Consider the following 69,190-nt stretch of genomic DNA (forward strand, 5'->3'; position numbering starts at 1 on the left):
TAAGTCATAGCCATGTTTAAATACAGCATTGATAATACAAGACCCTCAAACTGTTGATGTATAGCCTATTCTGTGGCACAGCCTTTGCCAAAACCTAGAGATGACTCCCTCTCCAATTACAAATTGAAAATGAATTGAATTCAACTCTGGGCTAAGTCTTCTCCTCAGCTTGTCAACTCAGCAATTTATTAATCGCTCTACATTATTAGCCAGTTTATAAAGTCATGTTTAATTCTTAAATTCTCATTCCCAGTGCGTCAAATACTGATGTTTTGTCACGACCCTATGCATCTGGCACAGACACAAAAGGGTGGCTTGTCAACTATGCCAAAGGCAGCAGGCTTTCAACCTTAAACCCGTCTGCAGTGGTATGAGATGCTCAGAGCAAGTGTTCCAGGATTAAGAGTGCAAAACTCTGCGTAGGCTGGGGTGGTGGATGGTTCAAACAAACCCTGGACATTCACTTTTCATTGAGGAGACCAGGGTTCGTGTGTCGTTCATGTCCTATGCATCACGGTAGTTACGTTACAAGTAAACTTCTTTAAACTCCAACCACAATCACGTGTTGCCCGTGTATAAAACAGTGTCCAAAAAGGCTTTTGACGCACAGAACTACCCAATGGAGAGACCGTCAGTGGCATGTGTTTTAAGCACACAGGAGCCTCATGCCTTTTACACCAAGGGCAACCTAGGGCAATGCAAAGTGAGAGCAAAGGGTCCGGCCAAATCAGCAGTATGTGACAAGTTGGGATGAGAACAGGTTGTTTATTAGAGTAAAATTGCATTGTAATCTGATGAGGCAGTTTTTCTGTTACAGGAAATAAACCTGTAACTTGGATCTCCAATTTCTATAATTTCTTTCCAGAGCAGTGACACTTGCTTAAAGGTCCCATCGCACCGAGAGCAGACGCAGTTCAGTGTCAGAAGCCCATCATTCTGATCAATGTTAATGTTTTCTGCGCTCACAGACAGCAGAGGCTGGCCATGCATTGCTATTCCAAACACACAGTCCAGTGCTGTGGTACTCCCAAAGTCAGAATGATTGGCCTTGTCAGTGCCAGAGATTGAAAACTCAGCGGCTTCCAAAAATGGCAGTCAGTTCCCAGAGAGAAGGCAGGGTAGAGGGACCATTCTCGACTCACTAAGGATATTAAATGTCTGCGGATTGAACACTAATGGTGTCTTGGCCTTGCAGCAACAAAAAGTATTCATCGTTCATGTACACATCACACGATGAAACATAGAATTGTAGTATTAAATAGACCTGATGCAGAATTTTGAGCCAAAATAAAATTAGTATTTAGTAAGGATCAGGCATATCAAAACCTGCTCAGTCAGTAATGATTTGACTTCTAAGGAGCTCTTAGTCCTTTTAGTTTAGGAATACAATTTTCCATGTTACACTATTTTAACAGTTTTTTCTGCCAACTCTCACAAGCAACTGAGAGTAGAGGCATTTCACTGGCAGGTTGTATCATCTGAAAATAGTTATGAATATGATAAATAGCCCCTTAAAAAACAATTCAACCACATAATGTATAGTATAATCACTGAATTGCTAAAGTATAACCACCATCTGTGTGATCTCTATAAGGCCAAGGGCCACAGCTAATTCTTGCATCAATATCATATGATTTCAGTTCCTATTCTGCCTTTTTTGTAACATTTGTGTCGAAATAGGGCTTTTGCCAGGTTGACTACATGAGGTGGTCTTTTGGTCTTAAAATCAAGAGACCATCACTGTATCAAAGCAAAAGTCGCATGGTCATATTCTATTCAAATCTAATGTTACTCTCCCCTCTGGTTTCAGCTCTAATGTTCAGAGACCAAAAGGGAAAGACAAAACAATGGTTTGAATGATGGAAACAATTCTTGGCTTTTTATCTATCTTTAATTATTTGTTGCTGATATTGGCATTTTTTTCCCTTTGCGATTTCTGTATAAAAGATCTATTTCTATATTTGCAATAAATTTGTAATTAAAAATGAAAAATGTGTGTGATTGGTCTCTGTGATTAACAGGAATAGTTATTTTTTCCTAAAAAAAATATATAAATGATCAAGCGGAAACCTTTGGTGCCAAAAAATTAAGCCAACACTTCATCAAATGGCCACTTGAGGATGATTCCAAAAGAGAGTTAATCCCCATAGACTCCCATGCTAAAATGCCCACATTTCACAGCAGAAATAAACATGCTTACAGCCTGGTTAAAAAAAAAAAAAAATTTACAACCAATTTCCCCGATCATGAAAACTGTATGTCATATAATTCTGCCAGCCTCTTTTACGTCAAGAACTCCAAATCCTTCAACGTTTACAAGTTGTTTATATGGTAAATTGTGATTATAGTGTTGATAGCCATTTTAATACTTTGACCGCAACTTGATTGGTACATCCTGTTGAGGCTTGGATGCCAATACTGTCACAGGTGCTGAGCATGGACTAGGCTTCATTCAGCCCAACATAGCTCCATTCACTTTTCACCTCAATGCCCATTTTTGAATTGGCGTGAGTAAGGCGAAGGCAGGAACTGCCCAGATGGGTGCAGTTGGAGTCACCCACATTGAGCTTAATTTTGTCTCTTCATCAACCGTGGGTGATGTCACAAAAACTACATCCATATTTCATACAGTCTATGTAAATAATTCAGTTGTCACTCATGATTAACTACATGTACTGACATATTGCACTGCCATTGAAAATGTGTGTGTGTATGTGTGTGTGTGTGTGTGTGCCAGTATGTGGTGTGTACTACTACACTATATATACTTTACCCTTGACTGGGTCCTATAATTCAATTATTCATAAACTGAGAGCTGTAAAGCACCTGGACTGTATATTGTGAGAGATTATAGGATTTCCCTTACGAACACGCACGCACGCACGCACGCACGCACACACACACACACACACACACACACACACACACACACACACACACACACACACACACACACACACACACACACACACACACCGGCCACTTGCACTCTCCATTAAAACCTCTCAGTGCTTTAAGGGTCCTGGTACACAGGCACAGATGGGTACTTGAAGAGAAAAAAAAAATTTGATGACTCATGAAGATGACAAACACGTTCACCTCATGGAGACTCGGATGTGGAAGTCTAGTGTGAGCAAACGCTTTGCTGAACATACAAATTTAATGAGTAGGATGACAGAGAACAACAGGGAGTTTTCTGAACCTGAAGGCAGAAAGGGCAGGGGATCTGGGCTTGGCTGGTAGCATTCAAAGTGCTGGTTGGACCCGTTTTGACAAGGATTTGTTGGGATTTACTTCCCGTAAAGAGCGCTGCAGGAATGGACGCTTTGTGGGCCAACCTGGATCTTAATATCACTCTAGTTTCCTTTGACAAAAAGCTTGACAATAAGCTCAGTGGCAAACTCAGGAAGATATTCTCTAGGGCTTCCTACCAAGGATTTTCTTGGTTGACCAGTGGTCGTCATTTAGAGCGATTAGTCAATTAGTCGACTAATTGACACCTCCATGCATGACATATTGACACATATGTTCACACATTGACACATGTTCAGGTATCTAGGCTAACATTACTTAAATGTTTACAGTGGTTGGTCATGTTTGTCGTGGACGAATGATAGGCAAAGTTTTTCTTGCAAAGTTTGCATGTGACCTTCTTGGGGTCATCCTTGTTCTTTTCAAAGTGATCCCATGTCTTTCCCGGCATGATTGAACTGTCTAACCGCAATGTAGAAGGGACCTGGACCTGCCCCTTCAAATTAAAAGCCATCCAGCCTTTTAGGTCAGCCGCCAGTCAAATACATTTTACACAAGACACGGCTCCATATGTTTTTTTTTTCCTGCGACCAATGGACTGATGAAATTTTGGTCAGCTAATGATTCGTTTGGTCAACCAGTGCTTGGTTGACTACTTGGGGGCTAATAATCTCCAGAAATAAACACCACTTTTATGATTTTTTAAGTAGTTTTTAACAATCGCATTTTTAAAGACACAAAAGCTTCAAAATTCACAAGGAGGATGTTTGCTAATATAGTTAATGTTTAACAATAAAATGTGTAAAATCTCTTAAGCCTGTGTTAGAGACCTTTTTTTAAGCATGTAACCAAAAACCCATTAAAAAACATTGACTTTGAGACATGGGAACCCGAAGTGCAAAAATGCTAACTTATTTCCAGGTTTTAGGACTCAAAATTGATTTACAGAGGTGGGAAACACAAAAAAAATAGGAAGGCTAGTGGAAATAAAGACCTTCTAAATCAGGCATATAATACATTTATAGATTGATTATCTTTAAGAACTATGAAGTATAATACAATTGTAATTGTAATACAGTTGAAATGGACATCATTATGTTCAACTATTCATTTAGCTAATAGTAGCGGTTTGCTTTCACAACACCATGCGGTAACTGTCCTGATAGCTGCCTACCTTCAAAAGAGTTTCCCAATAAACAAAAGCGTTTTTAAGGTAGTTAACCACAATACAACATCCCAATACAAACTTTTATGAAAGGTAAAAATCATCACCTCCTATGATTGTAACCTGATACCCCCTGACCTCCGCCAATGGACTCCATGTCTACTCTAACTATAACTAACGACGTCAACGTATCAACAAAAGCCCCCGCGTTGCCTTGCTCTCTCTTTCCATGCTCTCTCCAAACAGCTGAAGCTGAGCAGCTCTCGTGTGTTCAGCAGAACGAGACACGCACAGAAACTCTTCTACGGTAGCAGCCATAATGGTCTGACTAGAGTAATCAAGCGGACGCAATGTCAGACCATAAAAAAAAATAAAGGTTGTAGCCATCATGATATTACGAACTGGTTTGTGGACTACAATTTTAAAGCCAGTAAATTGGCGTTTGACTGTCGCCATCTTGGTATTTTGGAGCCGAGGGGACCACATCAACACAACAAGAAATCTAATGTGACACTCCCCTCTGGTTTCAGCTTTAATGTTCAGAACCAGGCGAATATAGTCAAAGACAAGCACTGAGTAGATGCATCGAGCAGATCAACGAATGGATGGAGCAGAATTTTCTCCAATTAAACAAAGAAAAAAATGAAATTATTGTCTTTGGAGCCAAGGAAGAATGATTAAAAGTCAGCACCCAACTTCAAACGGTAATGCTTGAAACCACAAACCAAGCCAGAAACTTAGGTGTAGTCATGGACTCAGGCCTAAACTTTAACAGCCACATCACGCCAGTTATAAAATCAGCCTACTATCACCTGAAAAGTATATCAAGGATTAAAGGACTTATGTTCCAGCAGGACCTTGAAAAAATTGTCCATGCATTTATTTTCAGCAGGCTCGACTAGTGTAACAGTGTCTTTACAGGTCTCCCTAAAAAAATGATCAGACAGCTGCAGTTAATCCAGAACGCTGCTGCTCGAGTCCTCACTAAGGCCTTAGAAGTAGATCATATCCAGTCCTCAGATCTTTGCACTGGCTTCCTGTCTTTCAAAGAATTGATTTCAAAATAGTTATGTTGGTTTACAAAGCACTGAATGGTTAACGACCAAAATACATTTCAGCTACGAACCATTCAGACCTCTCAGATCCTCTGGGACAGGTCTGCCCTGTGTCCCCAGAGTCAGAATTCAACATGGAGAGGCAGTTTTTATGCACCACAAATCTGAAACAAACTTCCAGAAAACTGCAGGTCTCAGGCAAATCTTAATTCTTTTAAAAACTTTTCTGTTTGTTCTTTTCTGCCTTTCATTAAATGATTTTAACTGCATGAACTGTATTTTAACTTATTAATTATTTATTCTATTAAAATGTCATTTTATATGTGATTTATATGTGATTCTATATTTTTAAATGTTCTGCGTTCTCATTTTCCCTTCCTCTCTCCGACCCTGTTCTCCCTCCTGCTCTTTTTATTGTTGCCTCAACCTCCCTGCTGAGAGTCGTGTAAGCCAAACTCAGCAGCTATAGAAATATCCCACATTTCTAAACATCCATAACTCCGAAACCGTCCATGTTAAGCTCTTCATCTGAGGATTAGGGGGGTTGGATTAACCCTTGACTATCCATTCTGCATTTTAAACTAACAATTAATCCTGCCTGCTCTTTGTGTGCGCCCTTTCATGCTGATATATCTCCTGTGTCACTACATTGTGTGTGTGGGTTTGTTGTGTGCATGTAAAAAAGTATACCTACACAAAGGGAATGAAAGACATGAAAGTGCAAATGATCAAAGTATTATGTAGGGGAAAAAAATTAGAACAGAGTTGACCTCTAATATTCTGGAATATTAGAGGTCTGGGAACCCCACAACTTTTATTGACCAGAGACTTTGAGGGTTACTATAATCTCTCTTTGGCCTCTCTCCCACACAGACAATGTTGGGAGAAAAATGACTGTTACCCCCTTGATGCAGGAGCCATGGGTCTCCAAGAATATAAGCATCAGAATATTATGAACAATAATACATGCGTGAGTGTTTGAGAGTAAGTCAGAGTGCAATTATAGTATATTGAGTCCTATGATAATCATCTTTACTTGAGACTGTTATTAGTCTGTTTTAATTGGACTATTTAAACGCACTGAGCTTTAATCAGCACATATTGAATGTTGTGGGGTTATGTGAAAGTTGAATGGCAAATAAGTTCAGCCTATTTTAAGTTAATGCTTAGTTCTTTCTTAAGGAGGAGTTTATTGGGAATACGTGATGTCATCTACTGTATGCACAGCAATTTACAACTACTTTTTAGTATCGGAAAATTGTCTGACACTGTCTCACGCTGATCACACTTTAGAATGTTGACTAATTTTCTATGACTTTGACTGTTACCGTAAGTAGCTGTGGCCATCACATACTGTAGCAGTAAGATTATAACTTAAATAAACAGCTAGCAGGCCTCATAACAACAACATAAATGATTGTGCTAAGCCCACAAGTTACAGTAGATATGTTTTATAGTGTGTGTATAGTCTATTATTGTATTTTTGTATTTTGCATCTGTTGTTGATGTTTTTTTTAATTTGCACTAGCCTCTTTTGCTAAAGGATTATCCTATATTATATTAGGGAGCTGTGGTCAGCTGGGGTGGGTTTTGCAGGCTTTTTTGAAAGATAGCAATGTGAGGGCATTTTTGATTGGGTTTGGTAATGACTTCCAGAGAGAGGATGCGGCAACTGAGAATGCCCTATCACCCAGGGTTCAGCGCTTGGTCCAGGAGGTTGGCATGTGCTGACCTAAGGCATCGGAGAGTGAGTGCTGACAGAGAAGGTCAGAGAAGTAGGGGGGAGCCAGGTTGTTGAGGTCTTTGTAGGTGGTGGGTGGAATCTGCAAGTCTATCCTGTGTTTAACTGGGTGCTAGTGGAGGTTATGGAGGACTGGGGGTAGGAGCAGGTAGTAGATGAGCGGCAGAGTTCTCTACCTACTGGAGTTTATTAGGACTTTGATTTTGGTACCATTTAGGATACTGTTGCAGGAGTGAAGCCTGGTAATTCTAAATGCATGAATGAAGTTGAAGAATGCTGTTTTGGTGATATGGTTGGCATTGGGCAGGAATGAGAGGGTCTGGTCAAAGATGACACAAAGGGTGTATAGATGGAGCCATCAATATTGAGTGCAAAATCATGGGTGAGCCGGATAAAGGAGTCTGGGCTAATCATTTTTTAAAGATTTTTGACTTATTGCAGGTGAGTTTCAGAAAGTTTCTTTGCATGTTTTGATCCATTAGGGATCTAGAGAAACCTCCTCTACCACATCCATCCCCCTGACTTTATTGGACAAGGGCTCCCCCTCTTCACAATTTCTAATTCAATTCCTGGTAGAAAACATTGCTCAAAATGTTACTAAGGACACAACAACTTTCAGTCCAATCTTCAATCAAAACTGAGCTTTAATGTTTAACTGAAATGAGAGAAAACCTACAAACAAACATTTTAATTATAGGTCAACACTCACGCAGAAGTGAGTGAGCTCAAGCTGTTTTATGTCAGCCTTCTCTGAAAATAACAGTAGTGACTGGGAGCTGCATGTGTTCTGTGGCTTTTCAAAAACCGAAATTGATCAGAAAATGACTTCACACAGCTTCTGCAGTAAAACTCTCTGCTCTAAAACTTAAAAGTGGCAGGGAGTTCACAAGTCTGACAGTGCAAGTCTGAATTTAGAGTCTTACAGGAGAAAATCGTAAAGGTTGTTTGAATTAAACACATACTGTAGCTTTCTCAGAATCTCACTTCATGAAACACCTAAATGCTTTCATTTTTAATAATAACTAGAGACATCACACCAGCCGCAACACCAAATTGGGCCAGGGGCCTAAAGGGGAAGGGCTTTTATAAGCAAAAATAAGAATAGCTAACCAACATACCGTAGTATGCAGGATAATGTTTGTGCTCAAAATCTATACAACAACTTGAGTACAGACGTGGAGTTACTTTAAGTGGTTATTTGGGTGTTCGGTGAAATCTTTGTGTGAATGATGTTCAGATTGAAGGCGCATTATAATGGATAAGCCAACAGAGGAAGATGACTACAACCACTAAGAGCTAAAACCTGTTCACCCAGTTACAAAATCCTCAGCAAATGCCATCCTTCTGTCTTTGAAAGTTTTATGCATTGCATGCTTAAACAAGGCATGAAGTGTAAAAAAATGAGCAAAAAAAAAAAAAAAAAAAGGTAAAAAAAAAAAGACCTTTTGATAATTCGTTATATCCATTGCTTTGTTTCCCTGGTGACCTATCTGTAGTTTGAATCTTAAATTGGTAACTTCCAATGGTTGGGAAGATGGAGGTTTGGAAAGAAAGTCTAAGAAAATGTGCAACTTTGCAATTTTCAAAATTTTCTCTCAGTGCTTGCTTCAAAGTTAGAGGTGACACAGAAGGGTAACATCGATTTCGCTTATTCATTTTTTCAAAGAATGTCAAAGTAGAATCGTTTGTGTAATTTCAAACACAGACTTCTCTCAGGGGAAACCAGCACATTGCTTGTTTTTCTGTTGCTTTAATGTTTGCAGTGCATGGCCACAAACATGATAACACAATTGGTTGTGCATTGGCAAATAGTTTTGCCAATCAAATGTAGCTATTAGTGGGTAGGCCCTACGTCTTCTAGAAGGCCACTGACATTTAACCGGGTCGGTGGGCGGGAAGAGTTAAATCAGAAGCCTCGGCAATGGCCTTGATGACATCAGAGAAGACAACGGCGCTGCGGTTAGCTTGATAGCATTGACTTATTCATGGTTGTGTTGTTGGAGTTGCTGCTTCTTTCCTTGGATAAATTGTCGGCCAGGGCTAACAATGGATTTAGAAATCAGCCACCAGGGTTCTACTGTAGCCTACACCTGAACACTAGGTGAGTTTAAGAACATTTGGGGATATCAGCTGAATGAGCAGCACTCCTGTTAATGATTTTAATTTCACCCCAAATCAAAGCTAGGTTTTTAATATTGCATTGTTATGGCATCGTCATACCTGGTTATTATAATACTTTGCTCATTTAGACCAACTGTTCTCAAAATGATGGTCTAAGTTGTGGCATATTTTGCACATGATTTTGTTGTGGCTTATATAGCTCAAATCTGGCGTTTATTGTGTGTGTGCGTGGCTGCCGGTGATTGTGTGTGCGCGTGGCCGCTGGCAATGCCGTTGCGTACGTGTGTCTGTGCGTGTGTGCAATCTTTGTGATGAGGTTGTGTTTCCCATGTTTACAAGAAAGGTCCAGGATCCCTAAACTAGAAATACTCTTTACAATGTCTTTCTGTTTTAGAGTTCTTATGTTTTGGTTAGCGACAAGCAATCTTCCAGTTGTGTGGAAAATTTCACAGCTTTGAATTACCTCTTAGATAAAGCACCAAAGGCTCTGTCACTGTGGTGACAGCTGGGGGAGAACATGAGCAGGGTCCTTCCTACCAGCCTTACTGGCTATGTCAGCAGTTCTGAAATGATGAGAGGTGCTCTCACAGAACTGCCTGAACTCCCACAGAAGAGTACTATCACCTGTTCTGTTGCTCACTCATCAATCATAGTGAAATGTCAGAGGTAGAATAGGCGAAAGTCTCAAACAAGCTACTTCAGAGGCCACTGAGAATAAGGAGGTCATAGGTACCAGACTAATAAGGCTGTAACCTAGATGGGGCTGTAAATGTTGCTATGCATCATACGTTATTACCGAGAGACGATAATGGCTTCAAAGAACACAAAGGTTCTGTGGGAAAGTGGTGCTAAAAATATCTTCAACCCTTTCAAGGATCCAGGATCGGAGGCTGTATTCACTGATCAAGTCATCTTTGTTCCGACATACTGCATCATACTCCTCAATCACAATGAGGTACTATGGTAACAGAATTACGTGTGCATCTTTATACATCCTGGTAAATAACCAAAGGGACTACACTACTCTCTGATTACATAGAGTGGTCAGGGAGGGAGAGGATGCAAAAACTTTGTTTGGAACACACTCTTTGTGTGTTTTCTTATGGACATGGTCATTGCCAGCAACACCTGTGTTAAACGGACCTCATCAAAAAACGTCCATACAGGTCCATTATGCGAGCAAATTATAACAACCCATATTTATGTTTGCTGTTAGGTGGCAACCTCTAGTGGCCAGTAGTTATCTTGAGAGCACAGGAGGAAGTAGGGTGACGTGGTATTACCTAAAACAAACGTAGGACTTCCACTCAGGAGACCGGTGTCTGTGTCCCGTGTGTTACCAAACGTTAAGTCTACCCTTTTCTCAGTTAACCAACTTTGTTGGAGACATTGGTCCCATTACGTTCGTGACTCATTTTAAGACAAGTAGTTTTGTTGCCTAAACATAAGTAGTTCTGTTTTATAATGTTTTACATGTTTCACAACACTGTGTTTCACAGTGTATATCATTTTGGGGGTCATTGACATTGTTTTCTAATATTATCACTCATTGGCTCGACATTACCTGTGATTATCACACTCTGGGAGTCCTCTTACTAGGTTAGGTTAAAGTTACAAAACTACTTGGTTGTCCTGTGTTTGTTTTTTTTAAAGATTATTTTTTTTGCATTTTGCATGCCTTTTATTAGATAGGACGGACAGGAAATGGGATGAGAGAGAAAAGGGAAGACATGAAGCAAGGGTCGGAATCGAAACCGCGGCCACTGCCTCGAGGACCTGGAAATCGTATTTTGAAACGGTGTAACATCAGACTTATCAGCCGGATAGTATAGCAGTTGCTCTGACACGGCTGGGTGATCCAGCTTCATATAGAAGTGATAACAGCTAATAACACCTATTCACTTGTCTGATAACATTCAAAGCAGGTGCCAGCAATCAGCTGTTGAAGCATTTTGCTGGACTTCTGCTTATTCTGAAACGTGTACCATGATGTATAAAATACATTCATGCTGCCTTTGAATTAACATTTTTTAAATAATGCAACAGATCATTAAACTATGTTACTTTATTTTATGGGTCCATAATTTCTTAATCATTTCCTCAGAAGTTTGCTGGGATGAAATATGCAATTTAGTACTAATTACTAACTAAAACATGGAAAAATATTAAGTACGTGTATATATTTAAATATTGAATTAAGTTTAATTGCTGAATAAATGAATATTTGACTTGAGATTAAATAGTAGCAGGTCCTGTATAATAATCTCAGATCTGTGTTTCTCTTTTCATTCTAATGAGTACCAATAACAAGGTTGTGTTACTGGATAATTTCTTCATAAGGAAGTATTTATAAGAAAACTGTTCACAGTGAGGTGTGTGGATTACAGGAGGATTCTGTCATTATTTTGGCAATATAACAAATATCATGTGCCCTCTCTCTCAAGTACGACACTCAGGCAGGTGATAAGCTCTCTAAAGCAACTCTTGCTTTAGATTGCTTTAGAGAGCGTAGATTAACAGTATCTAGCTCTATGTTCTTTATGTCTAACAACGTACAGCACTGGCAGCTACTGCTGGTAAGGATTAAAAAGCCTTCCATGGCACCATGTAATTACTCTGAATATTATGTGTCATCCTGACTCCAGCATTAAAAGCATGTCAGGAGTCACCCTACGCCGTTTTAAAACTATTAACGCCCATTTGAAAGTCTCTTCATCCCTCCTTTCCAACCTCTTTTACTTTTTTAAACCTCCCCCATCCCATAATCCTTTCTTATCTCTCTTTAGTTAATCACTCCTTGCATGGTCCCATCTCGTGTGTGGCTGCTGAGCAAAGTGAAAGCTTATGAGGAATGCATGCCATCAGTCAGTTTGCCTGTTTTCATTCGGCTATTTTTATGCTGTGAAATATCTCAACATCTTTTGATGGATTGGCATTTTTTAAATATCTCCCATCATTTGTACTTTGTGTTTAGTGCTAAATAGCAAATGTCAGTACACTTAACTAAGATGGTAAACATAGTATAAGTTGTCAAGTTGTCTGAGTCTCGCCATTCAAAAAGTGTGCTAATACAATTTTTTACAACAATATTTCATTTCAATTTACAGAATCACAGAGATCCCTTTGGTTTTAGTTTCAATATTAATGTACACTGCACAGTGTTACACTGTTACACTCATTGTGTAACATGCTTTTTAATACTACTGTGATTTTACATTTTCTGGGTGAAAAGATTTTCATTTATGTAGATGAGTCAGACTTAAGACCAACATCTTAAATCATAAATTAATCATCTGGTATTGTGATTGTGAAGACTGTCAATTATTTGATAGGATAATTTTCTAAAATCTGATACCTTGTATCTGATAAGTGGATATGATATTGTCAGGCCGTGTGGTACCCAATTTTAAAAAAAGTAATGTATAAACCTGTATAAACCGATCAGAACAGCAACTGTTCACCTGCATTTCCTCGCCAGCAATAGCAAACTGATTTCAAAAGAAAAAAAATGGCACCAACAAAAACATTGCAAGAACATTAGCATCATAATTGTGAGTAAGCGAGAAGGCTGATGTTTAGCTCAAAGCACTGCTGTGCGTAAATACAGCCTCACACAGCCTCTTGTATGACTGTTGACTCATTGTCACGTTTCAATCTCAGCAGTGTCGACACTGGCTGACTGGGCCTTGACCTTGCTCAGCCTCTTACGTGACCAATTTCTCTGTTTTTAGATGGGTGTGGAAACTCCTACAGGGCATAGGTGCCAAGTGAAACATTATCTAATGCACTCTAACTTAACATTATATTATGCTGTTTTTCAACAAAAGCAATTAGATGTGAGCACATTTCAAAGTAAATAACCATCAAAGTGGTTTTACCTTCTAATGTGTAAATGTGTGACTAGTACATAGCAAACACTCCAGGTAGGTATTGCTTTTCTATAACAATAGCAGATATGTGAACTACGTAGCAAGTCAGACATATAATTTTTAAATAACTTAATAAGAAATGCACAACAATTGGGAAACTGAATTTCCCAATGTCCAGGCATCAATCAGCTCCATGCAGCTGTGTCACATCATTCACACCAATTACAATAAACAAGAATAGCAGCTTTAATTATACAGCTCTTCACTATCTTAAAGATAATTATCATGTATTTGTATTGTAACTACCTCCGATAATCACAGAGATTCCTGCCGCTGTTGACAACAATGAATCAAAAGGTATTAACTGCACAGCTGCAGCAGTGCTTGAATACAAATATGTCATGAAATAGAGCTGGAGTGTCTTAACAACATCCCATAAATGAACCGTACTGACTCACATGGCTCCTCTAAGCAATCAGACTCATTAAAAACCTGTTGGAAGGGTCCTCTGCATTTTTAATGCAGAGTGAGCGTTCAGGATTCTGCCAGATGTTTTATTCATTGTGCTTAAATATAAATGGCATGTAATGAATGTTTAATGAGTTTTTGGACATATTTGCTCCGTTGATTATGCAAGAGTAATGTGTGTGTGTGTTCTTTGCTACATTTGATTTGGTTCAGTATGTACGCACGTGTTTTCCCTCCTGTGTATGTGCAAGACAGGATCACAGATGAGATGGCATACAGTGGATAGAACGTACTACGGCATGAGGAAGAGAATATATCTCTGTGTGTTTCTGTGTCAGATTTCTACTAGAATCTCTGCTTTTCAATTCAATTGAGAACTACTGCACAGGTATCAGCATTAGTAAGGGCACTGGTAGTCATGATTACTCAATTTGGGGGTATAAGATATATATTATATGCTTAGTATTGCTTAGATTTTTCGAATTATTTGAGAGGTCAAAACTCTATAAAGATTCACAGCCCTCTTAATTGCCTTTTAACACCACTACTTTAAGTGTGATTCTTAATTATGTCTGCATTAATGTTGGAAATCAGGGGAAGGGGGACCATCACAGATGTCCTTTATGTTAAACGTAAGGCTAAGCACATATGGGTCAGATAACAAGGAATCGAATGCATCTATCAAATGATATCAGTTTTTGGCTCAACAGAAGAGCAGTGGGATCATGTTCTCAAAATCCTTTGTAAAGTTATGCACAGACATTTGTTGAAATTCCTACAAAATAAAAAATCAAGCTGGCAGACCGCAGGACTGACCAGAAGTGTAACGATGCACAAAAAAATGTTACATGACTGATTTAAGCCAACAAAATGTGACGGTTAGGGTTAGGCATGAACGGTGCACGATGCATACTGTATGTCCGGGCTTTCAGTGAGTTCCACCATGTCTTTGCGTGTTTAAATCTTGCAGGTGGCTCTGATGTAGGGCTGCAGCTATTTAATCTTTTTGTAATCGAGTATTCTACCGATTATTCCATCGATTAATCGAACTATTATAATTTTGCATTCAAATGTATTATAATAATATATAAATATATTATGTCTGGGGTAGGCAGAGGTGGATTAATGCACAGGCTGGCCTAGGCTGTAGCATAGGGGCCCCAGCTTTGCAGGGGCCCTGGATTGGCCAGACTATTTTTAATTTTTTTTTTATTTACTACACTGGGGGGGAAAAAATTCCTCCTATTAGGGCCCTTAGGAACATTTTGTAAAAAAAAACGTGTGTATCTGTGTCTGTGTTTTTGTGTGTGTGTGTGTGTGTGTGTGTGTTTGTATGTTTGTGTTTGTGTGTGTGTGTGTGTGTGTGTGTGTGTGTGTGTGTGTGTGTGTGTGTGTGTGTGTGTGTGTGTGTGTGTGTGTGTGTGTGTGTGTGTGTGTGTGTGTGTGTGTGTGTGTGTGTGTGTGTGTGTATGTGTTTATGTTTAAGTGTCCACATGTGCGTGGGGAGGTGAGAGAGAGAGAAAGATGAGATGTGTTTGTTGAAGTCAATACACTGGCAGTTTACCATGAATAAGTTTACTATTCAAACAATTTAAAGTAGAGCATAAAATTCTACATGACACACGTGTTTACTCAAAAAGGTTTCAAAGACAAAGAGATTAATTTAGAAAATGAATGAGAGAGATATTATCAGGAAGAGCGAGTCGCTCTCTTCCCGTTTACCGTAACAACAAGCAACGTACAAAACGCGACTGACGCATTTACTCAAACAAAACTCTAAAGACTGATCAGGTAGGTAACGTTATGTTTAACGTTCATGAAAAACTAAACATAGAGGCATTCACGAAGACAGCTTACATTACGCATTCTCTTCCTTTTTCTCCGTAACTACAGCAACCACCCTCCTTAAACCGGAACAGTGGCGTTCGGTGAAGTGGCGTTAACAAAGGGGCTACTTTCAGCTCAGACGCTGAAACATCAAAGTGGTGCTGTTGTGGTATAGCAGTTCTAGTTAACAGTGGACACATTACACCGTTTTAGCTTCTAGCTTCTTTTTATGTGTGAAATGATCCCTTATTCTCTTCTTTCTTGGATGTAGTGGTGTACATCTGCAAAAACGGTCCGTGTGGAACAATGACCCCTGCGCTGAACCACCGCAAGATAGGAATTAAACGAATCATCGATGCATAGACTTTGGCTCGATGCATTTTTGTTATCAAGTAACTCAAGTAACTCAACTAATTGTGGAAGCCCTACTCTGATGGCAAAAAAAAATATTTAATGAAGTACTTTTTTGTTGTATGACAACCCCCATGATGCCTGCAGTTACAATTTGAGAGAATGAAGCATTAACTTCTCTGAACCTCCTACTTTTCTGAAATTACGTTTGATGAACTCCCTCCCCATGTGTTAGAGGGTGATGATCACAAAAGGGATGAAGAAGAGACGGCGGTAAGATTCAGCATGCTGCATATGGGTGTTTGTGTGTGTTGTTTGAGACCTGTTCGCCCCAGATTCAGTGACATTATTGTTCTGCAGTGATCCATCAGATTCAGAGGCCAAATAACTGCAGTTGAACTCTGTCACTGCCAACACAGTAACTTTATTATAGTCACAGAATATCAGCAAACACATAAAAACACACATACACATATACAAACATATATCAGGGACTCAGAGCTGTTAACTCAAGCGTAGCGGTGTCAGACCTCAGCTCAGCCTTTAAATAACCAAGTCTTATGAACACCAGACCCTAAGTAATCACATACCCAGGAGCTTTGCTTTTAAACCTTTTTTATGTTTAGTCAGTAGCAGCTGCTGTTGCTACAGCTAAACACTCGGACGCAATCAGCAAAGGCGAGAACAAAATTGTACCTGTGAGAGCCTTAACAAGTAATCAACTAAGGAAACACTAGATCAATACTACATGTATCCACCATAGCACCACACAGCATGAGCATCTCTTTGATGCAGAAACCCCAACTCCACACATGACAGCCAGCGGTCTGTGGATATCTGTTCTGTTGAGTTCTTTTCATCTCAAACCCTAAGGCAAATTGTCAAGCCATAATAATATAAATTACATTAAAAGTAATTTCAGCCATGAGCAGGTATTAATGATTTGGACATTAGTCTCTTTGCCACCAGGGAGCAACAAGCAGCAATACAGACTGTAAAAAATAACCTCAGCTTAGAATCAGTGGTATCTGAATGGTATTTAAAGGGGACCCATTATACATACTAATTTCCAGGTTTTTATTTTGGTTGTCTACTAGAACAACTTTATATGCTTTAATGGCTCTTCCGCATCTGCACAAGTGTAGTGGTGACATCACAATTGTACAGAAGTCCTGAAGGCTCATTTACAAACACATGTTTCTGAATACGGGCTGTGTATTTCTCTGCGGATTGAGCATTTTGACACATTCACAGTATTTATATAGCACTTCGACCTGCTTTATAATTAAAAGAGATAGGTAAATGTCACTTTTTACTTTATGCATATTGTATTTTATTCTAACCAGTAATGGTTATAAGTCTAAACTATCAATCTTGCGGCTGTATTTGATGTAATGACACACAGACATACACAGCACATTTGAATGGATCTACTTTCTATCCAAAAAAAGGGTTAGAAAAAATATGTCAACAGAAGCTCTGCGATTGTTCAGAGATCTTAAAGACGGATATCTCAAAACCTGGGCATGTAATAACAAAACTGTTTGCATGGATAAATACCACTATAGAAGGCAATTTACACACATTTTTGGATGAACTGATCCTTTAACCGAACAACCTGCTGAGAAGATGAAATTATGACAACTGCCAGGATAAATTCAGTCGATTCCTGTAATGATAGAAAAAAAGTAAAGGCTCAAAGTCAGCATTAATGAGTCTCTGTGAACTGTTTTTTCTACAACATACACACTGGTATTTGTGCAGAGTGCACTGTGCAGTGAGTCACCCCTATCATTTATTTTAGCTTAGTAACACTAGCTCTGTTGAATCGTGCTCAGTCTTATTTGAGTTTGTCTTTGAAAACCCTTTTGCTGTTTTAGATCATTTTCTTGTTCAAACGAATCGAGACGCACACAAAAAAAATTACAAAATGATGATGCATTCAGATTATCCGAATATATATAGAACATCGCCTCCAATCTGCTCTTCATGAACCTGTTGGTGTTGAAAATAAAAACATTGTCATCAGTCACTGACTTAGTACAGTAAAGGAATAATAACAACAAGCCTCCTGACACCAGTCACATCTCAAACAAGAGTATTAATAAACCAAACACTAAACTTATTGTAAAGTAGGTCTAGTTTCATAAAATCTAAATGTCACAAAATATCCCACTGTGTTACACAGTAATATATGTGTAATTGTGCTTTCAAATCTCTCTCTAAGGACTTTTTGAGATAGTCTGTTCGGTAGTGTTCAACATGCTTTAAGCGGGATGCATGTCCATTCAAATGGTGATTTGTATTAAAATTGGTTCCTAAATATTTGCATGAGGTTTTCCGTCCCTTTTACACACTGTACTTAACTTTAATGAGTTGGCCTATATTGGATTTTACTTTTACTCATTTCATCATTTTCTTTTATGCATTTTTTATACATGCAGTCAAGTGAATGAATACACTAAACAGGCAACTGCCACTTCCATTGAGCTCATTTAGCGCTGTATTCTCTGCCCGATACCATAAACCCCACAAGGGTTGTCGTTTTGTAGAACCTCTCTGATTTCTAATGATGCAAAGCAAAATGCCTCTGGATGCAATTAGATAGACATTTTAATGCTGCTATGAAATACAAATGCCTGTAACAATGGCTCTTAAGAAATAATAAGAATTAAATGTTTATGTCTTTGTGTGGGTATTGTGTGTATGGATGGATAATTTGTGTTTAGTACAGTCAATGTGTGTGGCAATTATTTGGACATTTACTTTACAAAATTGTTATTTAAGTGACATTCAGTCCTTAACGCGACCCGCCCCCCGGTCGATATTTGTCTTTCAGAGACTGTAGCATCTAAAGCGAAATATTGAATATTATCTAGTTTTGCTGACTGGACTCTCACCTCAAGATATCTAAATGAAAATGTGTTCTGTGGGTTCTAACGAGTCTCCTCTTTGCAAACATGCCCACTTTATTTAATCCCATGCAAAACAAACATGCAGTTTTTCTCATGCAGTAAAAATTATTTGTACTGCATGAGTACAAATAGTATTTGAATATTTCTGCATACCTGATTCCTAAACTATTCCAAACTGCATAAACTGGATATGACTGTAAAGCTGAGACTCTTGTGGGTTTAACTAAACTAATTGTATTCATGTGTGATGATGCTAGTCCCCATAGCAGGGAGACTCACTGTATAAGATGAAACTTCCCTAGGTATTTTGACAATAAGGTGTTTTCTGAGCAGTTTCCAGAAGAGTGCCAGATTGCAAAGAAACTGGTATTCTGGTATACTTTCTCAGATCTCCAAATGTCAAAGGTTTTGATACCACCGCATGGATTTCCTTAAGTTCTTAATGTCTTAATGTGGTGTTTTGGAGGGATTTTTGACCACATTTGATCAATTCTCAAGTAGTAAATGGTTATTAATTTAGCACCAAATCTGTGTAACAAATGATAGAAACGCATAAGTGTTACTTGCAACTTATAAGGCATGATAGATCATGGAAATGGCCATCTTAAACTCTTATCACAATGTTCTTAAACTTTATCCACCCTAGAGTTCATTATAACACTAATTCTTTCTTAGTACTGGCACATGATTGTTGTTTACTTTTTCATTAGAAACTACCAATAATTGTATTGTACTCTACTTTTGCATCATGGGATGATTAAACCTCTCTGTGCTCTCTGCTGCTCCCTGTTGCATCGTGACTAACCTTTACCTCTCTCCCCCTGCTTGGAGAACCGACCTTCCCAGAAGGCCGTGCACCATCAGCTTACCACCAGGCCTGTCATGCTCCACTTGGAGCTCATCACGCTATGGACCCCGGCTGACAGGCTGTCGTGGCCGCAGACCTTATTGTCCACTTAGTGGGACTTGAAGGTGTTTAAGAAACACAGACCTGAAAAAAAGTATATGCTTTACATTTTGATGTCAGCTCTTTCAAATGAAATCCCTTTCTTGCATTTTCACTCTTAACACCTAGTTTTACTATGAATAGAAAAGATTAATAAGAAAAGAGTTGACAGGTAGAGCTGCATTCATAAACATTTTACTGAATGGGAGATATTCATTAAGTTTTTCAAGGAATGGCTTTTATGACCCATTTGTTAATATATGTTAATATACAGGTTCTATATAAATATACATATATACCACTACATTATGAATTATTATGAATAAGGAAGCTTGGTTAAAATGAGTGATGGAGAAGTGGTGGGATTAGATAAATGCAAACCTCTTCCCACTCCTCTTCGAACATGCTTTTGTTTCAGCAAACATTTCTCATTCATGTATCTAATTATGATTTCTATTTTGTGACAATTTATGTTTTCTTTTTTCTTTTGTTTTTACATGTTCAAAATAAAAAATGAAATCTAAATCTAAAATGCCACTTGGGACTTCTCAATTTTCCAACCCTGCTGGTCTTTATTAATTTTCAGAAATTTTGAATGGTTGTGAGGCAAAATGAGTAAATCACGCTGGAAAAATATGTTTTTTTTTATGTCTTATCATTTCAGACTGTAAAAAAAGTAACTATTTCAAAAGGGTATCATGACTTTCTATAGGCACTGTAAAACTCCTTTTCACAGTTGAAACAAATCAATTCTGTTTAAATGTTCAAACACTTAGAATATCAAGTTAATAGATTAGGTAATGTGTGTTTCTTTAACTTACCAATAGAATTGGATATTAAAGGACTTTACACTTGGCCAATTTGGCTGTGAGACCAGATTATTGTTGCAAAGATTGCTCATGACTACCAGCTATGGTTATGGTGGCATACTTACCCAGTGGCAGATTACATGAACCAAAAGTCCCACATTTGTAAAGCACCTTTCACACTATTCTGGCCTAAGGCTGCATTTTATGTATGTAATGTTCTTGAGGTTCTACCAGGGAAGATACATTAAAATTTCAAGGAGGAATAACCTCTCAGAGTGCCCACATAAATATTTAATGTGCTCTATTTCTCCATGCGAGGCCAGTGTGTGTGTGTGTTTGTGTGTGTGTGTGTGTGTTTGTGTGTGTGTGTGTGTGTATGTGTGTGTGTAGACTGTAAATACCTTGCTGCTGCAAAAACCCCAATAGAAAGAAAAAAGGGAAGGAGAGTGAACAAGACGATGAAAGAGAGGGCAGAGAAGGGGGAGCAAGAAGTCAGACTACTCAGAAAAACATGATTATGATAATTTACACTGTTGAAGGGGCATTGTAAAGGTTTCAACTCCCTTCCACTGTAATTAGACAGAAGCACGTGTGCACCCTTGGATGCACTGTATACACATGCATCCACATAGAAATACTGTATAAGGCTCTCTCATTCTCTCACTGTTGCAGTGTTTCACACAACTTTGATGAAAAACTGTAGATGACTTCTTAAAGACACAAATCATAAGAGATCAAAAGACACAGAGTAAGCCAGCCACAAACTCAAGAATCCAAACATAAGAATTCATATTGTTTACAACTCAACCACAGATTTTGTGTGAATCTGTTTGCACAATCTGTGTGTTGAGTTGGCCTCAAGCTACAATGAAGCTGAAGTCAGTTAGAAGTGTTTATATTTATTTTTGGATCAAAAACAAACAAAATCTAACCTGAAAAGACTTCTCATTGTATTGTAGTTCCTTATTTTCTTATGTCTTTATCTGTATGCCATATACACCTACTGTAGTACTTTTTCATGCACACGTATACCCCAGTTGATTGGAATAATCAACTTAAGGTAATAGTTTGAATACATTTGCTAAGTTTGAAGTAAGATGACTGTTAATAAGACTCAATCCTGATTGCAACCTGTTCTTGCAACCCCCCTCCCTACAGGAAACTGATCGGCTGGCTCACTTTTGATCTAAACAAGGCTTCACTTGGAGCAAAGATTGTTGGTTGGAGCCTGACAAGATGGATCTTGTGTTATCTCCTGGGTGAGAGTCTTGAAGTGTTTGTTCGGCACCACGTTGGTACCAAATGCAGAGGACCATGGCAAACAGGTGGTATTTGATACCCTGGGAATGTGAATGGGCTGGGAGAAGCAGTTGCTGATGTACACATCCAGCAGTTATTGAGCAACATTATTAATACTTTAGAGTTTTGTTTCTGGTCACCCAGGAAATGTAAGTCCAGTGTTCATTCTCTTTAGCTCTGTTTTGGGTCTTTACCAAAACCTGAGGGAAATATCTGGCTCTTTAGCTGCGGAATTCTCCACTGTGTTCACCAGTTAGTTGAAAACAGCTGCCTGCTGCTGCAGAGTGAACCAATACCGTTTAGTGACGAGCCAGACAGCTTAACAATGCTCTGAAACCCACTGTTAAGCTCAAGTGAAGCAGAGGAGTGCTGCAGATTCAGGTGACAAATGTCTTCACGGTTTATCACTGAGTGCCCCCCCTATAGCCACTTTAAACATACCTTGTTTAGACATTGATTGCTCATAATGTTTAATTTATTCAGGACAAATGTAATTGACTAAAACAGTGACTCAGTCTCTACATTGCTATCTCACTAAGGCAAACTTATTATTTTCACACAGGTGAGTCAGCCACTGGGTTTGAAAGTTTAAAATGGCCCGAAGGTTGGATGGAGTTGCTGGAGAGCAGCCAAGAAAGCAGGTCACGATTAATATGTTTTTCAAAGATCAAGCAGCAGCATGGGAATAGTTCACAATTTCACTGCCATCACCTTGAAGGTATCAGATGCCAGCAAAGTCACGATTGATTCTCAAATTAATATAGTACAGTATTTCTGTACATGTGAACTAGATGAGATGCTTGTTGCTAGTTTTATATTGCATATGACAGGAGGAGCTGAAAACAGGCTCCTGGGACCAAGACTGTCACCAATATGACAGGTACAAGCTCGGATATTATGAATATAAGGATGTTGTGGCATAACGAATAGCTGGATGCAATCGTGCAGTCAATGATCATGAGCCTGAAAACAACATTGGAGGATAAAACAGACCCAATTTAATCTCATGGAGCGGACATTACCCTGTTCATCTAAGTGTCAAAAATGAAAATACTGTAGAAGAAAAATGGGCTCATTCAAAGACTTGATCATTAGATATATATGACTTCCAAGGCTAACAATACTGATGTAGTTAAATCAATATTCAGTGAGGTTTAGCCATGCATCATTAGAGGTGCTGTAGAATAAATCCAATGACAGCATCTCACTCCAACAATGTATTTCTGTCATGTACAGTAAAGTGAATTAAGTCCTGTCAGCGAGTGATGAGTTCACTTATAGATGAACTGGTTACTTAATTAAGTGCATCAATGCAGAATATGTTTGGTATGTTTTCTTTAGTGTATGATCACATAAAAATAATGGCTTTTAATATATACTGATTTAGTGTTTTTGTTATAATAGAATGAACCGTTTATATATCTACATATAAAGCTTTCAGGTCAATCATAACCTCCCTGCTAGAAATCCTAAACTGGTACTAATATAAATTGGCAGAATATCAGAATATTCAAAAGAAGCTTCTGTAGTGATAACAATAGCTTTAAAGACTGAATAATATCCTCCTTTACTTGACCTTAAATATATCCACTATACAGACATATTTTCCATACAGCCAAACATACTGTATTTCCTTCAAGAACATGTAGTTAAAGTAAGGTATGTATTATCTAAACAGCCATTGCACTTTGCATGGATATAAGAACAAATATGAGCTCCAGGGTGTTGCATCAGTGCAAATACAGTTATTTATTATTTACAGTATTCACCTCTTTAACACATGGGGAATGACTGCTGTGTAAGCATAAGGTAATAAAATGATTTCCGGAAAGCCAGCCCTGTAAAAGGAAAAGGCTGAATAGGAAATGAGATTGGAATAAATTGAGGGCTGTAAATGAAGGGGGCCATGAGTGAGAAACGAGGTGGGGAGGCAGATCGGGGCCTACTCTGTGTAGTGTTAGTTTTAATTGAACCTTTATGGTTTGCTACAGGGCAGGAGAATAATGTGAGATATAGGAGGACTGTGTGTGGTGAGCACAGACCCAGATATCATACTGTATGTCATGGCATGTGGATGTTACAACAAGTCATACCAAAAATGGATGGCATTTTATCAAGCACTCTGGACCATAGGACTATTTCTCCTTTTATTTATATTTCACTTATAACTCTATATGTATTTTACATTTGCAAGATTTACATGACCCGACATGTGATCGGCTCTGGATTCAAAGCTGCATCCATCACTTAATGTAAGAGCTCCGTCAATCTTTGTTATTGATGTTGCAAATGCATTGTGTGGCAATGCAGAGTGTGCACACATAAAAACACAACATACCTGCAAACACCAGCAAGCACATTGTTTAACTAACCCACATGCAACAAAAAACACTTAACAGTAGTAGTAGGAAATATGCATGCACAAGTAATGGGCATTTAACATATTGCAGCTCTGTAAACCGCAAGCAAAAGCAAACAGTCAGTCGTAGTCATACTGTTTGTCCAAAGTCACACATTACTCTTACATTACACTTAGGATGAGTGTTTGCCATGTGCCTTCTGGGTCAAGGTATTTGACATCCACAAGGGGCTCTAAAGTCTTTCTTGTAGTTTGTAGTTTTGCAGGACGCACGCCATGTGTACACTCTCACACACACACATGCACACAGACAGCACACTGCAGGCCAGAAGGATCAGTCATGGACTCCCCAGAGCATGTCTGTGTTGTAGCGAATGCATTGCGACAGGGAACCTGACTCACCACCGCACCCGAGGGAGCTCAGCATCAGCGGCGAGCCTATGCAGCCAACCGCTCACAGCACCAAATCTCCTTTCGGAGAGGAAACAGCATCCAACGCACAGTCATCCTACGACTGTCAGTGTCAATTACGGTGACTTTTACAAATCATATTCACGCTTCAATTCATCTTGCTGAGCTGAAGCTGAATTGTCATCATCAGTTATGGTCTCAGGGGTTTGAGTGAAAGTGCTCCAGCATCAGCCATAATATCAGGTTTCTTAGCTGGCAGTGAATAAAAGTCGGAATATTGAGCTAATATTGGTTTACATTCTTAATCTGTGTCTTAATGTGGCCTAAAATCAAATAAAAGAATTAACAGTGTTTGTTGGGCCTATCCTGTCAATTATGATACGATATGATACGATACGATATGATACGATACGATATGATACGATACGATATGATACGATACGATATGATACGATACAATATGGTATGATACAATATGGTACGATACGATGTGATACGATATGATGCGATATGATACGATACGATATGATACGATACGATATGATACGATACAATATGGTACGATATGATGTGATACGATATGATACGATATGATACAATATGGTACGATACGATATGATACGTTGTGATACGATATGATACGATATGATACGATACGATATGATACGATACGATATGATACGATACGATATGATACGATACAATATGGCACGATACGTTGTGATACGATACGATACGATATGGTGCGATACAATATGGTACGATACGATGTGATACGATACCATACGATACGATGCGATATGGTACGATACAATATGGTACGATGCGATGTGATACGATACGATATGATATGATATGATACGATACGATACGATATGTTACGATACAATGTGACATGATACGATACGATGGGATACAATACAATACGCTACAGTGCGATATGATATGATACAATACAATATGATAAGATATAGTGCGATATGATATGATGCGATACGATATGATGCGTTGCAATCCGTTATGATACGATGTGATACAATGCGATACAATAAGATACGATATTCTTTATTGTCCTGGGACTCAAATACTGCACACATACACATTACATATCATCTCCACTGCCTCTATAGTAGTAATAGACCAACGTATAAAACAAAGCAATATGTACTACATTACAACCACAAATGATACATATTACACAGCCAGTGATAAGAAAAATCAACATATTACTCAGCCCCTCGCATCATATCATGAAGCTAATCATCATTAGATAGGCACAAGTGAGTTTTTTAAATGGTTGAGTTTACATTGGGGTATTATCGTCTGCCCTAAGGTAATAGTTTATACCCGGTGTGGAGAATATGAGATGGATCAGACAATATTCTCTGCGCTTGTCTGAGAACAGACTGCTCATATATTGACTGGAGGAATCCAGTGTTCATTCCTCCCCATAGCCTCCAGTCTGTGCCAGACGAGCAAGCTTAGATTTGAACCAAACAGAGAGATTGCCACATGCTGACATCCCATACCTGACTGTCACATGTCAAATATAATAGGATCAGTTTTGCATGTTTGAGTATAGATGTTCTCTAGGCTTTTACTTCTCTGTCCTGTGGGAGTTGGCAAATCCCAAGAGAAGTTCTTTCAAAGGCATACCAGTTTCAAAGGCATGGCATTCTGTATATCTGTTACATTGTGCAATGCAGATCATCCCACACCCTACACACTTAAACTTTACATATTGACATGCAGTAAGTTAGAAACCAATTGGTATGAAATTTTCCTAGGATTTTTGAATCACATCCAGTTATTGATTAAATAAATATCTATAGGCCTCATGAACTAGCTTTTAAAAAAAAAAAAAATTAGATTTACTTCATGTCCATGTTAAATAAACAATGGCTCTTTTTTCTTTATTTGGATCCCCATTGGCTTCCAAAAAGTGGCCGCGAGTCTTCCTGGGGTCCACAACGACAGCAAAAAATGATTAAAAACTGGATTAAGAAAGATCTAAATAATTCTCTTAATCCCTGTGGGTAGATGAAAGCAATTTATTCCTGGAAAAAAAAAAAATTGTTGTAACGCTTAGAGTAACTGGAGAAAAGTACAAAGCTTCTGCTTTATCACCACCACATGAAAGACTTACTAATAAAAAATAAATAAATGCAGAAGCCAAATATTTGTGAGAAACAACCCCAGCCATTGAGCACATTACCTAGGTCTCTGGTGCTTCTGTGTTTTCATACCCTATAGCAAAGTGTCCTCATCTTAATGTTGATATTCTGAGCCTAGTGTCTAGTTTGTACTAATCTCTTTAACAAAATAATAATTACAACTTTAAATGGCAATATGTAATATAGCTGTGTTAAATGTTCCATTGTATGCTCTTTTTTTAAGGTTTTCTACTATAACAAATTACAAGTTTTAATGTTAAAAAAAAACAGTTTTTTTTCATTTCACATTTTAATTTTTTCCTACTGTCTTTCTGAATATACATGAATTCACCCTCTATCCCAAATGCTCCGTTTTTTGGCACTTGTCTCTTTAAGCTCCCATAAACCCAGTGTGCTCTGATTGGTCAGCATTTCCAAATCTTCTCCATCTGTGCTCAGGGTGCGTCTGTAACGGCACTGCAGCAGCACATTCTGCCTATATCTAGTATACCGGTATATGTGACATCACAACCATACTCAAGTCCTAACGGCTCATTCAAAGGCCCAGTTTCTGAATACAGCCTCTGTGCATATCTCTGAGCAAGTGTTTTGTTATTTTAACAGTATTTATATAGTTCCTTGACCTGCTTTATAATAAAAAAAAGACATTGAAATCTCACTTTTTACAACATTGGACCTTTAATGTTAAATGGATTTTATTGCCATGAGAGGATATACAGAATGAAACAGACAGGATAATGAGACAGAATGATCACAGAGCCTCATGCCCAGTGTAATAAGCAGAGACGCACTGATGTCTGACTGTCTCTTTCTCTCACTCTTTCTAAGGGCTTCCCTCGACAATGACAAATATTGACTAACGGAAGGTCAAGCATCTCTCTTATCAATCACTTTGTCAGACAAAAGACACCGTAATGTAGGATCATCTTGGTGAACAGTATTATTTGTGGCATTTGATGTGTGACCTTCAAAGTCAAATCTAATCACTAAGGCTATTAAATGTGTTTTTTCCATCATCAACTCAGTTAAAGCATGTTATGGTCACAACTCTACACAGAATGGATGACCACATTCCAGCTCTTTCATATTTCCTCTTGATTTTCTCTCTTATCTCTCTCCCTCTCTTTCAGCTTTAATTCAATGTCCTCGTGTCTTCTATCCTTTATACTCTATCTCTGATCTTTAAAACACATTCCCAAGTTACTTTTTTCCACTGTAGTCAGCATTTCCTTTTATTCAACTGTCATCCTCCTCTTTCACAAGCTCCTTTATTTCTTTGTTTACCTTTTCTTTCACTATAGGGACCCCACTTCCCTTGTGTTCTGTCCTTACGCGTTGCATTTTCACTCACACATCTCTCCTCTCATCTCTCTTGAGTTGTAGCGGTCAATGGCATACAGGATTCAGAGCCTTAATTACACCCCCAGAGGAGCCTCGGCTTCTTCTCTCCCCATCCTCTTATCACTGCAACTTCCTCATTCTCTTTGCTTTGTTCTTCTTCGCTCCCTCCCTTCCCGCCTGCTCCTTTTGCACAATTAAAGAATTTCCCCTTGGGGATGAATAAAGTATCATTGACTGATTGATTGTTTGATTGATTATATTCTCTTGCTTCGCTTTTTAGTCTTCACCTCTTGTTGCTCAACCATGTAATGTTGTCTGCTCGCACAATCAGAAAAACAAAAAAATACACATTTAATATTCATTGCGACTTCCATGTTCTTACGTGTGTGTGTGTGTGTGTGTGTGTGTGTGTGCGTGTGTGTGTGTGTGTGTGTGTACTGACTCAACCAGTTTTTTTTTCCCAGTGACATTGGTTTGATTTTGCCATAGGGAGATTTTCTTTATTGCTCCCCTTGCATAGGTCAAAGTTCGGAGTCAGCTAAATAACACTAAAGCAAAGCGGATGTTTTCTTTCATGTGGGCATGAACTGCCTGCAGGCTTTACAACACTATTCTGCCAAAGGCATATGATCCACTTCACCAGACCAACATATAATGTATAGTATTGTTACAATGGTCAGCCAGTGGTTAGACCAATAATGTCTATGTCTGTTGAATTGGCCCCAAGCAAGCTCAAAATATGATTGGACGAAACTGACACAAACAGAACTGTCATCTTTATTAGTCAAACAGCAATAGATTTTTAGGGTGCAATTACAAACTGGTTAACCTTATTCCCTAATTAGTGTGAAACCATCACTACATGGTGTCGAAAACAAAAAATAAATGACTTTTTAATCCCCTAAATGAGGTTGCATTTGTCAAATGTCATATTCTGACCATGTTTTCTCCTCTGGTTTTCTTCATTACGATTCCTTTGGAAGGCGGCAGAATAATTAGTCATAAATGACGGATGATTCATATGTTTTTAATTAGTCATCAGTAGTGACTATTGCTCTCTTCTTCCCAGGCATATCAACTTCAAGATAACAGTATGAGTGGTATGTTGGGAACATTGATAATTCATGTAATTTTATTCGGTACTGTGATGTGTTTTAGCTCTCATGTCTTCCGTCACATATTTCTCTGTAAGAGCTACACTCTATACGTAGGCTGACAAGAATAGGCAAAATGGGATATGTATGATAGGCAGGCTATGTAGGGTTAAAGGTCCCATATAATAGGAAGTGAGATTTCCACGTCCTCCATGATTATACACCTGGGTGTGATATAAATACTGTGAAAATGGGTGGCTTACTATGAAAATAAAATAGATGACGCTATCATCACAATGACCAAATTTATCCAGGCAGTTGTCAAAACTACATCCTCTCGAATATCTGTTAGGTTAAAGGGTCAGATTATCCAAATGGTTTATGTAAATTGCCATCTGTAGTGGTATCAGTCAACGCAAACAGTTTTGGTATTAGCTTCTGTCAACAGGGACTTTTTCTAACAATTTTTTCGGTAGAAAGTAGATCCAATTAAGTGTGTTGAGTATCTGTGTGTCATAAGATAAAACACCATAGCAAGTATGACAGTATGACAGACTTATAAATATTACTGGTTAGAAGAAAATAAAATATGCAAACGATATCTAAGAATAATATGAAGAGTATTGAAATCCGTGAATCAATTACTTTGATCGTACAATGAAAGCGAACATTGTTTTTCTCTGAACATCAGTCTCTGAGCTGCTCTTTTATTTCATCAGCTATAATTATTTTAGTGTAAATTCAATGGTAACTTGAATTACGAGTTGTAGATCCATTTGGGTTATTATAAGTCAAATACTTTCTAATAGGTGAGACTATCAAGACATAACCTGGGAACTCTCGTTTTGAAGATCTTTTGGGAAGAGGCTAAAATTCTGGTTACTGATTGGATAAATCATCTGTCTATCGGGTCAAATCAACCTATCAGATCATTGAAGTGTATGAGGTATGAACAGAGTGTCGGGGCAAAGCTCAGAAAGGAAACAACATATCAGTAAAGGGTATTTTCCGTTTGTTTAATGCAAATTTTTCGGATTAAAAGGCACAATATCAGGTAACCGGTCCATATTTCGACAGAAGGATCCAAAAGATAAAAAAGCATTAACAAGCGCCTTATATAATTAGAGCTACCGCTGTCTGAGAATGTGTCTAGATCAGGTCGCATTAGCATGGATTGTGTCACACTTAAACCTGCCTTAAAACCAACGCTGATTGGATGTTCGCTTGGCAAACTGCTCCAAATTTTCTCTGTCACACGTTACCGGACTGATCTGTGAGTAAAATACAATGGAGCTCATGAGATCAGGATAGTCTCACAAGGCGAATCAAGACATGCTACTCTACCAACTAATATTCAGTCGTAGTTGCCCCTGCTGGCCAACAATCTGTCATGGAGGCACCATGACTTGGGTTGTCCTTTGCAGAGTGACAGCATCCTGAAAGTGGAATCAGCAGCAGAGAATTACACATTGGTTATTATTCATTGTTATTCAAGATTAGCTTTACGGGGAACTGCACAATCCAGTAACCTGCTGTGTTTTGGTACTTACTGCTTACAGATAATGATGAGTTATTAGAGAACAGACTGGGAGATACTATATTAATGAATCATTGGTATCATTGTAAGTGTTGCCACTTCATTTTATATAGGACATTAAAAACGTACTATTATGCTTCACCATACCCCAGATGCTCAGATGTTGTATTAGTTTCCAGGCTGACTTCTGAATCATTCTCTAAAGTTCAGAAAATAATATGTAAATACAGCTTTTTCCCCTATATTATATATTAAAGAAAAACTTTTCCCCATTTTTGTAATCCAGAATATTAATAAGCATTAAACACACAGACTTTAGAATTATTCTGCTTCTACCACATGTGAAATCACTCTAAACTCTTCTTGCATCTTTATAAAGTATATACAGTATTTCCACATAATCTAATTGGAGTACCACAAGGGCAACGAAGCAGGCTTGATATGTGCTAAAGATTTCACAGGGCTCTAGAGCTGGCAAGTCAGAGGAATGAATGTTCTGGGAAGGAATTATGGAATTATTCATATCCATGTCTTGCTGTTTTAGCACTCCTATTGAAAGTGAAGCTAGCTAGTGAAAGACAGCCTCAAATGTCATTACTCGGGTAGCATCTCACCAGGGTGATGACTCATGGTGAAAACGTGTTCATGTGTGTGTGAAATAGTTATGTATGCATGCTTGTACATATACCTGCGTATTTTAACAGCCTGTGTGCCTGTGCAGTGGTTGTATGTGTGCCTCCTGGTTCTCTCTTCCCATCATTCACATTATTTGTGTGCAGCAGGGAGGGGAGCCAGCGAAGCGTAGCATTGCTCTACCCTGCTTGTTATCAGGTGGAGAAAACGAGAACAGAAAGTGGGCAGACAGGGCTGGTGAGCTGGGGCAAAGATGTGAATGGAGGGATGAGCAGAGATTGAGAAAAATGAGGGAGAAAGGCATGGATGACTGGAGAGACAGAAAGAGAAAGGATGGAGGGCAGCGGGCATGGACAAATGACTGGGGGAGAGAAGAGAGGCAGACTGAGTGACACTTGAACCTATGCTGAGAACATATGAGAGACACTATGAGAGGATTGACATCGATGAAGATGGAGAGAAATGTTAAGGAGAGTTACTGGGGATGTTACTGTAGCGTCAGAAAGACCAGTGACAGCTGTGTTATCACTACATACACTGACAGAGACACAGACCATAGCAAAGATATAAAAAAATTTGATGCATAGTGCAAAGGCGAACATTTAAAGAGAAAACAACAAAACACATCTACTCTGACAAAGCAGATATGTCAGCTAGAAGCTACAACATAATAACAACAACAAACAGCAAGGGTTGTGACAGGAATAACATACAGTGGGTGCATTTGTGAGTGAATAATTCTGTGTGCGGCATGTCTGGGAACTGTGAAGAGTAAAAAATGAAAGAGGAAAAGAAAAAGGTGAGGGGTGCTGATAGATATTAAATAGAGAGAGATTTTTTTTGGGGGGGGTCACCATGTTCATGTGTATACAAATACTCAGTTTTACAAATTGCAAGCCGTCGCACAGGTGTACTGAATGTACATGTGAAAGGCGATGATACAGAGGCAGAAAAATGTTTAATACAAGATTGTTATCCATGTTATTAATAACTTTCTGAGTTTCTCAAATTATTCTAAGACTGCCAGCCAATTCTGTGGACTTTCATTAAAAGTAAGCTGACAGTCATTGTTTTTTTTTTTTAATTATTCTTACTCAACTACTTATTCTATCAGCCTGTGAATGTTCTCATTCGTCCAGGTCATCGTTATCCTACTTATTCTATCCTTAAATGACCGACTAGCAGAGTGTGATAGTGTCTGTATATACAGAGACCCGTCCTCCACTTGTGTTTTCTGTTGTCTTCTTTTTTCAGAGGCTTTTGTGGGTGTAGGCATAAAGGCATGTGGGGCGGATCTTTAGTCCCCAGCCGGTTACAGAGAGCCGGGTGAGCAGCCCTCTGACTCCAAACTGCTGATATGTCAAGCTCCTCACCCTCAGCGTCACATACCACTGTATCAACACACATACACACACTCAAAGAATGACAGGATGAACCTCTAAATTCACTCAGAATCAATGCAGCACCTTCCAGTGTGTGTGTGTGTGTGTGTGTGTGTGTGTGTGTGTGTGTGTGTGTGTGTGTGTGTATGTGTGTGTGTGTGTTTATTTGTTCTTGAAAGTACCCACCGTGAATCAGTCAGAAAATACTGTTTTATTCCTCTGATTCACAGAATGGTGCTCCCTATCTTCACTCTGATTTTTTAACTTCAACATCACCAACACCAAGTTTCTTGACCCAGTGCGGCACTCCCTATCTTTTGTTCATCGGTCAGATGGCCACCCACTATCTAACCTAAGGACTGTTCCAATGATCCTATCGGTTAAAAGGAAGGTTTTCGTCGCCACCGTTGATCATTGTTGGGTCTATATAAATCATTAATCAAGTCACATGTGCATGTGCTAATGTAATCAGTGCCCTGAGTGCATTGGCCATCCCAGTCCTGACATTGCATATGCAATGTGTTCCCAATCTTTTACACACATACACATGTCAGCACATCAAGGGGTAAGAAGAATATTTGTATCCCACTGATGTTCTAATCCCTGCAGGAACCATGTTTATAAGGTGCTTAGGAGGAAAGGGATAACTAGGCAACATGCTGAGCCACAAATGTAATCAGGGCCATGTAAGACTTTAAGTTGACCTATTCTTGATCCAATTCTCCATAGTCAAAGAATTGGCCAAGGGATATTCTATCTAGTGGAAAAAAACGTGTATTTCAAATTGTCTTTATCTGGTGTGTGTGTTTGTGTGTGTGTGTGTGTGTGTGTGTGTGTGTGTGTGTGTGTGTGTGTGTGTGTGTGTGTGTGTGTGTGTGTGTGAGGGTGTGTGTGTGTGTGAGTGAGAGAGAGAGAGAGAGAGAGAGAGAGAGAGAGAGAGAGAGAGAGAGAGAGAGAGAGAGAGAGAGAGAGAGAGAGAGAGAGAGAGAGAGAGAGAGAGAGATTGTGTATTTGTCTGTGTAGTTTTGCATGTCTCTGTGTAACTGAATGTGTGTGCACCATGCTCAACTTATTATTTAAACTCAGACATTCAATATTTGATTTCCTTTGCAGAAGCTTCAAGAATGAGTGAGGTAAAAGAAGTATCTTAAATATTTGATCAAAGCCAGGTAGCACACACGGCAATGAAAAAGCAGGCTCTGACTGCTCTAAAAGCAAAGCAATGGCCTGACGTGTCAAAACATTCAACCTTATTTTCAGACTGGCTTCTTGCAGGTATTGACATTAAATCACAATGATTTAGCACCGGAAATTGGCTTAGATGTTAGGCTTTCTGGTGTAGCCAGTGGGTATCCAGGCCAGGGCTTCCTCTTGAGCGACGATCATTGTTTACGGTCCAAATAGCAGGTTGGAGGTCCAATTAGCATGAGGTTGGAGTCGACGTCTCGGATATCTGCATATGAATGCAGATGAATAATAACAAAAAGCTAACGAAAAGCTAGTCATCTGACGACAGCGCATGGTTTTCCAAATTCCATTTCGGCCAGTGTGTTCCGCCTCCTCTACCTTCTACCTACCGAGATTGAGATAAATGGAATTAATTGTCATATCATTCATATTGGGCGGCAAGGTGGTGTGTTGGTTAGCACTGTCGCTTCACAGCCATAGGCTTGGGCAGGGGCCCTTCTGTGTGAAGTTGCCATGTTCTCCCCATGTCTGCGTGAGTTTTCTGCGGGTTCGCCGGCTTCTTCCACAGTCCAAAGACATGCAGGTGTTAGGTTCATTGATGACTCTAAATTGTCCGTAGGCGTGAATGTGAGTGTGAATAGTTGTCTGTCTTTGTTTGTCTCTATGTGCGATAGACTGGCGTCCTGTCCAGGGTGTAACCCGCCTCACACTCCATGTCAGCTGGGATCGATTGGTCCATATTTCAGTTGCAGTGCGACAAAAACTTTTCTACACTCTACACTGCACACTGAATTATGTAATGCAATCATATCATACCCTACCAGGCTTTAAATTGTATATACAAGCACATTCAGGGGTGATTGTCTCCAGAGAAAATGCAGTGCAGAGATTCCATTCACTACATGAGCACTAGCGACAACTGTAAGCTCTTGAGTTGGTAAACTAATTATATTCACCCAATATAACGCAGGTTATGGAAAGCTGTTTCAGCCGGTCTTAGTGATTTGATGTGCAAGGCACTTGAGTACAGAGAGTTCAGCAAATATACAGTATGAACAGCGGCAGTCAAATAAAGGAAACGCTCATAATAAAGCTCATAACAAATTTTGTTGCTGGAAAAATCATGTTGGAGAAAGATTTTGAAGTAACTGTAGCTTGTGCACACATGCATTATCAAGCTGATGATAGTCTAATCAATAGTATACATGACATGCCTAACTGACGTGTGCACCGCAATATGCACTTAATCATAGTCCTAGAAGGCAGGACGCATCTGGAGAATGAATAAATTAAACCCTTTGGCCATAAGTAAGCATATAGATAATGTAGAGCCAAAGTGAAAACCTGCTTTCTGAATGGAGAGAAAATCTCTGCTAGGCTCTTCTGGTAGTCTCTTTATTTGAGGCAGCTCAAGGTAAGAAAAGTTTGATTGATTTAAAATTTCCCCAGGGCCAGTCAGTTGGCCTGCAATGTGGCATCAGATGTACTTACAGGTGTAACACAGTTGAAATTCCTAATAAGTGTAAACCTCCTTATTTCCAATTCATTACGGCTTTTAGGGACAGTTAGAAGCATCACGTCCTGGAAGTGAAGACAATCATTTCTCATACTTTTTCCTATGGATGTAGACCTGTAGGTAAGATAGAAGCAGTCCAAGAACAACCTTATGAATAAGAATAGGCCAATGGTCAGGTCTACAGGTGGCCGACCATCCAAGCATAAGTGGTATTATTATGGTGCCACTGTCGCAAAGACATCTGCATTGCTTTCCATTTTCGTCGGAGGTCACATTACCAGCAACAAGGGACACACTGCATTTTTTTCCAAACAAACAGAAACGGTGAGAACATATTTTCTGTTTGTTGATTTTCATATAAACAAGTAGATCGATTCAGTCAGTCGGATCAGTTACTAACACATATCATGATTAACATGGCTACTGATAGCAGCCTGGCTAGCGTCCAAAGCAAGAAACACTTATAAAAATCCCAATTTGAACCAGAAGCTCTGATCTCAGTGCTATAATTTAGGTACAGTGAAACACCCAGTAGTATGAATAAGTAGGCAGATTTTGTAACTTACTGATCTCGCTAAGGAAAACGTTTTTAACTGTATCGAATTTCCCTCTTCGCCTTTTTTCTCCTCCTGGGTCAACAGGGTTCTTTTTCCTTTTCTGAGGGTGAGAGGGCTCTCTATAGTCTCCTCCTGCCAAGTCCTCCAACAACAATACAGAGGAAGCTTCCAAATATATGATTTTTTGCATAGAAGTTAGTTCTTTTCGTATATTTGATTTTCAGTAGACCCCCTAGACTTTGGCCTCCCTGCATCACTTTGACCTGCGCCTGTTTTCTGGAATCAATAATGGCATTACATCAGTCGTGTAATCACAAACGTATACAAACAGACTGACACATTCCTCTGGGATGAAAAAAGTAGAATTGATTGATTGAATGATTGATTGAATGATTGATTGATTGATTGATTGATTGATTGATTGATTGGTTGATTGATTGATTGATTGATTGATTGATTGATTGATTGATTGATTGATTGATTGATTGATTGATTGATTGATTGATTGATTGATTGATTGATTGATTGACATATTACGACGAATACAGTCACACCATATTTACCTTTAAAAATGAGGGCTTGTTTCGTGTGTCTAGACATTTTGTTAATATTTAAATCGTTAAGCCAACACACACCATTTCACAGCAATAAATAAACTATTTGCTCAAAGCTCATTACCATGTCTCTGTCACACACATTGACAAATACATAGGGACACAGATCCTCAAGAGACGAGATGGTTGCAAACTGAAGAAGAATGAAGAAGATGTTGTTGCCTCATCACAGAGTTGATGCCACTAAAAGTAAAGCTTGAAAAGGTTTTTCTTCATGTTGCGCTTCGTGGTTTTTAGTCATTGCATAACATCATGAATACATGATCACTGTTGGAGTATAGAGTATTATTTTGTATTCCTCTTTTACTGCCTCATCTTCCACTGATTTACATGTGAATTGAAGGTAGCTGCTCACAGATCTACCAAGAAAAATGTGCAAATCTGAATCCCAAGATTCAGATGAGTCCATCTGTGACAGACATATCCAAGTGTTCACGAAGGAAGTGAAATAATAATTCAAGCAGACATTTCAGTTCCCATTTTAAGACATTTCCATACAATTATCTTACTGATTACAGGTCCCATATTATGCTGATTTTCTGGAAACACTTTATTTTTCTCATACTGTCTGAATACCTGAATTCACTCTCTGTCTAAAACGCTCTTTTAGCGCCTGTCTCTTTAAGACCCCCTCCTGAAAAAGCCCAGTCTGCTCCGATTGGTCAGCTTTTGAGTCTTCACATTTGCGCTCTTTTCATCTTTGCACAGTCATTGCAGCCCGGGAGTGACTGTACAGAAGTCCTAACAGTTTGTTAAAAGTCACAGTTTCTGAAAAATGTCTCTGTAGATTGAGCGTTTTGATACTTTCATAATATTTATATAGCACATCGACCTGCTTTGTAATAAAAAGTGATAAGTAAATCTCACTTTTTTACAATATGGGACTTTAATTCATTGTATTCTTTGATACAGAAGGGTATGTTAATGTGCTGAGGGGGATATTTGGAAGGCTAAATGTGAAGCTATACACATATTCATGAACATGGCCTCAAGCATACACATGTTTGTACATTTGTGCTGTCCTGTTACTGAATGTTTCTGTGTGCGCCTAAATCTTAATTTAATTGTCTCTATTGATTGGTTTATGTGTGTTTTTGTGCCAGGTTGTATGTTTTTACCTACACATAAAGTTAAAAACTTGGAGGCATTAGTGTTGCTCATTTGCTTCAGATACCCACCGGGATGTGTTTACACAAAACCGGTTTTAATGAAGTCTCTGCGGTAACATTTCAGGCGATATTGCATCCAAATTGCCCCAGCATTTAAACTGAATCTGAGTTGTAGCACAATTTTAGAGTCTCTTTGTTTTGTTTTGTTTTTTTAAGGTTTGTGTTGTGCTGTTAGTGCTTATTTTCTATAACGCATCTATGAGCTGCTGTGTGTGCTCTGTAGACTGTTGAGGGCTTTTATGTGATCTCAGGAGCAGGGAGAGAAATGTTTAGTGTCCTTGTTGCTGGAGGTTGTGGACCTTGCTCCTATACTCCCACTCCTACCAACACTTATGCATGGCCTTTCCAGTGACGCTATAGGGAGCAAACAAGTGATGTTTCTCATGCACTTTCATTCTCTCCATCTCCTTACACATACTCCAGAATACCTCTGTGCACATAACCTCCCTAACTCACACTCTTTCTTGAACATGCACAAACACACACTAAGGCCCAGCAGCATTTATCAGTAGACAGAGTGTTGACAGAAAATAAGCAGCACTTTCTCTATCAGCCGATGTGTATCAGGGCAACGGGGACCCCATTTATTCCTATTATCAGTGGTTACATCACTCCTCCAGCTCCAGATGTTTATCTGTTCTAGCAGACCAAAAGATTTCTATCAGACACTACAGCAACTGCTGCTGATGGTATGAACATTTGCACGCCATCATTTATCATTGTCTGTTAATTAGACAATTAGTCGCAGCAAGAGGATGAGGTGGATTGGATGGATGATGATGTTATTGAAATGGGATAATGTTATCCTTGTCAGAACTTCAGAACAATCTAAAAATATGTCTATAGCTGTGAAGCTAAATGTGAATATTTGCATGACCATTTGAACATATTGTAGTATCTGGATTATTTTTACAGTTCAAATACATTCCTAGAAAAAACAATGTAGACAATATTGCATGTATGTACTGTAAATCAGTCAGTAGACAGGGTTTGCAAATGTCCTGGAAAGCATGAAATTGTCTTGGTTTATATGCATGGATGTTTTAATAAGGTTTCTCTTAGTCTCAAGTCAATAAATATTGTTTTTGTTTGATGTTTGATGCAACATTTGGCAATATCAGACATCATTCAGAGCCCTCTCAGAGGGGGTCAGGTAGAGCAGGCAGACTGACACAGTGATTATCCCTGACAGAGTATGATGAAGAGGAAAAAGCAGCGAATAGAAAAATATGAGAACATTTATATTCATCAAAAAATAAAAAAGAGGGTTTGCATGTACTGTGGGTAGGTAGCGACAGTTTATATATATATATATATATATATATATATATATATATATATATATATATATATATCACAGTATATCAGCATACTCTTCTATTTACAGGAAATAACATTCTTCTTAATGACTCCAACCAAAAACCTGAGTGTAAATTATTTTCGTTAAGACAGCAGCAAGAGCAGAATGACAAAAGACCATCTGCTGTTTGCTGCATTACTACACACACACACACACACACACACACACACACACACACACACACACACACACACACAAACAAATGGGTAAACTTATTATGACTTCATGACTTTAAGTGGTAGTCCTTATCTTATCTTTTATCTCATTTTTACGATGTTCCTGCTTTTTACCCATTAAGGCTTCATATCACGCTCTCAAGGCAACAGCCCATGTGTAACCATTATCAGTATAACTGTGCTATATGTCACCATATGGATCAAGGGCACACTGCTCTTTTATCCTCTTAGCCAGCACTTAGTGACAAATATAAACCACAAAGACACACACACACACACACACACACACACACACGTGTAAACACAAGTCATGATCTCCTTTACTGTGCCCTGAGTCTCTCTCTCTTACTCTCTCTTCCTTTTTCTTTTTATTAACAGAGACTAATGGGAGAGATAGCCTTAGAAAAAGACAAGCTACAGTGGGGGCCATATCAGTCCAACTCAATAAATAATGTCTACTATTAGCATAACTTGTACTTCCAATTTCACACTTACCTACACTTACCTTACCTGCACTGCTTGTATTCTACTATATATATATATATATATATACCCCAACGTTTAATCCACATTATATTTATTTTTTATATTGTTCTATAAACTCTGTACCTTACTCTGCATTTTATTGCTTTTTTGCCCTTCTGATTAGGTGCATTTCCTTGTCTTACCTGTAATCTGTGAAATGACAGTAAAGTTAAATCTGATCTAATCTAAGTGACTAAATAAACATACAAATATTTTAATTATTGTTTACTGCCAAACAATGTAGTCTTGGCACTTTGTTTCTGAATTATGTAAAAAAAAAAAAATACATTTAAAAACAGGGTCACCATGAGCAAACCTGTTTGACAGATCCTCTTTTGTATTATTTGACTATGCCACTTTCCACAAGCATACACCAACTACAACACAAAGGTTAGGTTGAACTGGGAGTAATAATAATAGACTCTGTGTGGCCTTTGCCGGGCTACACAGCTCAAACCAATATATCATCCACTAAACTAAGATAACTGAGTATTCCACCTGATATAAGGCAGACATTGGTAGCAAGTATGGCTGAGAGTGGCAGCAGTGTAAACTGTAAAACAGGAGCCCAGCAGTTCCTGAAATAAACAGTAGTAACGCAGGCTGGCAAATAAAACATTGCCCTCAGTGGAAATACCTCACAAATGCACAGCTGAATATGAAGTGTTCATGTATGAAATGGAAATGTGACGTCCTGTCTTATAAGACAAAAGCTTTGTTGAGTTTCCCATGATGCCAGTATCACAGTGTCATAATTGCAGGCTGTGTGCAAGACCAATCCCTAAATCCTATATACAATATTATCCTCTGTTACGCTTAGAATGAGCCAAAAGTAACTCCTCCATCCCAAAACAAGTGTAACTGGCAAGAAGGTATGCCACAAAACCAGTTCAGCCCATACTGAAACATGACTTATTATTATTCTCAATTCACCGCAATAGATGAGCAGCATGAACGCATCACAATGCCAAACAGCAGCAGAATAGAATAAGCTCAGCCACAACAAGAAGTAATTCACAATTATTGAGCAGCCAAGGTGAGAGATTGGGTCTGCATGGATAATGATTTGCTCATTCTAATTGCTTCCATTCATAAAACGTTGGACCAATAAGTGATTGAAAATATCATCCTATGTTAAAAGGGAACTTTTAAATTCATGCATGTTATAAATACACTCTCTTCAAAATACAAAGGGCTCAAATCGGTAATGTCATCAGGTATAGGTAAGTGTTGAACTGCTCCATAGATAATGAGGCAGAGGCGCTGCTTGCCAGCAGGAGAGGCAGGCAACTGCTCACGGCCCCTGGCCATTAGGCTCCTGAGGTGCTGCTGACAAACGTTAAACTACAACATTGACATTGCAATGACATTAGGAGACTTGACCTCCTTCATGTGTACTACAATAGTGGAATATAGACATGCAGGAGAATGACATCAATTGAAAAATGCGTAATCCGCTAGTTTGTAATGGATTATGATCCACGCTATTTTTAGGTATCTCAGTCAGCTGTGAGTTAATCTGAACAGGCACAAACACACACATAAACAGACACTATGACACACTGAACAGGGGGTTCAAGAGTTAACAGGCATTACATTTGAGGTCATAAATACAATAAAGCGAGGGAGGAGGTTAGAGGGATTTATGCCATAACATCCATTGGTCTGCGTCTACTACAAAGACAAATAAAGACTGACCTCCCTAACAAATGGTCATAGCAGATGGACTGGATGATGTAATTGCTGTGCATACAACATAGCACTAAAACACAATAGAAATATTTCAATACAGAGGACACATTGTTGATTGCAATGGCTGCTATGGTTGTGAGAGGTTACATAACATTTACATTTTATAATTGCAATTCAGTGATTGCTGTAACAATGTAGATACCACATTGAAGCTCTGTTGTTATATTGTAGAATTAAGATTTCCCATTATGGCAATAGCTCGGAGTTTGAGATTTCTTCTATCCCTTAAAAAAGTTTAAGCAGAAATACAAATGTTTTATTGCAGTGATGCATTAATGCAGCTCTTTTACATACTGCAGTGAAAATAGCATCTACAAATTCTGCTTTGACTTCATGATTACTATCTCTCCCTCTTTGGCGCTGCATTTTATGTCTCACTTTGTAAAATCCAGCTCCTATGCTATCCTAGATTCTCTGTGTCGGTCCCTCTCAACCTTCGCATTCATCATCACATTCACTTCCTCTCCATCACATTCACCCCCAAGAGTGTGTGAATGTGTTTGGATGCTCAGTGCATCAGTTCCAAATTGACTTGACCTCAGTAAATGATAAAACAAGCTTAGGCAGAGAGAATGTAGGATTTGTATACAAGTGCATTAAAGATGTGATACTATTGTCATTCCCTTTCTTTCACTTTTCCTTCCCCCCTTGCCCTTCCAACGACCTAGCATTTCAAGGTCCTCTATTGTAATAAGGGATATTTCCATGTCTATTTTCATTAAAAAAGCAGATCAAGGTGCTATCTAAATACTGTGAAAGTATCAAAACGCTTAATCCACAGAGAAATGCACACAGCCTGTATTCAGAGCCCTCAGGACTTCTGTGTCGATGTGATGCCATTACTAGAAAAGTGTTGTTAGAGTCATTCCCTGGCTGCAATGACAGTTCAGAGTTGGTGTGCAATTGAGGACGATCCGAAAATGCTAACCAATCGGAGCAGATTGGGCTGAATACAGGTATATTAAGATAGACAGGATGAAAAAAAACATGTGATCTTTGAACAAAAAAACATGTAAACATGTTCTAGTAGGCTTTGGGAATGTTCTAGTAGATACCCAAAATACAAGATTAGACCTGAAAATGTGCATAAAATGGAACCTTTAAATATATTTTTCTACTTTGAATGTAGATCTTTTACTGTCAAATTGTTAAAACAGGTTTGTCCTCGTTTTTCATTGCCCCATGTGCTCTACCCCCTACAGAATCATAAATACAATGAGCAGCCTTTCCCATCACAGCACCCAAGAGAAATCACTTGCCATTGCAATGCGTAGCCTCAGAGCCCCTGCCCTTTACCTTCCATCCTCCTCATCACAGGAGAGATCCTCTGAGACTGGGGGAACAGCTGCCTGAAAGCCCCATGATCCAGTCCTGGAGACCCAGCCTAGCTCATTCTATCCTTGACTTATATGCATAAATGATGTACATGATCCCAAAGGTAACGGCCTCATCATGCAGGTTACATAAACATGTGTGCTCTGTGCTGCTTACGGGGTGCCGTATGTATGTATCTATATGACTCTGGAAGCATGCTGACTTAATCGTGTCTGGCTCAATGATTTCAATTTAGTTTAAATTGTGTCCATATGAAAATATTAGAATGGGGACTCACAGGACTTGTGATTTTATAAAGCATGCTGAAAAAAAACAGTAAATATGTATTCATGCATACACATAAATGAATAGCACTGATAAATGTGGGCACACAGGACCATTTTTTATGCATCAATGCATGCTTGCATGCATGCGCACATGTGGGCACATGCACATTTACATTATAATGTACTCAAATATGGCCCACATACAGGGTTAATTATATACCGATTGGTGTAATGCAACAGCGCTATCTTCTGTCCTGAAGAAAAAACTGCAAGACTGCAGCAAACTGACAAGTGGTCCTCACTCTTTCTTCTCTCCTCCCTCATCTATCTTATTGTAAACTGCTGATTCATCTTGATCAATAATCTCTGTCATCTGATCCAATGAACATGCCAATAACACTTATGGATGTGTGCTTGTATCACTGTGTGTGCAAGCCTTTGAACTGCAAACCCACCCACATACAGCATCCACCAAGGCTGTGTGCCTGAGGTTTCTCCTGCTTCATATGAGCAATATATATCAGCCTACGTCTTCTCTCCTCCCTCTTCTTTTTCACCTTGTATTCCACTGCTTTGTCTTTATTCTTCACCTTATGCTTGCCCTTTATTTTCTTGTGCTTCAGCCCAACACACACACACACACACACACACACAGACACACACACACACACACACACACACACACACACACACACACACACACACACACACACACACACACATACACACACACACACACACACACACACACACACACACACACACACACACACCATAGTTGAATCTCTTGTTCATCTTCCAATATTTTATTTACTTACACTTCCCTTTCTTCATCTTTATTTATCTTTCCTCCCTCTCCCACACATCCTCCCACCCCCCTCTTTGTTTCTCAAGCTCTGTCTGTCTCCTCATTCCTCTCTTGGCATCTCCCTCCGCCTCTCTCTGCTTCTGTCTGACGTCATAGCAACCGCAGTGTAAGAGCCAGGGCTTGCTTGACAGTGCCCATCATTCTATCAAAAAATGACGAAGACAGCTCGACAGATGAGCACTAGAGGAGATGGAGTAGAGGGAAAGAGAAAGGAACTGAACCACACTACTGTGACATGCAGGGTGAATGTACTATTTGGGCTATATGGCCGGCAAGCTGTGGGCAAGGTTGGCTTTAGGCTGCAGCATTTATAATGATGTGACTCACTCTGGCGTGGTGCAGCAAACTGAGCATGTAAGCAATGCAAGAGGGTAATAGGAACAGAAGAGCGTCATACTGATGTGTCACAGGGCAGAGACAGAAGGGAAGGGCGTGAGAGGAAAGAGAGAGATTGAGGGAAGGGTGTGTGAGGAAAAATATTTTTTTAGAGAAAAGGACACAACTTCTCACTATATAAACAAATGGCAAAAGAGGCAAAAGACGACTGCTGCATGTGTGTAAAAGTGTAATAGCTAAAAACAGAATGAGACACAAAGTGATTTGCTTTTTAAAGGATTATTGACTTCTCTGTGAGGAAGCTATGCAACATGTGTTTTCATGTAAAAGCTCGCAAACACACATTGTCTTTTTTTTTTTTTTTAAAAGGGAAATTATAATGCAGTCTCTCACTGTACAAAATGTCCAGCTAAAGCATCAAAGTGCTCCTGCATGTGTCTCATAGATAGGAGAATAGCTGATCATTTGGGTCTAATGGTTCTAATCATTTGGTTTCATTTAGTCTGACTTTCAATAACTAACGTGAGATAACACAGGGTACTGTCCCCTAGGCCTATTTGGACTGCAGAAGCACACCATACTTCAATTATAATATTTTATCTTAGCTGCGTGTTGGTGGGTGTGGAGGTGGAAGATGGAGGCTCGCGGGGGCTGTATGGTCTTACTTTCAATGGTAAGGCTATTATGAATGTTAGTGTGCAAAAAAAGCGTGTGCCCCCAGTGCAATAGAGACATCTTGTGGAGAAATCTTGTAAAAACAATTTAAAGAGAAATTCAAGGTTTGTGTCGAAATATTTGTTTTCACTTCTGTCATAATTATCCCAAAACACCATTATTGTTTTTTACAATTCCATACAACAAGAAGAGCTACTAAGAACTAATCATTAGCTTATAACTAATAAACCCATAAGGCCTAATCATATTTGGGCATTTTAACCTTATTAGAGCATGTAACCTACCTTTTAAAACCTTCCAATGAAATGTTAAAGATCATAGTCAAATATAAGCTACAGCTTTGTTCCTTTTATTGACAGTTTATTAGGGACACGTCCTCTTAAAAGAATGCATGATTCAAAAGGCGAAATGTGTCGTTAAAAATAACAAAAAGGCTACACTAACATGAACCATAACAAGCACTGATGGACCCATTCGCTGGAATGAATGAGCGAGGAAAGGACGAGGAAACTAATGAATGGAACAAATAACGTCGTGTCTCTACGTCATGTATTCCTCTGCGGAGGGATATTTTCAGTGAGTAGTGTAGTTCCGGGATCTGGAACTACTTCTCGGGATAGAAAGGGAAAACATATGAGAAAACCTCAAAGGGTGCAAGGATACAACGGAGCTACACGTCGCTAGCAGGTGCACAGCGCAGGGAAATCACAAAAATGAGACGAATGACGGCATAGCATATGGTCTATCCTTCTTTTCAACGACAAGAGACACGTTCGCTACAAACATTGTGCTTCACTTGAATAATGTCACGGTAGGTTATGCTAGCATTGTCCTTCAGTGTATGCAACTGTTAGCTAAAAGCGAAACGCAGCATGTTTGGCTAACGTTAACAGCTGACAAGTCGGAGTGAATACAATAATGGTTCATCCGTATCTGAGACTAATGCTTGTTTATCAATTCGCAGGCATGGTTCACCTTACTGCACGTTTTGTTTGTGGAATATGTAAATGAACGTAAATGTAGTCGGTCAAATGTGTTGCTATCCTAGATGGAAAAGTATTGCCCGAGTTATAGTCTTTTGACATCATTTGACGTCAGCTGGGGTTTGACGTAACGTCAATTCAGCTACTTTATATAGTGTCCTATTGTATGTATTTGCATACACTTAAGCAGAAACGTTTTTTTATAGCACTTCAAGTGACATTTTTGCAGCTTTATCAAGGTTCGCCTTTTCGGTCAACTGACTGGAATAACAGGTGCTGCAGTTTACATTAAAATGTCTTTATTTGCACCTGAACATGTAAGTAAGTAATATTTATTTATAACAAAGTTACAAAGTGCTTCACAGGATAGACAGATGCACAAAATAAGAAGCATAAAAAGCATCTATAAACTGAAAGGACACACATACAGATAAAAGTACAGTACCTTATCTTTTACAGGGCAGGGATGTCGCTAGAGATGGGTTTTGAGAAGTATTTTGAAAGTACTGCTATGCTGTGTGTAACCATGAATACCATATCCAGATGGGTCACTTGTTGCTATATGTAATGTTTGTATGACAGGTTCTGAATAAAGCTGTGTTTCTGTAAGTAGACAGCTCAGCTTTAAACTAAAAATATTAAGAGCTCTAAATTGTTATTAAGCTCCTTCCTTATGCAGAATGTTTTTTCTACCTCTAAATTCTTTGGAAAGTGGGTTTTTCCAATACCTTCTCATTTCCCAGCTCTTGAGGAAGTGACATTCCTGTTAACTACAGTAGCAGGTAACTGAGAGTGTGAATGGATAGATGTGAGGCGTGACCATGTGTGAAAAAAACACAGACAAGGGGAAAGAAACAGTCTGTCGAGGCGAACTTTGCGGGGCGCAAGCCGGTAATTCATAGATTCAGAAATACTTCATGGCTGTGCAGGTGGGCGTATTCATGACAGAGGAAGATGAGTCACCACTGTTGTGGTTACTGTGAGGAACAACTGGAAGGGGGTTGGGAAGGGAAGGGGGTTGACGGTAGGGTAGCCTAACAGGGCAACACTAACTCGGTTATCAAAGTAAAAATAAGAACTTACTCTACTGATGTATGAGGAAAGGTTTACACACACACACACACACACACACACACACACACACACACACACACACACACACACACACACACACACACACACACACACACACACACACACACACTTGCCCTATCTGTACAGCAGGATGTTACTCTTTGCTTTACTTTGGCAGGGTGTTGACCAGTATGTGCAAACACACATGAGCACATAATAATGGAAAAGATCTTGTGTTTAGACTAAGACGGAAAAACCTTTTATTAGAGACCCAGCCATGTCCTCTGCTAAATCACCAAAAGTTTTTGGGTTTCTTAATGATGTTTCTGAGAATTTAATATAAACTTGGGTTGGACAATATATACTGTGAGATCATAGTATAGATTAGTTTGCTATCTATATCGTAGTTGCCATCTCTTCAGTGTCATTGATTCTATTTGATCATTGTGGGGAATGTTGTAAATAAAGCAGCAGTGCTACTTTATAGCCTTATCGTACCTTCTTTAACTCTGACAATAATAATCAAAGTGAGAACGCTTTTTGAGTAATCTATATAATGCCGGAGTAAAATAGAACAGGCCATTACAATTTCATGGATCCCATTGCATGTTTTTTGTCAGACCAACAGTCAAAAATAGGGATGCACCGATTTATCCGCAGAACATCGGTAACAGCATATCGACAAATAAGATGGCATTCTACGATGGTAGTGGCCGATGTTTGTGTTATGCTGCTACTGCAGCTGCGGAGAAGAAGCCACTGGCTGGAAATGACACTGGCATTACATTAGAGATCAAAAGGAGCTGTGCGCATATGTGGTTTGTTTTTATTGAAAGAAATATTGGCTATGTGGGGGAGTATTATACTTCATCGGAGAAAGATCAGCGACATTAAGTGCCACCAGCAAGACTCAGTCCTTGATAACCATAGCATTCGCCGTGGATAGTGCCAAAGTTCAAGGTGCACTAGTGTTTGACGTGGTGTTTCAAATCTACATTCTCGGATGCCAGCCCTGTGAGTATGCCTCACGGCACAGTGGTTTGACAAGTATTTCAACATTATAAAAGCCATGTTACACTTCCAAGATAATATATGTTTGTGTTTACAACTTATGTGACGCATAATATTTTTGTTGGGATATATACCGAAAAGTGATTCCCATTGCGAGCAGACTAAATGTAACCTGAGCCGTCAGATGGTTTGTTACAAAGCGCAGGTACTTTCAAAACATACCTGGCAGGTGATTTGATGAATCTGTATATCAATCACAAAATCAACCAGGAGAAGAAGGAAAACATCTTTTCAGTGCTATTGCAGCATCTAAGCTCACCTCTTTAGGAGCATTCATTGTTGTTTTGAACGAACGGTCGCCTCTTGTGTCGTCATCACCCCTCACCCCCCGATCTCGAACTGTCAGTAGCTCTTCACAGGACGTTGATTTGATCTGGCCGTAGTACAAACTAGGGATGGACACGATTATTCGATTACCAAATACCCGTTATTGACGTCACTATTCGACAGTTCACTTTTCGTGCTGCGTAGGCTATAATGGAGTGAGGCCTCTATATCTCATACAAGAGAAAAACTTTGTCCCATTGTTTGAATTCATTGTCTACACAGCGGTGAGGAGCTGCTGTAGCCTTTACCGACATGTTCCAAATCAGCCCTCAGTGTTGCCGCTCTGTCATTATACATTTTCGCCACCCTTGTTGCTATTGTTTGCAGTGACGGTGTCTTGTACTGAGACTCAATAAAAGTAATACACTCACCAAAGCCTTCGCCTTCTACAAAACTTGACGGCAGCAAAAAAACAATAGGTTCATTCGTGGCAGTAGAGGCAGACAGTGTCCCCTCTCTCATCTCTGCGCACCGACGGCGCTGTGAGACTATGTGTTGCTTCTCTCCGCTTGCTTCCTGCAACACTCTTGAAATAACTTTAAAAGCACAAAACGGAACCGATGCATCCCTGGAAACACAAGCCCATCCAGGTGTTCAGCGGGAAGATGAGAGTTATAATGATGGCTAAACGGAGATAGGGAGAGAGAGAGAGAGAGAGCTTGAAGTGCTTCTGTCTGCAGGGGCTCATATCAACAGCAACCTGTCTTACATGTACGTGTATCTGGATGTTAAGGGCACCAAATGACTTGCTTTAAAGAATTTTGCTAGTTTGTAAAATTAAGAATATGAATATATAATTACCATGACACTGTTCAGTCAGAAAGTGACAGAATCATGACGTTGCTTTGAGCCGCGCAAGTAAAAAAAAATGGATCTCCTTTTTTTTTTTTTTTTTTTAATCGTGTACTCGTTCATCAGGTAATGCGAGTATTTGAATATTGAAATTACTACAATAGTACAAACGCATTACTTGGAGCATGACAAGATGGATTGTCGTGTGATGTGTGAACGTCATTCTCGTGTGGTTTTGTATCTGTAATCTGTATTTTTTTTATAAATGAAGATTTCATTGTTTCCCAATAGCAAAAGCAGGCATAAATGGCAATACAAACAACAGCAACAAAACATCAATTGGCAGCAGTACTGGCCAAATTATCATTTTCAACATCAGTAGCTGCCCAGAATCAGTGCATCACTAGTCAAAAGCCAAAGACAAAGAAAAGCAGCCCATCCTCACATATGACATGCAACTATAAATAGTTGCTGATTTTATTTATGTGTATTTACTAATCGATTAATCAACTAAACGTTTCAGGTCAAACTTTTGCTTCCATCTTTATCAGAATTTCACTGTTAAAATGTGCAACAGTTTGCAAGAGGGGCTTAGTCGTGTAGGTTTTCTTGGCATGCGATTAAACGGATTGTGTTCTTGTAATGGAGTAGCTCCAAAATCCCAGTTTCCCCCTGAGCTACACACAGAGCTACACTTGGCCATCCTCCAAACCTCAAATTGATTTCTCATCTCTCTTAAGTCCTAAATCCCTCTTCATATGCTACAAGCCTGCTGCTGGAATGAATCATTTTGGCAGGGTGCTGGTGTGCCTGCCTTCTGCAGGTTACGGTTGTTGTGCTATTATATTTGCCCGTGTATGGCTGTGTGTGGTTTATCAGTGCTTACATTCCAAATAGTGTCCCCTCTCAGGATACTTAATATGAAGGGGAAAACCAGATGTCATGACCTTATTAGCATCCAAATTTCTCTCCCCTTATTCAATGGCTTAATTGACGTAGATACTCTGGCTCTTATACAGATACTTGGTATTGGCTGTTCGATTATCTTGATTTTTCATTATACTGTGGGCTCAACATATTTGGACAGAAGCAAATTCATTTAGAATATTTTTGGATCTGCATTTGGCTGTGAGTGACTTACTGCTCTTTCTTTTAGATATTTGTGTGTTAGATAGATATATTATATTTTCATTATGTATATTGTTACTCTTCTTATTAATCATACTGTATTTTCTTCAATGATTCTTACAATTCAATTAAATTGTATTTTTATTGCTAAATCACAAAAGTTATCTCAAGACACTTTCCATATAGTAGGTTTATACCACACTCTATGATTTAGTTATGAATTAGAGAGACTCAACATTCCCCCATGAGCATGTGACAAAAGACATCACCCTGAAAAAGACAATTTAGAAAACTTGAACAAAATCCTCTGTTTGGTTATATAAATGTAATTTATGGTGTTGCTTTTGGATTGCTCCTAGACCTGCCTCTCTTTTTATGTGCGGCAAGTGGGACAGCAAACTATTTTTTGACCACAGTAAAAAAGTGTTGTTTTTGAAAAGCAACAAATATGGATTCTGAATAGTTAATTCAAAACACGTTGTGAATTTTGGAAATATATTACATCCATCTTTTGTTCAATACATTTGGACTTGGACTTTTGGACTTTACAATGCCCTGGAGTTATTGGATATGTTTGGGTATCACGAGTCTGTAACAATCTTATACTGCCACCACAGAAATTTAACTCTACAAATGGTATAACACTAATAATGTTAGCCTAATCTTCATCTGCAACTGTATAAAAATACCGGGTGTAAACAGAATGAATAAACATGTGAAAAGTAAGAGCTGTGCAGCATTCAAATGTTGATTCAGAATTTGAACGTCAGTGTTATGAATTAAGTTTTGAAAAATTCAGTATAGCCCTAGTTCAGTGTAAAATAAAATATTTTCCCAGCCACTTGGACCGAGTGGTGAAATTTAAAGGAAATTACTACAGGTGTGATGCCTAGGACCTTCCCTAAAAAAAAATAAGGTCAAATCCTCAAAGAAAAGCTGTTCACTTAATAATGAAAGAGTAAATTGTGAAGAGGCAGCTCTCTTAGTATTCTCACAGAATGATTAATTTTTGCCCCAGGACTGATTAAAAATAGAGCATCAACACACACAGACACAAAGTTAAGTGAGGACATTACAGCAGTCATATGGCTGAGAAGAGACACATGACTGTCCTCCTTTCTCTCTCTGTATCTCTTCCTCTCTCACTTACTTTGTTGTGTAGAACCTCTGAATATTTCCATTCAGTAATGCTGGAAGAAGGAACATTGCTTTGTTATACGACCGGACTTGGGATTGGACTGTTTCTGAAAAAAACAGGAATGATGTTTACTGAAAAGAGGCAGGTTTCAAGAAGATATGCTCTGTTACTCTGCCTTGGATTCCTGTGGTCAGCTATATTGTTGATGCTGGCTAACTCTACCGTCGGAATTAGATTGCAGTTATAACCTTTATCTGGAGAGCAAATATGTCTCGAATTTAACCACAAACACATGGAGCACTTGCTGTTAGCACTATCCTGGAATTGAACCACTAACCCCTTCTCTTCCTCTGTTTATCCTTTTTTACAGACTGGGTGCTATCTCCTGACCACAGTTACTGCAGTATTTGGGTATAAAAACCATCCACTCTACTACCAACAAAATGTCAGGTAAAGATGTTTGAGTTTGGTGCAAAAATCTCTCATTTTCTGGTTATTAGATAGACTTATTCATGTCTACAAATACACGCCTACCTTGGATTGTTGAGATTAAATTAATTGTAAATACTTAATTCATGATGTGCTCTGGCCGGATCTTCATTTCAATGATCTTGTTTTTGCAGTATGCGCGGAACCTTCCCCGCTTTTTGTCGTAATCTTTTGGCAGTTGCTGCGAGATGGTAGTTCGTGTGCGGATTGAGAGATTACGTCTTTTCATAAAACGAAAGCACCAAGAAGTACCGACTCGAAAGTCATTTAGATCCATGTCTGGTGCTAATGCTGTTGCCTTCAGTCGAATAGAGACTGTAGAGACGCTTCTACCCGCTCCCTGCTTCCATCACCTGCTGCTCTCTGTTGACTGACAGCCTTGAGTCTAAAGTCTGTGTCGTAAGCGTGTTTTTGACAGGTGCCCTTTTGGGGTCCTTAGACACACACACACTGTAATATTATAGTGAAGCACAGTATGTATTACTCTGCGACGCTCCTGGCTGTGCGGCTTTGTAGTTTACCAAAGTCGTACTAAAACATTTTAACTTAGCGCCGTTCACCACAAAAAATCGCTGCGAGGTCAGTAAGCACAACCAGAATTAATCCATCTATAAGGCACTTCAGAATATAAGGTGCACTGTCGTCTTTTGAGAAAATTAAAGGCTTTTAAGTGCGCCCTGTAGTGCAAAAAATACGGTATACTCGTTACTTTGGATATATTTTTCATATTCGTATTTAACATATCTTCTGTTCCAGTTTGGTTTATTAATCTGTCTCTGTTTTAGGTACCTACACACCAGCTCCTGGTGGGCCATTTTCTGCTCTCACCCCAAGCATGTGGCCCCAGGACATTTTGGCCAAGTACCATCAAGTAAGGATGTGACTTCATGTGTTGTTTATGTGCAAACCTTCAATAGTATTTGTGACAGTAAGTAGAGAATGAAAGAGAGCATAAATCAAAATGACACTCTATATCCTGCGTAGCGTTATAGAATATAAAGACAAAAATGCCAACTGGAGCTTCATCTTCTTGTGACAGGGACATCTGATCTGTTGTGTTAACTGGCATTAAATATGCTCAGAGGGTGCGCAGGGTCTTTCACAGTCAGATTTCCTCGTCTAATTAAATGCATGGTAACTGCTTGTCTCTACAGAAAGAGCCCTCAGAACAGCCTGAATTCCAATACGATGAGTTTGGCTTCAAAGTGGACACCGAAGGTAATGTATTCACTGACATTGACGCATGCACAAACACGCTCCCTTCTTCTGTCCTCGCACCATATTTTCCACGCTGGTTAAATTCCTGAATCCCTAACTCCCTAGCTCTATTATATCCACAAATGAGTGCATGTGATCTCAGCAACTTTCTGTCTGTGTAGTGGCTCAGAAGGCTGTTTTCTGAGTTTATTCATCCAGTATTTTTTTTTTTCTGTATCCATCTGATTGTTGATCGGTTTGCGTAATAAATAATAGGGGAAAGGGAAAATCAATTCTTAGATGCATTGGGATTCTCTCTTGAAAGATTGTCAATAATAATAAGTTTGCATATATGCAACCAATCGCATATAACCTGTTGTACATTGTAGAGAGTGACCATATCTTCTCATTTGGTAAAGTGCTTGAGGCCCATTACAATATCTTTTCATATGTCAGTCCATAGTGCCTGCCCTGTATAAATGTTTTCCAGCAGCAACCTACTGCTTAGTGGACCCTGTATGTCTTTCATTAAGGCAGTTCTATTTTTGGCTTAGTTATTTAACCACTTCTCTTATCCAGACACCTTTCCCCTTTCCTTCCATGTCATCATCATGCTTGGTTACAATGCAAGTGTACATCATTTTCCAGTACCTCAGTTGAAGGGATGATTTATGTTATTACGATACAAAGAACACGAAAGTTCTGATACATTGCTCTCTTCTCACTAAGACGATGCAAAGCCCAGGTCCTGGCTGGGTGCTGAAGGCTCACCCCAGCGTGAAGACCCCCAGCAGCGATTGCGCTGGCAAGCCCACCTGGAATTCACCCACAACCACACAGTTGGAGACCTGACCTGGGAGCTCATTGATCCCGTCCTGCCACGCTCTGAGCGTCTGCGTTCCCTGGTGCTAGGTGGCATACCTCACAGCATGAGGCCACAGGTAAGTTGACTTACTCAGCATGGATGAATTACTGTTTATAGAAGTTATACTCATTGGGCTAAAATACTGCCTTTCGCAGTTGCCATAGTATTCATTATTATTATTATTATTATCATCATCACTACTTACCTCTTAAGTCACAAAACAGGGTTTAAAAGATGTTTTGTCTGTTAGCTATGGATGCGTCTGGCTGGAGCACTGCAGAAGAAAAGGACCTCTGAGATCTCTTACAGAGAAATCATTAAGAACAGTTCCAATGATGACACCAGCACATCTAAACAGGTAAAATCCCAAACTTCTGTACACGCAATTTTGATTACATATATAATGTACAGCCCCAAAACGCATAAATGAAGCAGCTATTAGTCTGCTTTAGACCTATAAGAGGGGTATGCACATTTATCGTGTTGCATTAGCAACTGTCGTACAGCTGACTGCACAATCAGATTTAGCAGGAATTTAGATGTAAATCAAGTTTGTTGTGAGACAGGCCGTATCACATGGTGATATTGGTGCATACCCTTATTATATTAATTTATTTCCTCACTAGAATGCAGGTAGATACACAGACAGATGAGGAAGATGATTGATTAATCACTTGCATGATGCTATACAGTAAAAACTATATAGTCAGTGGTGAGTCACAATTAATTGGAATAAAAATACCCTGAAGATTAGATCTTAGATGATCCCTTCTCCAACCTCTCCTGCTGTTTTTTCTTTTGTAACCATGATGTGATTGTTCCTTGTTGACCGCTGTCTCTCAGATCGAGAAGGACCTGTTACGGACGATGCCAACCAATGCGTGTTTCTGTAGTCTGACTAGTGTTGGCGTGCCGAGGCTGAGGCGTGTACTGAGAGGCCTGGCTTGGCTTTACCCAGACATCGGGTACTGTCAGGGTACTGGCATGGTGAGAACACACATACCGTATACAGAACCTTATGTCACCACAAACAACTAGATTAAACCAGCCAGCTTGCTGAACCCTCATGCACACGCACCTTCATCACACATATCGTACATCTTTTGTTCTTTCTTCTTACCTTCTTATTCCTCACTGCTTCACTTTTCATTGTCCCCACACCTATGTTTTGATCATCCCCCTAGGTGGTTTCCTGTCTGCTGCTCTTTCTTGAGGAGGAGGATGTGTTATGGATGATGTGTGCCCTGATCGAAGACCTTCTTCCTCCATCCTACTTCTCCTCCACTCTGCTGGGCGTCCAAACAGACCAGAGGGTTCTCCGACAGCTCATTGTTCAGTACCTGCCGGCCCTCGACCGTCTCCTGCAGGAGCATGATATAGGTAACGATGGGTATTAGGAAAGATATTAAGAGTGGTCATTGGGGTCAGAGAGACATCATGGGCGCTCAATGAACACACGATTACTCACCACCTCCTCCTTATACTTCCAGAACTATCGCTGATCACACTGCATTGGTTCCTAACGTCATTTGCCAGTGTGGTGGACATCCGTCTGCTCCTTAGAATCTGGGATCTGCTCTTCTACCAGGGCTCATTGGTGCTCTTCCAGGTCACACTGGGCATGCTCAAGATCAAGGTATTTGCACTCAACAACCTATTTTTGTGAATCTTGTCTTCTTGATAGTTAATTTTGTGTTGAGATGCTTTAGAGGCATTATATTGTTTCAGTCAGTGCGTGTGCAGTTATTTTGATTTGATTTTCTTGGATAGAAGATGATGATGATAGTTTCTTTCTATACAAAGATTACTTTACAGCAATTCATTTCAATTCAATTCAATTTTATTTATAGTGCCAAATCATAACAGAAGTTATCTCAGGACACTTTACAGACTAGTTAAAGACCACACTACTATGATAAACAAGACCCAACAATTCCCCCGTAGAGTACGGTGGCGGTCAAAAGACATTATACACCAATATTGCTTGAAACCATCTCACACCAACTTTTCAAAAGCTACTCCTACTATTGGCATAAACTGTACATGATGAGTATTGATCCTTGTGAAATTCATTCCTCAACCCCAGGAGGAAGAGCTCGTAATATCAGAGAACTCTGCATCCATTTTTAATACTCTGTCGGACTTGCCGAGCCAGCTGAGAGATGGGCCTGCAGTTCTCGGGGAGGCTATGAGACTAGCAGGGACACTATCACAGGAAACACTGGAAGCCCACCGGCACAAGCACCAAGCCTACATCCTAAATGAACAGGCGCAGCTCAGCAATGGACACAACACACCACTCAACTCCAGTCTCAACAAGGTCAGTCATTGTGTAATGCGACCATTCTTCCTGAGTTTAAAATTTTAAAAAAGTAGTTTTTAAAAAAAAAAAATCCTGTATGTGTTCAGGTGGTGAGGAGACAGTCCCTGCGCAGGAAGTCCACACTGAGCTCCCTGCTGTTTGGGGAGGATGAGGCAGACGCCCTGAAATCCAAGAACATTAAGCAGACAGAGCTGGTGGCAGCCTTGCGAGAGGCCATAGCCCGGACTGCAGAGCACTTTCACTGTCTGGACCCACGTCACTCCAGCGCTGTGAGTTCATGCAATGCAGCTTTGGAACAGTATGGTTTATGTCCTGTTGTGGATTATCAATCAACCAAAGTAAGAGGAGCATTAGAGGAGACCCCCCCTTGATTTGCGGGCACGTATAACTAAATGGTTTATGCCTAAATTAGATATTGTAATACATTAAATCATAGCATTCAGTTTTTACACCTCCATCCATTTGACTTCATTTTGACCTACCTCCTCCCTCTATAGGAACTGACTCCCGACTACTCCATGGAGAGCCACCAGCGAGATCACGAAAACTTCCTTGTGGTGTCTCGCAACCGACGGAGACGGGCAAAGGCTTTGCTGGACTTTGAGCGCCACGATGACGATGAACTGGGCTTTAGGAAGAATGATATCATCACTGTGAGTCATGACTTGCACAGAGACGTACACAAACAAAACATGGCTTCCTGTTGTTTACAACCGTGTACCCACAATGTACATACCCCCGCACCTCTGAATCTTATACAGCTTATTTTTCCTCTTTCAGATCATCTCACAGAAAGATGAACACTGTTGGGTTGGAGAGCTCAATGGCCTTAGAGGTATGTGCTTTTATGTATCGACACCCACAGAAGCCATCTGGATAACTGATTTTTTATAATCAGCTAATTTGACATACGTTTTCATTGGCTCTTTGTAACAGGTTGGTTTCCAGCAAAGTTTGTGGAGATCCTAGATGAAAGAAGCAAAGAGGTATGGAAGCAGTTATTGAAGTGTTTCTATCCAGTTCCTGTCTTTACTTTGAAGGTTCAGTCCATTTGATTTCTTTTTTTTGTCGGTTTTTATCTGTTTCCTCAGACTCTCCTCCCTGTATCCTGGTTATTAATTCATAGTGTCCTGCTTGTTTGTCTGTCCCCAGTACTCATTAGCAGGTGACGACTCAGTGACAGAGGCAGTGACAGACCTGGCCAGGGGAACACTTTGTCCAGCCCTTAAGGCCATCTTTCAGCACGGTCTCAAGAAGACATCAATACTGGGAGGACCTTGTCATCCTTGGTTATTCATAGAAGAGGTAGGAGAACTTTTTTTCTTCTTTTCTTTTTAAATAGTACCATATTACATAGATTTGTTTTATTTCTTGTTTTCTCTCAGGCGGCCAGTCGAGAGGTGGAGAGGGACTTCAACTCTGTCTACTCCAGGCTGGTGCTGTGTAAAACCTACAGGTAAAACCATCATTTTGTCTTCATTGTTTCATGTTGGTCAAACTTTTTATTTAAGATGGCAATATTTGCATGCAATTGTTTTGAGGACTGGATCATCCGAACTTCTCCACATGAGTTCCTGGATGCACTTTCATTTGCAAGAATGTGTCGAAAGGCTTATATAGTAACACACCTAGTTTGAAGACAAAAAGGCATAGGATCCAAAACAAATGATATGTTAACCAGTCAGTAAGAACTGAAATGTGTCTTGGCAGTGGAAGGGGAAATCCTCTTTGACCTTGTTCTTTTCCGGTATTTACCAGGTTAGATGAAGATGGTAAAGTACTAACACCAGAGGAGCTGCTATACAGAGTAAGTAAGCATTTACTCAGTGTGTAAATAAAAAAGAAGCTAACTTGCTTACTAACTAACTGTTTATTCAGATACATATGCAGTGTGATGATTAAAAATTATATATTCTCAAAATTTCATGGACATGAAATATTTTTTTCCTCTTCTAGTAAGTATGTTTGCTGAAACTAGTGTTTGTTAAGTGATGCATACTGTAGCCATGTCTGTAAATTCAGCCTGTCGGAATGAATTTTAGTAGGAAGTGCATGAGCGCCCTCTGTCTGCTCTTCCCAGGCGGTGCAATCGGTGAACATGAGCCACGACACAGCACACGCTCAGATGGATGTGAAGTTTAGGTCTCTTGTCTGCGTCGGCCTAAAGTGAGTTATCAAGACCGATACAAACACAAACATAATTTAAATAATCACACAGTAACTGTGGGGCATATTCCCCAAAAAATTATGCAAATCCACAAATTATTCTTATTGTTCTTAACGTGCATCTACCCCACCAGTGAGCAGGTGCTGCACCTATGGTTGGAGGTGTTGTGCTCCAGCATGGCTGCTGTAGAGAAATGGTATCATCCATGGTCATTCCTTCGCAGTCCAGGATGGGTACAGATCAAGTGTGAGCTCAGGTAAAATAAACACTTAACTTTAAAACTACAACTGGTATGATTTGGTCTCAGATTTAGAGATCATTTAAATCTCAGCTAGAGCATTCAAAGAGGTTGACCAAGGAATGGCTAATTAGGATAAGGTGCTGACAAAACTCAGTTCTGCACTGTATCTTCCACATTTACCACTCATGATCCAGTATGAAAACATCAGTGAATATTTCAAAAAGACTTTAAAAACAAATCATTTGTGTAATAATAGACCATTTTACAGTTTATAGTCAATATGGACTAATAATCTGGCCAATAAAACAAATAATGAGTCTACTGTTGTCTCCTCAGGGTCCTATCAAAGTTTGCCTTCAGCCTCTCCCAAGATTGTGAGCTACCTGACAAGAAAGAGGTGAGCCAAGGAGATGCCACAGCATGCCTGTACAGAGCAGTAGTAAGCAAGTATTACTATTCAAAGACAACGTATAAATATTCAGGCAGGGGAGAAAGACTTAATGACTTTATGCCATTTCAGAAATCTGATATACTGAGAGCTGAAGTTACGGATGTGCTGGTTCAGCACCACCTCTTTAGTTGGGACCTCTAGGTAACATGTCACATATGAGACTGTAGATCCTTTAGTATAGTCGTCGTATAGTCCTAGTTTACTTATCTACCGATTTAAAAACAATCACACAAATCAACTCACTCTGTCTTCTTCACTCAAACTTCCCCAAAAGTGAGATAAAATGTTGAATGGGGTTTAGTCTGTCATAGCATCCCCTTGCTCCAAGTTGCTTATACCCATTCAGTTGTGACTGATTTTTAATATCTTTATTATTTAAATTTTTTTTGTTATAGTTATTGTCATTAGTGTGGACAGTCATTTAGTGAGGATTTTGTCTTTCGATTAAAAGTGTTTCACATTTCCTATTTCCAGGAGAAGGAGCAGAGACCATTGAAAGAGGGAGTGCAGGATATGTTGGTGAAACATCATCTCTTCAGCTGGGACATTGATGGCTAAAAACACTGCAAAACACGTCTGAATCCTACTCTGTCCTGCGTGTCTCAGTATATTTGATGTCTCTTTACCTGTTTCTTACTGACTGTCAGCTATAAATTAGACAGACGTTGTCTGCCCTAGTAAGTGACTACTTCAGTCTGTCACATCACCTTTCAGCATTGGACAAAAGTCCACCAGTTTATATGTGCTGAAGCATGTGTGCATTAAGGTGCATACTTTATTTGAATTCAGAACACAGTGTAGGAGGTTGCACTACATGATGAAAACTATATATACTAGTAAAACACTGTAGTACAGACTAATCTATACCCATGTCACTGGAGCACTCTGTGTCCGTACAGTAAGTATTTGTTTAGTACTTACTGCTCTGGCCATTCAGCTTTTCATAGCTAACAGAGGCAGAAATGAGACAAACTGGTTGATTCACTTACATTGGCTGTGTGTCTGTAAAATACAGCAGCAGGTAATTCCCATGACAACCACTGGGCCTTATAACATGGTCCTAAAAACCATATTACCCTGTAAATTCCCAAATATCAAGACCAAAACAGAACATTCCTACAACATGGAGCTATAGAGTTACAAATTATTTTTGAGAGGAATGCTACTTACCTCAATACCATGAAATCCACAGAATATCTCATTAATGTTGCACATGCCAAGTAAAGCCTTTTCAAGTTGTAATACAAGACCATGGGTATGTGTGCTACCTTAACAGTGGTAGTGAGCAGTCTGTACTTGTATGACAATGTAAATTAAGCAGATAAATACTTTTGTGTTACAATCTATAGTAAATAAATGTTACATATAATTTGTAATGTTTTTGTATATTAACATATTTTGCTTGTGACTAAATATGCCCTTGCAGGTTTAAAGTAATTCAACAAAGGACACTATCATTCTTACTTGATGTACTGATTTCCAAACTGACCTTTAGTTCTGACTTTAGGCTGCACATTCATCATAAAACAGGATTGTCTGGTCAACATTTTGAATAAATAGACATTCTTGATAATGTTAGACTGTGGGAACTTGAGATGGCTTGGTGGATGAGCCAATTCAAGTTGTGAAACATCTTCCTGTGAATCTCAAACCTGTGCTTTTCATTTGTTTCTAGTTTTGATACTTTGCTGGGAGCAAAGTTTTTTTGTATCGTTTGTTATTCCTGCCAGGCTAATTAGATCCTGCAGGTGTTACACTTGAAACTGTCCTGTCATTTCAGTTTAACTTTATTTTGGACATACATTGTTAACTGTAACGTCCCCATGTGCAGAAAGTGCAGTCAACTTGGTTTTACATGATTGTAGCTATTGGAGCCAATAGTTGCCACTTTCCATCTGTAACATGTGGAACTGTAAGACCCCACAACAATCTTAAGCTTAAATGAGTCCCACTATATCAGAGAAAAAGAACATGATACACATATTGAAAACCCATCAGCTCTGTTAAATTATTCTAAGTTAAGATATTTTTTCAAACACATTAAGATTTTTAATGTCATTTGAGAAAAAAAATGCACATGTGGAAAAAGAAACACTGTTGAAAAGTTCAGTAAAGCCTGTTTATTAATGGTCAACTTTTTAGCTGCAAAGTGTGTTTAAGATGTCTCAACATGTCAACATCGACGGGCACCATAACGCATGGGGTACTAGAGTTACAAGTAGCACTGCGAGTACTGCATGTCTTATAATCATGAGCAACTGTTGGAGTGACAAGATTATGTGCTGTATTTGTTTGTACGACCACTATTTGTATAAGGTTTGTAACATGGCTCACTGACAGTGGAAGCATGATGGATACTACTGAATCTAAAACGTGCAAGTGAGAGTAGGTAAAAAGGTCTGAAGACCATCCCGAGAGTGAACCTTCTGCATGTATGCCAAATAAATAACTGACAATTATAAAATGCAACTGCTTATATTTTCCATATATCTAGAGTTTTAACTATCTTCCCTCTGCTACATTCATTTATGATCTGCATACATTTTGTACAATGGCATCTTTCCAATCAAGAGCACAACTAACAGCTAATTTACATAATATAGTATAAATAGTACATTAATTGTTTTTCATTGCAAATACACAGAGAATGCATGTGGGGGGGGGGGTCACTTATAGCTGCTCATATCGGTACTGGACCCTTGTTTTCGGTTTAGCCTCCCTCCCTGCCACTGAGCCAGGGGACTAAATTGTAGATTTCACAGACACATAAAATATGGATACAGTTAAATAAATCATACCTCAGGGAGGCTAACCAAAAAAAAAAAATGCACTGCTTTCCGTCACCTGAAGCGCTCAAAAATAACAAAGGCAGCTGACGTCAAAATGCATAAAGGGTGTATGCCTTTTGGTTTAGGACATATCCCTTTTGTGTTCACTTTTTAAAAAATAAAAACTATGGTGTAAAAAGGCAAGGCGTGATTAGACTGAGGCAGAGTGTCTTGCTCCAAACATCTGTATCATGGTTTGTGGAATGAAGACACTTGGTGGGGTGATAGCAGAGAGGGTGGTTTACAAGAGACGGGGCAGTTCAGGAGCCTCCTGTTCCTGACGAGGAGGGCGCTGCCGTGGGGATGGTGCTGCTGTTCTGCCCTTTTCCTTTGTGCCTCTGGCCACCCCTTCTCCTTCCACCTCCCCCAGACTTTGGCTGCATGGGAAAGAGATAGAAAACATTACTCCAAATGTACAGTATATATGTAGATTGACGCATTATGAACGGAACCATCTCGCTTAGAAAACACAATCTCCCGTTTTGAGATTCCTCACTGTCTTTGTTATTTTTGAACTGATCTAATTTACCTTGTTCTCTTTGTTGCCCTCCTTTATCTGAGGGTCTTCATCTCCCTCTCCCTTAGAAAGCCAGCCATGCAAGCAAAGAAGGGGGAGAGAGTGTGAAGCAATGATATGGCACAGTTAAAAGTTTAGGTTTAGAGCGGATGGAATCAAAGCAGGATGTATTGAGTGACATTGCAACAAAAGAAACAAAAGGGAGGAGGGCACAGAGTAGTTAACAAGTTAGAAAACGGCAGCAGTGTAAGGGCATGTATACAGTAAGAGGCAGGAAATCCAAAGGGACACAAGAAGCTCACACTCACTAGCACTTCATATAGTAACATTTTTATTGACTCACCGGTTGTGTCGTGTTTGGGCCTACTGACTGTGCTATCGTTGCTACATCGTCACCGCCCGCCGTGGTGCCGTCCTCTTTTCGCAGCGGTGCCTTCTTTGTAGACTGCATTTTGATTTGTGGAGGTTTGGAATTTGATGGCAAATTATTGGTGGATTGCAACAGCTGAAAAGAAGGTAATGTATTTTAGAATCAGAAATACTTAAATAATTCCCAGGGGGAAATTATTTAAAGTCCCAAATGATTTGAGTTTTGGCAAGATTTTTATCAAAAAGCAGCCACGTAGGTAAAGTAATTATTACCAAGCCATGTCCTTAATTGAAATAATTTCATTCTGGTATTTCACTTACTTTTAAATGACCAATGAAAATATCTTATGGTTATTAGTCTGTACAAATTGAAATTATTGGTAAGTGTAATGAATTCTCTTGGGAATGGGGCCTTTCAGGTATTTCTGCTGTTACCCTGTGGGAATTATCCATCAGCATTACAGATATTGGCCCAGCAAATTAATCCATTTGATAATTCAGATTAAATACCCATCTTTGAACTTTTTGTCAGTTCTGAAGCTTCACCATTAATAGCGTTTGTCATATCCCAGTAAAAGCATAAGTCCTTGATCTCCCAGAAGGCTGCGTTACCTTAGTGATGGTACCCACAGCCTTGGTCCGTCCCTCTCTGAACACCAGCCTCTGGTCGCAGTGGAGGTACTCTGGGGTTTTGATGAAGCGGAAGTGGACTGAAGCCTTATCCCCTGTCCGTAAGCAGTCTCTGTTCATTGACAAGATGGTGGCTGTCTGCCTTATGCTGCCACAGTGGACTGAGTGGTGGGTGCAGACAGAAAGATGATTGGATAGAGGAAAAGGAACAAGGAAAAAAATTAGCCATTACCAAGGCAAAAGAGGCACTCAGATGTTCAGCCGATAACATAAAGCAGAACATGCACTTTTCCGTGTCATTGTTACCCACCCATGGCCTGGTATCTGGGGGATATTGTAGTGGGATGATGCAGTACCAGGATCTCAGCCTCAAACTCCCAAGTGGCCTGTGGGCACAGCCTTGGGGAAACCATCACCATGCCTTTCCTGATGGACGAACGCTTGATCTTTACAAAGAAGTAAAGATGAAAGGAGCGTGACACTTTTAGCTGCCGGTTAATTCATCATAAAAGCAAAACAATTATGCAGTTTCAAACTTTCCCCCTAGATGGGGCATTGGGCGACTTTTTTTTTTCCCCTCCTACCTTTTTGAGAGCAAATGAGGCAGTCTGGCCTCCTCTAACTTCCTTCACGGGCATTCTCTTGCGGTGGATTGACTTGACGGCAATGGGGATGAAGCTGCCCAAGGGGTCCGGCCCTAGTAGCATTGTATCATTCAGACGTATGAGTCCACGTAAAGTAGTACCTGATACTACTGTTCCCACTCCCTAAGACATAAACAGAATATAACCCCTGGTTTAGATAGCATTTGGTAGGCGCTGTCCTGTATGATGTATGAATGTATGGAGTTTATACCTGTAGCATGATATACCTCACTTATATAAATTGCACTGTAAAATACATTTAGTGATTTGTCACTGGTCAGAGTACCGGCACAGAGTAGGTGTCGTCTATTTGAAACTCAGCAGGCTGGTCGTCCCGGTAGGACGTCCTGGAGGAGAGCAGGTTGAGAAACATCTTGAGCAGGTCCATGTTCTCTCCGGTTACGTTGGAGATCTGGAAGATGGGACACATCCTGGGGGGAAACAACAAACACACACACACAAGCACACACACGCACACAGGTTACAAAGGATAATTTCCACTCTTGCTCTGCGTCTGGCTGGGACAGACATTGTACCTCTCTGAGCTGAAGTTTGAAGCTGTGACTATGACGTCGTCTGTGTTCTGTACCAGGACGGGGATCTTCCTACAACCAGGGGACTTCAGTAACCTCTGGAGCAGCTTCAACGTCTCTGTCAAGAGCAAAGCAAGACGACAAGAATTACGGCACATAGCCTAAAGAGCACAACACAAGAACCTTTTAATGTCTAGTTTTGCTAGCAAATGCAGACAGATTTCATATAAACTGAAATATACAGTAGTTTGAGTTCTAAAAGAGACTCCACAGGGCTGACCTTGCAGGATGTTGGCTGGACACATGTCTATCTTGGTTACCACTACAAACACAGGCACATTCAGGGCTAAGGCCAGGCCCAAGTGCTCTTTGGTCATCCCTACGATACCTGCATTACTGCCCACCTGGTGAGGCAGGGAGAGAGGAAAAATGTGTTAAAAGCAGTCAGCATAACTCATTTGGTTGTAAAGTTATAAAACTTTGGTACTTTGGCTCGAACTTTGCTTTTATAAAACACTTTGGTTTATTTCAAAGTTCAAGTGTAGATATGGCACCCATTTGTGAGAAATTTACCAGCATAAGTCAACTTCATATTGCCCACACAACAGAAAAAAAATCTCCCTGACACTCCCTTCTCACCATGAGCATGCAGAAGTCCGGCAGGTGCCCGGTCATCCCAAACACAGTGGTCTTGAGGTATTTCTCATGGCCAGCCAAGTCTATGAAGGTAATGACCTTGGACGACTTCTCACAAATTTTGGTCCAGTCCAGACTTCCTCCGTGACTATCTGGTTTGTTCACCACCTAGGGGCAATACGGACAGAAGCAGAGTTGTATCCACATCATTCATACTGACTCAACCGCCATTGCTGCTACACAATAAGGTCATATATCTATGTCCACTGCTATGCACTGAATGTTACTTGCACACTCATACAGTAAGTGCGTAGTCACTTCGCATTACTCTCCTTGTTGTTGCCAGTTTCTGAAGGAGTACAATAAAAGACTGTTGGCTAAAAAAATATATATATATATATAAGCTCCTACTTATTACATGCTACACTAGCTGGTGCGCTTGAATCACTGTACATTCACTTCTCTTTTTCTGGATGCAACCTTTGCACTCCTGTAACCTCTGCTCCTTCTCCTCTTATATAAACCTGCTTCACTTCTCTAGTTGCTGTCAATATTTCATTCTGAATGTCAGCCCGTGTGAAACCACACTGTGTGGCACAAAACTCATTCATATAATTCCAATGCTTCCACAACTATTCTTCAGGAGCTTCTCTGCTCTGACGCCCCTCACCTGTCCCTCCTGGTCGAACCCCAGGATATCATTGCCCACACTACTGGTCCTGCCGCTCTCCATCTCGTGTTTGTGTCTGAAGAGCTTTTGGCGGGCAAAGCCCCTACCGTTGTCCAGCTCACCGTGCGTCAACACTCCCAGCAGAGTGCTTTTACCAGCATCAACATTACCCACGACTGCAACCCTGAGGGATAGAGTATCAGTGTATTACCGAAAGACTTTCTGACATGTCTCATTAAAGAAAACCAATGTAGTGAAAAAGAAAGGAACTATCATCATAACTGTAGGTAGTATAAATGGGATCTATTATTATTATTATGATTATTATTATTATTATTACATTATTCTGATCTATGACCACTCACCTGACCTCCAGAAAGTCCAGCTCACCCACACGCCGGCGGATCAGATAGTCGCGTACCAAACCGGCAGCCTCATTGCGCTCCCGGAGTGTAATAAGGTCAGCGTCGACTTGCTCACACATAGAGCGCACCGTAGCAGCTGAGGCCTCCATGTCGTTCTCGTCCAGACCCCAGTCACCACCATCTACAGCAGAGAGATGGAGATGGAGATGGAGAAGGACAAGAACAAGGGGTAAGTTAAATTTAAATTTAGTAAATGTCTACTTTGGCAGAGATTTATAAAGACGTGGGTGGAGAAGGTTTTTCTCACCTGAGCCCATCCCAACCACATAGATGGTCTCTCCACATCCCTCTTCCATCCTGTCTCGTAGCTGGCGAAGTAACGAGTCATACTGCTCTCCATTCGGGCTAACAAGTGCCAGCTATTGGATTTGTGCATGCAGGGGAAACAGAAAGAAAAAAATTGGCTATTGTTGGAGGTATGACCCTGGCTGCATGGTTGTTCTGCAATAAATGTTAAATTAAAGCAAATTCTTTATCCAATGAGCTACAATTTGTTACAGTCATTACCTATCACGTTGGTGGCAACTGCCCAAGGTGTGGTTGCTTTCATCAGAGACAGTGACTGGACTTAAAGGTAAGCATCGATTGGGAAATGTTCTCTCAGTTCAGACATCTCTCATATTCAAAATGTAAGCCACAGTGGAAAGATAAAGAAAAAGGCAGGTCCAAAAGCTGCTCTCTCCACACACAAACGCAGCTGTCTCTCTTCCCATGAAACACCTCAAGGTTACATGTTAATGCAGTGCTAAGCAAAAACCAACAAAGCATTGCTCACACCACTTATTTCAGTAAGTGAACTACAACTGTGAAGGCAGGTTTTGTTTCATACCATGCATTAGAAACTAAACTGAACAATTACATCGGCTTTGGCAGTATGACCATTAAACTTGACAAATGTACCTTCTAATTGTGGAAAAGTGGTTAAAGTTTTATTGACTCTTTTATTTCACTATTAGATGAGCAGTACAGAGGTGTCCCTAATAAACCTGGTTATGATAGTGTTATTGATATCAGTATTTGCTCAAACATGTACTTTTGAAATTAAAGTGTAACAGAAGCATGTCATGGTTCAGTATCACTGTGCCAAAAGTGTAATGAAGGAAATAAAAGTATACAACATAGTTTAGAGGTGGACACAAACTGATGCAATGGACAGGAACCAAAGGTAAACAAGGGACTGCCTCCCTGATGCAACCTCATGTAATCTTTTTTTGGGCAATGTAATACCATTGTAATGCGTACTCTGACCCTTACAAACATGATTCCCTAAAGTTTTTGATAAAATTAGGAAGTAGTTTTTCATTTTTCAAAAATGTAATTCACACAAACACAAATAAGAATTACCATGTGGTTATTTCATATAGACTTTTGAATTAATTAAATTGCCACAGAACATGCTTAAACCTCATATAAATCTTTATCGAGATATGTGATGGTCTATATTGGGATAGGAGATTTTGTCGCCCTAGAATACTTAACAGCTAATGTAAAAATGTCTGCAGTGTGATGCTCTTTCCTTTTCATTGCTAATATGCAGAGGCGTCGCCTCCCAGCAGGCAAGACAGGCAACTGCCCGGGCCCCAGGCCAGTAGGTGCCCCCCGAGGGTTGACAAACTATAAACTACAGCAGTCACACTGTGCAATATTGGGGTGGTAGTAGCTCAGTCCATAGGTGACTGGGCTGGGAGGGTTGCTGGTTTGAGTCCTTGTGTGGACCATGAATGGAGTGTGGACTGGTGGCTGGAGAGGTGCCAGTTCATCTCCTGGGCACTGCAGGGGCAACTGCTCGGGGTGCCGGTCACTGGCAGCCCCCTTACTCTAACATCTCGTGTGTGTGTGTGTGTGTGTGTGTGTGTGTGTGTGTGTGTGTGTGTGTGTGTGTGTGTGTGTGTGTGTGTGTGTGTGTGTATGATAGAGTGAAAATTGAATTTCCCCATTCGCGGGACTAATAAAGGAATTCTTCTTCTTTTGAAACTAACTAACTTCGAAAATAACTAAATTGTGCACTTTTTAAATAAATAAATGTTTACATTTTGTAATTATCTGACTGATGTCATATTATTTATAACCTAATAGTGATGAACGCTGGTTTCCAGACTCTAGCATCGCCTCTGCTCATTATGCATTCGTGTTGGTAGTGGTCCAGCAGGTTCACTTGAGCGTTGTCCTTCCTGTTACCATGGTATTTCATGAGCCTAGTTGTTAATTAACACACGTTGTCAAGTCAATACGTTTGTTTGACAACACAGTCTTGCCTGTTGCTCAGTCTTGTTCTAGACAGCAGCAGTATCACCAGGTATGGTTAGCTCGAAACATGTTAGCAACGCCTTTGCATAGCACTATGCATGACATGTATGGTGCAATGTTCTTCTAGTGATTAGCAACCAGCTGGGGCTAGCGTTAGCCACAAAAGCTATCTTCTTTAACGTCAACAAAAACAATGTCTTAAGTCCAGAAAGTGAGTCGCATCTAATATTTTGGTAATGTTATTAATCAGTCGGTAACAGTTATAGTATGGAGCAGCATGTGACATTCCGTAATTACAGTGCTACTACACGCAAGAAACATATCATTTCTTCTGGTCATTCATTCATTACAGGGTTACA

General features: G+C 39.6%; 2 protein-coding genes across 3 annotated transcripts in view; one reads left to right on the top strand and one right to left on the bottom strand.

The window, feature by feature from the left end:
* Positions 1-45,749: 45,749 nt before the first annotated feature.
* On the top strand, positions 45,750-59,936 carry sgsm3 (small G protein signaling modulator 3). The gene is made up of 21 exons (XM_083931023.1): positions 45,750-45,897; positions 51,970-52,049; positions 52,874-52,959; positions 53,243-53,306; positions 54,015-54,226; positions 54,401-54,508; positions 54,994-55,137; positions 55,335-55,530; positions 55,641-55,786; positions 56,237-56,470; positions 56,560-56,742; positions 56,971-57,126; positions 57,254-57,308; positions 57,410-57,459; positions 57,626-57,778; positions 57,859-57,929; positions 58,232-58,280; positions 58,554-58,639; positions 58,774-58,896; positions 59,218-59,278; positions 59,807-59,936. Exons 2-21 carry the CDS (start codon positions 52,043-52,045, stop codon positions 59,888-59,890), a joined length of 2,268 nt encoding a protein of 755 aa, XP_083787149.1. The 5' UTR covers positions 45,750-45,897; positions 51,970-52,042; the 3' UTR covers positions 59,891-59,936.
* Positions 59,937-62,398: 2,462 nt separating this feature from the next.
* Positions 62,399-69,190, bottom strand: part of gtpbp1 (GTP binding protein 1) — a 7,090-nt gene continuing 298 nt past the window's right edge. The window contains exons 2-14 of one of the 2 annotated variants that reach the window (XM_083931740.1): positions 66,832-66,943; positions 66,525-66,705; positions 66,160-66,343; positions 65,493-65,657; positions 65,134-65,257; positions 64,857-64,971; positions 64,607-64,751; positions 64,261-64,443; positions 63,987-64,122; positions 63,659-63,837; positions 63,021-63,182; positions 62,690-62,740; positions 62,409-62,537 (exon numbers count right to left, since the gene is read on the bottom strand). In XM_083931740.1, coding sequence (XP_083787866.1) covers positions 62,421-62,537; positions 62,690-62,740; positions 63,021-63,182; positions 63,659-63,837; positions 63,987-64,122; positions 64,261-64,443; positions 64,607-64,751; positions 64,857-64,971; positions 65,134-65,257; positions 65,493-65,657; positions 66,160-66,343; positions 66,525-66,705; positions 66,832-66,943 — 1,854 coding nt within the window. In that variant the 3' untranslated portion in view covers positions 62,409-62,420. Of the gene's footprint in view, positions 62,538-62,689; positions 62,741-63,020; positions 63,183-63,658; positions 63,838-63,986; positions 64,123-64,260; positions 64,444-64,606; positions 64,752-64,856; positions 64,972-65,133; positions 65,258-65,492; positions 65,658-66,159; positions 66,344-66,524; positions 66,706-66,831; positions 66,944-69,190 lie in introns of both variants that reach the window. The other variant, XM_083931741.1, reaches the window with a different exon arrangement.

The sequence above is a fragment of the Echiichthys vipera genome (assembly GCF_963691815.1).
Source record: "Echiichthys vipera genome assembly, chromosome: 17".
Lineage (NCBI taxonomy): Eukaryota > Metazoa > Chordata > Actinopteri > Perciformes > Trachinidae > Echiichthys > Echiichthys vipera.

Coding starts and splice junctions, on each gene's coding strand:
- sgsm3 (XM_083931023.1), top strand. Junction 55,531..55,640: donor CCTGCAGGAGCATGATATAG/GTAACGATGGGT, acceptor TTATACTTCCAG/AACTATCGCTGATCACACTG. Junction 55,787..56,236: donor TGGGCATGCTCAAGATCAAG/GTATTTGCACTC, acceptor CCTCAACCCCAG/GAGGAAGAGCTCGTAATATC.